General features: G+C 37.9%; 6 protein-coding genes across 13 annotated transcripts; 2 read left to right on the top strand and 4 right to left on the bottom strand.

Moving 5' to 3' along the window:
* The first annotated feature begins 35472 nt into the window (after positions 1-35472).
* LOC104107577 (anoctamin-like protein At1g73020) lies at positions 35473-41580 on the top strand. 2 transcript variants are annotated; one of them, XM_070197788.1, is made up of 16 exons: positions 35473-35912; positions 37070-37139; positions 37291-37406; positions 37727-37853; positions 37928-38028; positions 38155-38246; positions 38338-38442; positions 38554-38832; positions 39770-39902; positions 39969-40094; positions 40173-40243; positions 40350-40480; positions 40626-40708; positions 40799-40906; positions 40984-41142; positions 41231-41580. In XM_070197788.1, exons 1-16 carry the CDS (start codon positions 35760-35762, stop codon positions 41354-41356), a joined length of 1980 nt encoding a protein of 659 aa, XP_070053889.1. In that variant the 5' UTR covers positions 35473-35759; the 3' UTR covers positions 41357-41580. The 2 variants fall into 2 exon arrangements, with proteins under 2 accessions (XP_070053889.1, XP_009614711.1); XM_009616416.4 differs by having other exon boundaries at positions 35478-35912; positions 39981-40094.
* Positions 41581-43659: 2079 nt separating this feature from the next.
* LOC104107578 (large ribosomal subunit protein eL28z-like) lies at positions 43660-45989 on the bottom strand. The gene is made up of 3 exons (XM_009616417.4): positions 45735-45989; positions 45244-45407; positions 43660-44032 (listed from the first exon to the last, which is right to left on the bottom strand). Exons 1-3 carry the CDS (start codon positions 45880-45882, stop codon positions 43913-43915), a joined length of 432 nt encoding a protein of 143 aa, XP_009614712.1. The 5' UTR covers positions 45883-45989; the 3' UTR covers positions 43660-43912.
* A 1553-nt stretch (positions 45990-47542) lies between these two features.
* Positions 47543-55044, bottom strand: LOC104107580 (uncharacterized protein At1g51745-like). Of its 5 annotated transcripts, none has more exons than XM_070197783.1 (6): positions 54890-55044; positions 54093-54393; positions 52383-52425; positions 50906-51836; positions 48900-49124; positions 47543-48797 (listed from the first exon to the last, which is right to left on the bottom strand). In XM_070197783.1, exons 2-6 carry the CDS (start codon positions 54281-54283, stop codon positions 47962-47964), a joined length of 2226 nt encoding a protein of 741 aa, XP_070053884.1. In that variant the 5' UTR covers positions 54284-54393; positions 54890-55044; the 3' UTR covers positions 47543-47961. The 5 variants fall into 5 exon arrangements, with proteins under 5 accessions (XP_070053884.1, XP_070053888.1, XP_070053885.1 ...); XM_070197787.1 differs by having other exon boundaries at positions 54093-54372; positions 54890-55043; XM_070197784.1 differs by lacking the exon at positions 54890-55044 and adding an exon at positions 54694-54878.
* Positions 55045-56002: 958 nt separating this feature from the next.
* LOC104107581 (uncharacterized) lies at positions 56003-61137 on the top strand. Of its 2 annotated transcripts, none has more exons than XM_009616424.4 (11): positions 56003-56203; positions 56665-56730; positions 56822-56889; positions 57125-57155; positions 57267-57336; positions 57802-57859; positions 58137-58265; positions 59217-59308; positions 59719-59803; positions 60700-60775; positions 60868-61137. In XM_009616424.4, exons 1-11 carry the CDS (start codon positions 56197-56199, stop codon positions 60915-60917), a joined length of 732 nt encoding a protein of 243 aa, XP_009614719.1. In that variant the 5' UTR covers positions 56003-56196; the 3' UTR covers positions 60918-61137. The 2 variants fall into 2 exon arrangements, with proteins under 2 accessions (XP_009614719.1, XP_009614720.1); XM_009616425.4 differs by lacking the exon at positions 56003-56203 and adding an exon at positions 56244-56368.
* A 662-nt stretch (positions 61138-61799) lies between these two features.
* LOC104107582 (jacalin-related lectin 19) lies at positions 61800-63287 on the bottom strand. 2 transcript variants are annotated; one of them, XM_018774618.3, is made up of 4 exons: positions 63147-63287; positions 62843-63070; positions 62020-62338; positions 61800-61983 (listed from the first exon to the last, which is right to left on the bottom strand). In XM_018774618.3, the coding sequence occupies exons 1-4, from the start codon at positions 63153-63155 to the stop codon at positions 61910-61912; spliced, it is 630 nt and encodes a 209-aa protein (XP_018630134.1). In that variant the 5' UTR covers positions 63156-63287; the 3' UTR covers positions 61800-61909. The 2 variants fall into 2 exon arrangements, with proteins under 2 accessions (XP_018630134.1, XP_009614721.1); XM_009616426.4 differs by having other exon boundaries at positions 61800-62338.
* Positions 63288-63777: 490 nt separating this feature from the next.
* LOC104107583 (uncharacterized) lies at positions 63778-66468 on the bottom strand. Its single transcript, XM_009616428.4, has 4 exons — positions 66432-66468; positions 64617-66046; positions 64329-64502; positions 63778-64220 (listed from the first exon to the last, which is right to left on the bottom strand). Exons 2-4 carry the CDS (start codon positions 66036-66038, stop codon positions 63969-63971), a joined length of 1848 nt encoding a protein of 615 aa, XP_009614723.1. The 5' UTR covers positions 66039-66046; positions 66432-66468; the 3' UTR covers positions 63778-63968.
* Between the last annotated feature and the right edge of the window lie 4355 nt (positions 66469-70823).

Raw genomic sequence — 70823 nt, 5'->3', positions numbered from 1 at the left:
TGATAATATAATAATTGGAAGTAACTGGGAGTTAAAGATGATCTGGAGATATACTTACTTGCTGATACTGACTCAACTCCTTCAATATATTAAGTAAAATAAATGTCCGGCCCTATAAGGCTCTGTACGTGTAACTGCTCGGCCATAGTAGGCTCGCTTATAGGCGCTCGACCATACTAGGCTCTGTATCTCGGCCATCCTGGGCTCGCTCATAGGTGCTCGTCCATAGTAGGCTCGGTATATATAACTTACCATCTGATCAGAGGTTGCCCAATAGGGGCCTGCCCACCGATTATAGCTCGATGGTGGTAAAAATACTGTAATACTGTATATGTATAGGCCCTCTTCTCTCTTGACTGGAAGAAGACAATACTAAATTGAATATAGAGTCTCGATAATGAATAATACTGTAACTTATGAGACTAGAATAATGTGAATAAATTCATGAATACGAACTTCTCTTTATGTCTCATTATTAACACACGTAGCTACGAGATCATGCCAAAATGAAGGAAGGACTTAGCCTTAACATACCTTATCATAATCTTTCCAATCACCAAGTTGAACTCGCCTATTCTCACCTTAATCTACAACAACGATAATAATATTATCATTAAGTTACGAAACGTATAACTATCCCACAACGAACGACATGCTTATTTTGTATTAAAACGGACAACATTTTCCCTATAATCCTTACTTCCTCCAAATTTAAGATAACACCAAAAACATAAAAAACAACAATAACAACATATATACATTATTTTCCAACCTTATGTATACCACACAATACTACAAAACAGCCCAACACACCCCAATCTTTTCATACACAAAATGACCACCGTAGTAGTGTCAACAACCCGAAAATATTACGACAAACGACCAGACGAACATCCTGTATTTATGTGGTGTTTCTCCACACCCTTCATCCTCCAAAACTCCAAAAAACAATAGTAAATCACGCAGCCCAACAGCAATACCAAACAGTCCACAAAACAGTCCGCTACAAGTAAATAACTCGAACTCACGACTTCCGATCACCGTCCCGTGAGTTCTTACAAATATAGAACAACTTACCATGCATATAAATAATGGATGAAAGAGAGCAGTAAACTTACCTTATTTGTGGGATAACTCAGATCCTATCTTGGTTCTTCAAACTCTAGGCTTTACCTCCAATTAGAACTTGAAAGGGAGAGAAAATCAATTGGGGTTTATGGGGAATTTTTGGGAGGATTTTTGTAGAGATTAAGTCTGGTTATTTTGCCCTATTATCATCCTAATATATGAAGGGGATAGGCCTTTAAAAAGGCCTCTTTGAACGACCCGAACTGGCCCAATTTTGGACGACCCGAACTGGCCCAGTTTTGGATTCTCGTTTAAGCAAGTAGGTGACAGTCTGCGCAGTCTCGCAAAAATGCCCATATCTCTCTACTCCGACATCGTATTGACAAATGGTTTAATGCGTTGGAAAATAGACTCATAGATCTTTAATTTTATGGGTGGAACAACCCATAACTCTAAGCATATTTGGAGAAAATTGCAGTTACATTTGACCCAAAGTTTCAGTAAAACTTATGAACGTAACTTGTGATGACTTTCATCGGCTTTTGTTCCACCACTCGCTTGACTTCAAAATATAACATGCGACTATCATACGAATAACATAACTCATAACATAACCTCCTTATCATGTTAAACACCCTGGTCTCATCCCAAAAGTACATGCTATGACATTCCCAACTTGTCGGCTTTCGACGAAACATTATTTTCTTCAATCCCATTAGCTTCTGAACCTTCCAACCCTCTTTGTACTTGTTGTTCATGATCTTCAATATTTTTAACTTCCAAGATAACATGATTAACTTGTTTTATATATTTTTAAAGATGATCTCATTTTTTTGGGTCCTACATTAGTTTGCTCACGGCGCAGTTTTATGTACGAAAATATAGGGTGCAACATCATTCCCCCCTTGGGAACATTCGTCCTTGAATGTTTACTTTTAGAGACTTTGGAAAAAGTTTGCCAGAGTTTCCTCCGTACACTAGACTATAACCAACCTGCATGCAGCCAGAAAACATACTATGCATGCCACACATGGTCAATGTCTATAAATAACAACACTTTGCCTCAAACAGTCGTAAATCATAAATACTGAAAGTCAAGAAATTAGAGCTTACATGATGACCTACTAGCCTGAATAGAGTTGTGCTGTAGCATCCCATCTCGAGTCATATCTTCAGTTTGAAATAGGTGGGGGTATTTATACTTCATTTCTTCCTCCGCTTCCCATGTCATCTCTTCCACATTATTGCTTCTCCATAAAACCTTCACTAAGGCTACCTCCTTATTTCGTAGCTTGCGAATTTGTCGGTCTAGGATGGCAACTGGAATTTCCTTGTATGACAAGTCCTCCGTAATCTGTACATCATCTATGGACACCATTCTGGTAGGATCGCTAATGCACTTCCATAGCATAGATACGTGAAAAACCGGATGGACTGACTCCAATTCTGAGGGAAATTCTAACTCATAAGCTACTTGGCCCACTCTCCGAATAATCCTGTAAGGCCCAATATACTGTGGGCTAAGCTTGCCTTTCTTGCCAAACCTCATCACGCCCTTCATAGGGGATATATTTAAGAATACCCAGTCATTAACCTCAGACTCTAAGTCTCGTCGCCGCATGTCAGAATATGACTTCTGGCGACTCTGAGCTGTCAACAGTCGCTCCCGAATAAGCTTTACTTTCTCTACCGCCTGCTGAACTAGGTCTGGCCCATGTAACCCAGATTCTCCAACATCAAACCACCCTATAGGAGATATGCACTTACGCCCATACAAAGCCTCGTACGGAGCCATATGGATACTGGAGTGCTAACTGTTATTATATGCAAACTCAACAAGAGGTAGATGTTCATCCCAACTTCTTTTAAAATCCAACACATATGCTTGTAACATATCCTCGAGCGTCTGAATTGTGCGCTCGACTTGTCCATCAATCTGTGGATGAAAAGTTATGTTGAGATTCACTTGAGTCCCTAGACCTCTCTGAAATAACCTCCAAAAATATGCTGTAAACTGGGCCCCACTGTCAGATATAATAGATACTGATACTCCGTGTAGCCGCACTATCTCCTTAAAATATAACTTTGCATAATCTTCTGCTGTATATGTAGATCTGACTGGTAGAAAATGGGCTGATTTAGTAAGCCTATCGACTATCACCCATATAGAATCGAACTTATGATGAGAACGAGGTAAACCCGTGACAAAGTCTATGTTTATCGCCTCCTATTTCCATGTCGGGATCTCTATAGTCTGCATTAGCCCTCCAGGCTTCTGATGCTCTATTTTCACCTGCTGGCAACTAGGACACTGGGCGACAAACTCAGCAATATTCTTCTTCATATCGTTCCACCAGTACACATCCTTAATGTCATGATACATCTTCGTCGACCCAGGATGAATAGAGTACCACGAATAATGTGCCTCTGACATCTGGAACACACAAACGACCCCTGTATCTGAGAACCCCATCTCCCTTGAGCTCTAACAATGGATTCTTTTGCTGCGGAACTCGCTCTCTCAACTCGACCAACTCTGGGTCCTCGTACTGCCTTTCCTTGACTTCAGCTATGAGAGATGATTTTGTAGTGTTTTGGAGTACAACTCCACCATTGTTGGAATCTACTAACCAAACCCCCAAACAAGACAATTGATGAATCTCTCTAGTTAATTGTCTTTTCTCGGCATTTACATGTGCTAAGCTACCCATAGATCGGCGACTTAAGGCGCTTGCTACAACATTAGCTTTCCCTGGATGGTAGAGAATGTTAACATCGTAATCTTTCAATAACTCAAGCCATCACCTCTGTCGCAAATTCAACTCTTTTTTCTTGAATATATATTGCAGACTTTTATGATCGGTAAATACATCAACATGAACACCATATAAATAATGCCGCCATATCTTAAGTGCATGGACAACCACAGCTAACTCGAGATCTTGGGTTGGATAATTCTTCTCGTGCTTCCTTAACTGCCTTGAAGCATACGCAATTACCTTCCCATGTTGCATCGGGACACATCCTAACCAGACACCTGAGGCATCACAATACACGGCATAACCCTCGGGACCCTCTAGAAGTGTTATAACTGGCGCTGAGGTCAACCTGTTCTTAAGCTCTTGGAAACTCCGCTCGCAAGCCTCCGTCAACTGAAACTTAGTTGATTTCTACATCAACTTCATCAATGGTGCCGAAAGGGAAGAAAAACCCTCTACGAACCTCCGGTAGTATCCTGCTAAGCCTAGAAAGCTACGAACCTCTATCGGAGTGGTAGGTCTAGGCCAAGATTTCACGGCCTCAATCTTGTGAGTGTCTACCTTTATACCTTCATCGGATACAATATGCCCCAAGAATGCTACAGACTTCAACCAGAACTCACATTTAGAAAATTTAGCATATAACTTACAATCACGGAGTGTTTGGAGTACCGCTCGCAAGTGGTCCACATGCTCATCCTTTGAACTTGAATAGACCAGAATATCATCAATAAATACTATCACGAACAGATCTAAAAATGGCCGGAATAGGCTATTCATCAAGTCCATAAATACGGCGGGAGCATTCGTCAACCCGAAGGACATGACAAGGAACTCAAAGTGGCCATATCGGGTCCTGAAGACTGTCTTCGGAATATCTTTCTCCCGAACTCTGACATGGTGGTATCCCAATCTCAAATCTATCTTTGAAAAGAATCTACCCCCCTGCAACTGATCAAACAAGTCATCGATCCTTGGAAGTGGATTCTTATTCTTAATAGTTACCTTGTTCAGCTGCTTATAATCGATACACATCCTCAACGAGCTATCTTTTTTCCGCACAAAGAGTACCGGTGCACCCCAAGTTGAGGTACTGGGCCTGATGAAACCTTTCTCTAGCAAATCTTTTAACTGCTCCTTCAACTCCTTTAATTCGGCAGGTGCCATTCTATACGGAGGGATGGATATTGGTTGAGTTCCTGGAAGCAAATCAATGCTAAAATCAATCTCTCGCTTTGGAGGAATACCTGGAAGCTCATCTGGAAACACATCTGCATACTCTTTGACTACGGGAATAGACTGAAGTGTATGTATCTCAGCATCTGCATCTCTAACTCACACAATATGATAAATGCACCCTTTTGCAATCATTTTCCTCGCCTTCAGATAGGAAATAAACCTACCTCTAGGTATTGCTGTATTACCTACCCATTCAAGGACTGCCTCACCCGAAAAATAAAATCTGGCTACCTTTGACCCGAAAGATCCTGTGAAGCTGATCTATGAAATCCTGCGGGTCCTTCCTCAGATCTGACCGCGTGAACTCTGGGGGACTCAAAGCAATAAACTCTCGGACCCTTGAACTCCCAGACCCCTCAGAAGATCCTGCACTAGCTGATGCCCTAGCTTGTTGTTGGGTAGCTACCAATTGTGTCAACAAATACACCGCACTCCTCAAGTCCTGATCTGGTGGAAGTAGAGGGGCAACTGGATGTGCGGTATACCTAGGAATCTCCTTAGGTGGTGGAGGAGCCGGTAATGGCTGAGTAGGGGTCTCGCCTTGGGTCTCAGACTGGGACCCATCTACTGGGGGGTACCCTGCTGGTCCCCTCACCTGTTGTTGTATATCCCCTCTGGCTAGCCGTAGTCTTCCTAGTCACCGTCATCTATGTATCCAAATACAACCACGTAAGTTTAACTCAAATTTCCTATAACTCAGTTCTACAACACGATTTAGATTTGAAAGAAGGGCAACCAACTCCTAAATGCCCTGTAGCTCCCTGCTTATATAATGTGGTGCACAACATATCTATAAACAAGATCCTACTAGACACGACTTGTAGACTCCAAAGGACAGAACTGCTCTGATACCAAGTTTATCACACCCCAAACCTGGGAGCGAGACCAGCACCCGGTGCCTCACCTAACCTGGTGTACCAAATTGCGACTAAGGGACTCTGAACATATAATGTCATAATTTGGACATAGGTCCACCTTGCAAGATAATTTGCGAAGCAAAATATAAAACTGAATGGAAACTAGCGCTAACTAAACATCAATATAAAGCTAGGCCGACAAGGCCGTCATAACTACTACAGCTGATAAACCACCAAAATATACATACCAGGCCTACAAACCCAACATACTGCACTAACAAACAGGATATGTCTACAAGCCTCTACTGATAGATATATTATGATCGGAATAGGTCCCCGACCTACCCATAATATATATACATACATATAGAAGATGTACACAAAAACCTAGACCCGATAACTCCGAAGGATGTATAGCTTACCGATCAGGCTGAACTTTGGAAACACCTACTGAGGAGGTCTATCCGTCTGTCTATCTAAACCCGCATGCATGAAATACAGCGTCCCCAAAAAGGGACGTCAGTACGAAATAATGTATCGAGTATGTAAGGCAATAACATAACTAAAAACTGAAACTGAACTGATAATATAATAATTGGAAGTAAGTGGGAGTCAAAGTTGATTTGGAGATATACTTACCTGCTGATACTGACTCAACTCCTTCAATATATTAAGTAAAATAAATGTCCGGCCCTATAAGGCTCGGTACGTATAACTGCTCGGCCATAGTAGGCTCGCTCATAGGCGCTCGACCATACTAGGCTCTGTATCTCGGCCATCTTGGGCTCGCTCATAGGTGCTCGGCCATAGTAGGCTCGGTATATATAACTTACCATCTGATCAGAGGTTGCCCAATAGGGGCCTGCCTACCGATTATAGCTCGATGGTGGTGAAAATACTATAATACTGTATATGTATAGGCCCTCTGCTCTCTTGACTAGAAGAAGACAATACTAAATTGAATATAGAGTCTTGATAATGAATAATACTGTAACTTATGAGACTAGAATAATGTGAATAAATTCATGAATACGAATTTCTCTTTATGTCTCATTATTAACACACGTAGCTAGGAGATCATGCCAAATGAAGGAAGGACTTAGCCTTAACATACCTTATCACAATCTTTCCAATCACCAAGTTGAACTCGCCTCTTCTCACCTTAATCTACAACAACGATAATAATATTATCATTAAGTTACGAAACGTATAACTATCCCACAACGAACGACATGCTTATTTTGTATTAAAACGGACAGCATTTCCCCTATAATCCTTACTTCCTCCAAATTTAAGATAACACCAACAACACCTAAAACAACAATAACAACATATATACATTATTTTCCAACCTTATGTACACCACACAATACTACAAAATAGCCCAACACACCCCAATCTTTTCATACACAAAACGACCACCGTAGTAGTGTCAACAACCCGAAACTGTTACGACAAACGACCAGACCAACATCCTGTATTTATGTGGTGTTTCTCCACACCCTTCATTCTCCAAAACTCCAAAAAACAATAGTAAATCACGCAGCCCAACAGCAATACCAAACAGTTCGCTACAAGTGAATAACTCGAACTCACGGCTTCCGATCACCGTCCCGTGAGTTCTTACAAATATAGAACAACTTACCATGCATCTACAACTATAAATAATGGATTAAAGAGAGAAGTAAACTTACCTTATTTGTGGGATAACTCATATCCTATCTTGGTTCTTCAAACTCTAGGTTAGAACTTGAAAGGGAGAGAAAATCAATTGGGGTTTGTGGGGAATTTTTGGAAGGATTTTTGCACAGATTAAGTCTGGTTATTTTGCCCTATTATCATCCTAATATATGAAGGGTATAGGCCTTTAAAAAGGACTCTTTGAACGAACCGAACTGGCCCAATTTTGGACGACCCGAACTGGCCCAGTTTTGGATTCTCGTTTAAGCAAGTAGGTGACAGTATGCGCAGTCTCGCAAAAATGCCCATATCTCTCTACTCCAACATAGTATTGACAAACGGTTTAATACGTTGGAAAATAGACTCATAGATCTTTAATTTTATGAGTGGAAAACCCCATAACTCTAAGTATAATGGATAAAATCGCAGTTACATGTGACCCAAAGTTTCAGTAAAACTTATGAACGTAACTTGTGATGACTTTCATCGACTTTTGTTCCACCACTCGCTTGACTTCAAAATATAACACACAACTATCATACGAATAACATAAATCATAACATAACCTCCTTATCATGTTAAACACCCTGGTCTCACCCCAAAAGTACATGTTATAACATTCCCAACTTGTCGGCTTTCGACGAAACATTATTTTCTTCAATTCCTTTAGCTTCTGAACCTTCCAACCCTCTTTGTACTTGTTTTTCATGATATTCAATATTTGTAACTTCCAAGGTAACATGATTAACTTGTTTTATATATTTTCAAAGATGATCTCATTTTTTTTGGTCCTACATTAGTTTGCTCACGACACAGTTTTATGTACGAAAATATAAGGTGTAACATTCGAGCCCATTCCGTTCCAAGCTAGGGGGGTTGAGAGAGAGACTAGGGACGATGGTTCTCGAGCTGTGGAAAGTGCCCCAATTGACGAACGTGGAGCGGTCGACATCAGTAGGTCTCCTCAGATTTCGGATGCCATGATCCGTGAGGCCGGTATGTTGAGTCCTCAGGGGGTGACCGATATCCACGACTTCTTGGATGGGGTTGAGTCTGCTGCTTTAGAAGACGTCACTGGGCTCGATGACCTGCCGGTACCAAGGAAGGAACCGTCGCCGGGTGCCACCTAGTTCTCCTGCCTATTCAATGAAGCCCAACAAGCATTAAATCAGGTAAATTTATGTGTCTTTCCTTTCTCATATATTCTAACTTTTAAAGTTGTAAATAACCACAACATCTTCCCTTATGCTTGCAGGCTTCGGTGCTGCATCACGAGGCTTTCCTACAATATCGGGAGGAATTAACTCATTATGAAGCCGAGGTCCGGAACCTCTCTGAGAAAAGTGACACCTACAAGCTTCTCAGTGAGAAGCTTCAGGCTGATTTAGTAACGGCTCGGGAAGAGCATGCCGAGATGGCCGAGCAGGTATTCCGAGTGCTTCACGATAGTAAAGATGAATTAGAGATAGTAACTAACGATTTGATCGTACAGGTCTGGCAGAGGCTCGAACAGATCGGGGAGATTCAGAAACAAGTAGATAAAATACAAGCCGAGGCTGAAGAATTTAAGAAGAATATGGACATCTTAGCCTCGCAAAAGGAAACCATCCAAGCACAACTGAAGTCAGCCGAGACCCAACTCCAAGCTGCAAAAGAGATGGCCTCGGTGCAAGTCGAGAAAATCAAGGAGCTTCAATTTTAGTTGGACTTTGCTATTTCTGATAAGGCAAACTTGGCTAATGAACTCGAAGTGGACAGATCTGAGGTGGCCATAGCCAACACCAAAGTTGATGCTTAAGTGGCCCAATTTAAAGTCGATGTCGAGGCCATCCAGGCGAAGGCCAAGAGCATGGTGGATCATGCAAAATGGCAAGCTCGAAGGGAAGCCCTCGAAGGAGTTCTTGCTCAAGGCTCTGATATTATGGCCGAAATCGAGAATGCCAAAGTAGAGGAAACCAGGACCCGGAAACTGGCCTTTCCTGAGGAAGACTCCGACAACTTAAGCGAATCCGAAGATGGGGAAGATCCCGGGGATGGAGATGTTACCCCCGATGAAGACAGGCCACTTAGGCCTTTATATTTTTGCTCTCTTTAGCATCTTTTTAAGGCTGTTTTGGCCGTTGTAAATTTTTGTATTAGGCCGATCTGGCCTTTGTAGGAATTATTTTATATATATATATAAGGCTTTTCTTCCCCTTTCGGCTCTCAAATGTTTCCTTTGCTTTATTACTTGTATTCACAAAGGTCGAAATGCCTTAGCGTGAAACAATGAGGTTGTGTTCGAGGGTTTGAACAAATCTTAATTTTATTTCCTTTCTGGGTTAAGGCGTTGTAGGGGTTCGATGTTACCGAAGATTTTACCCCGAAAATATCTTGAGTTTATGACTTTGCCGAGGGCAGCCTTTAGCACTGGTTGTGAAAATTTCTCTTTTTCGAAGGCTTGTTTTTGTTATAGGTCTCGAACGTCTCCGAGCCATGTTAAATTGGCCATAGCCTTTTAGTTCGGGAACTACCTATTGGGCTTATTTTCCCGAGTCATCCGGGCTTGCCCGAGATAACAGTCCTCGAGTGGGGTGGCTGTGGCCTTTAGAAATCGGGGAGTTGCCTAATAGGTCTTTTTCCCCTGAGGCCCGATGACTTGGGTTGTTTGAGTTGGACGACAGTCCCCGAGTGAGGGGGTGGTCGTTCGCATTCTGGTTATGCATTGCCCTTGGGCTTGTTATTTTTCAGAAGTACTAAGCTCTTTAAAGGGATGTAAAGAGGAAAAAATTTAAAACATGAGATGATTTTAAGGAAAGTACTTCTCTTTATTCTCGATCGAAACAATCATACATGCGTACAAGTTGTATGCCAGGGCTCAAGCAATCTACATAGGCACGGTTCGTTTTGACCGTTTGGCCCTTACAATAAATCATTTTTTCGAGACCCTCCCTTTATAAAGTAGTTTCCTCGCTAGAGTTGATACTAGAAGACAATGCATATCCGAGGGTAGGCCCCAGTATTCGAGGTTGATTACAAAGAAACCTCGGATATAGTTGAATTGATCTTCGGTGCCGATTCATAATCGGTCTTGATTCTAAGTTAGCACGATTTATTGTTGCCTCGTTAAAAACCTCGCCAAAAAACCCATTTGGGATAAAACCGGTCTAAGGGAAAAAGAGTGCAAAACGTACTTTCAGACCTAAATACTTCGTGCCGTTCCCCGAAAAAATACATCGTCATTTCTTGTTGACCACCTGCAAGTGTTAGTATGAAATAAAAAAGGAAATGGAAAAGGGTCGTACCTTAGCAGTAATACCGTTTTAGATGAGATATGTTCCAATTGCTCAGTGGTTGTTCTCCATTCATCGTTTCGAGCTTGTAGGACCCTTTTTCGGTAACCTCGAGAATTTGGTACGGTCTTTCCCAATTCGGACCCAATTTCCTTTCATTCGGATTTCAGGGGTTGAGGGTGACTTTCCTTATCACTAAGTCCCCGGCGTTAAAATATTGAAGATTGGCTCTTCGATTATAATATCTCTCGATCTGTTACTTTTGGGCGGCCAATCGGATGAGGGCGGTTTCACGCCTTTCATCCAATAGTTCTAGGCTCGTATTCATGTCCTCATCGTTTGATTCCTTTGTTGCATATCAGAGCCGGATACTCGGCTCTCCGATTTCGACCGGTATTAGAGCTTCGGCGCCATAAACTAATGAGAATGGGGTAGCCCCAGAACTGGACTTCAAGGTTGTGTGGTATGCCCAAAGAACTTCGGGCAGAATTTCCTTCCACTTTTCTTTGGTGTCGGTTAGCCTCTTCTTAAGATTTTGGATGATGGTTTTGTTGGTCGATTCAGCTTGTCCGTTCCCGCTAGGATGATAAGGTGTTGATAGGATTCTTTTGATCTTGTGATCTTCGAGAAATTTGGTTACTTTGTTGCCAATGAACTATTTCCCGTTATCACACACAATTTCGGACGGCATCCCAAATCGACATATGATGTGATCCTAAATGAAGTCGATGACTTCCTTTTCCCTAACTTTCTCGAAGGACTGTGCTTCAACCCACTTATAAAAATTATCAGTCATAAACAAAATAAATTGAGCTTTACCTGGTGCCAATGAAAGAGGGCTAACGATATCCATTCCCCACTTCATGAATGGACATGGTGACAAGACCCAATTGAGTAGTTCCCCGGGTTGGTGAATCATCGGTGCATGTCTTTGGCATTTGTCACATTTTCGAACGAACTCTTTCGCATCTTTTTCCATGTCTATCCAATAATAGCCGGCTCTGATTACCTTTTAAACCAATGATTCGGCACCAGAATGATTTTCATAAGTGCCCTCGTGAACTTCCCTCGGAACATATTCGGTGTCTCCTGGTCCCAGATATATTGCTAGTAGACCATCGAACATTCTTCTGAACAAGGTTCCGTCTTCGAATAAGGTGAATCGTGCTGCCTTCGTGCGCAAGGCCCTCGATTCTTTTGGATCTGAGGGAAGCTTTACGATTTTCAAATACTCTATATATTTATTTCTCCAATCCTAGGTCAAGTTTGTGGAATTTATTTCGGTGTGGCCTTCTTCGACTACTGACCTCGTGAGTTACACGACGACCCCGAATTGAGCTCGTTGTCTTCGACCGATGACCCTAAGTTTGTGAGGTCATCAACCTCACTATTCTGATCTCGAGGCACATGTTGTAAAGTCCACTCCTTAACTCGGTGCAAAGTTACTTGTAACTTATCTAGGTATCTTTGCATTCGTTCTTCCCTAACTTCGAAGGTTCCGTTAACCTGATTCACCACGAGGAAGGAGTCGCATTTGGCTTCGATCACCTCCGCTCCCAAGCCTTTGGCTAATTCAAGACATGCAATCATGGCGTTATATTCGACCCTGTTGTTAGTCAATTTCACAGTTTTAATAGATTGTCTAACCACGTTGCCTGTGGGCGGTTTTAGTACGATACCGAGTCCGGACCCTTTTTGCGTTTGAAGCACCGTCCATAAAGAGGGTTCAGATTCCCGAGGACGTACCCGAGTTTACCAACAGCTCTCTTTCAACCTCGGGTACTAGGGCTGACGTAAAGTCAGCCAAAAAGTCTGTCAAAATTTGAGACTTAATGGTTGTTTGGGGTCGATATTCGATATCATACCTGCTGATTTATACAGCCCATTTGGCCAACCGCCCTGAAAGCTCGGGTTTATGCATAATATTTCGAAGTGGATAAGTTGTTACAAGACATATGGGGTGACATTGGAAGTACGATTTTAGTTTCCTAGAGGCGCTTATCAAATTGAGCGTTAACTTTTCTAGGTGGGAATACCTAGTTTCGGCCTCACCTAAGGTCCGGCTAATATAATAAACTGGAAATCGTGTACCATGTTCTTCCCGGACTAGGACTCCACTTACTGCTATCTCCAATACTGCCAAATATAAGTACAGTTCTTCGTCTGCCCTCGTCGTGTGAAGCAGCGGCGGGCTCGATAAGTAACTTTTAAGCTCTTCCAAAGCCTTCTAGCATTTCGGGGTCCATGTGAAGTTATTTTTCTTCTTCAACATCGAGAAAAATCGATGGCTCTTATCGGAAGACCTCGAGATGAATCGCCCCAGGGCGGCTATGCGCCCGGTTAACCTTTGCATGGCTTTTACATTGTCTACTACTGTGATGTCCTCGATAGCTTTGATATTGTTGGGGTTGATCTCGATTCCTCGGTTGGATACCATGAATTCGAGAAATTTGTCTGACCCGACCCCGAACACGCATTTTTTCAGGTTCAGCTTCATGTTGTATTTCCTCAATATACTGAAGGTTTCCTGCAAATGCTTCAAATGGTCCTCTGCTCACAGGGACTTAACTAACATATCATCTATGTACACTTCCATAGATTTCCCTATTTGTTCTTCGAACATCCGGTTTACTAGGCGTTGGTACGTGGCACCAGCATTTTTTAATGCAAATGGCATTACGTTATAGCAGTAAGTTCCATATTTAGTGATGAACGAGGTCTTCTCCTGATCATCCGAGTTCATTTGTATTTGGTTGTACCCGGAATAGGCAACGAGAAAACTGAGGATCTTGTGGACGGCCGTGGCATCGATTATGCGATCGATATTAGGCAAAGGAAAAGAATATGTGGGGAATGCTTTATTTATATCTTTGTAATCTACACACATTCTAAGTTTGTTTCCCTTTTTAGGGACTACCACTACGTTTGCTAACCATTCAGGATATTTTACTTCCCGGATGGACCCTATTTTAAGAAGCTTGGTTACCTCGTCTTTGATGAAGGCATGCTTGATCTCGGACTGGAGTCTTCTTTTTTGCTTCACCGGATGGAACTTTGGGTCCAAGCTTACTTTATGGGTGGTGATTTTCGGTGGGATCCCAATCATGTCGAGATGGGACCATGCGAAACAATTCATGTTAGCTATAAGAAATTGAATAAGTTTTTTCCTGAGGTCGGGAGTTAACCCCGTGCCCAGGTATACCTTTCGTTCGGGCAGATGTTCGATCAGTATGACTTGCTCCAGTTCTTCGACCGTCGATTTGGTGGCATCAGAATCATTAGGGATTATGAAGGATCGAGGAACCCCATAATCGTTGTCTTCGTCAATCCCTTGCTTGTCCGATTGGGTCAAAGCTGGCATCGATGATTGCTATTTGGCTTTCTGTTTTGCTTTCAAACCTGAGTCTTTTGTTGATGAGAGTGTTGATATCGGAATTACTTCATCGACGGCAAACATCTCCTTTGCAGTGGGCTGCTCCCCATAAACCGTCTTTATCCCTTCTGGTGTCGGAAATTTTAATACCTGGTGAAGGGTCTAGGGCACAACCCTTATGTTGTGGATCCATGGTCTCCCGAACAGGGAATTGTACCTCATGTCTCCTTTGACCGCATAAAACTTGGTCTCCTGGATGGTACCGGCTACATTTACCGGCAACGTTATTTCTCCCTTAGTAGTTTCACAAGCCATATTGAATCCGTTTAGCACTCGGGCCGCAGGCACTATTTGGTCCTGTAGGCCGAGTTGTTCTACGACCCTCGATCGAATGATGTTGGCCGAACTACCTGGATCAATCAACATACGTTTAACTCAAGTTTTATTCATGAGTACAGAAATTACCAGTGCATCAATATGGGGTTGTATGATTCCTTCTGCGTCCTCGTCGTTGAAAGATAAAGTTTCTTCTGGTATATAATCTTTAGTCCATTTTTCCCTTGTGATTGATACTTTGGTGCACTTTATCATCGGACCTTGAGAAATATCGACCCCTCAGATGGTCATATGAATGATGTGTTGGGTCTCGTATTGTTCATTTTGTTTATTGGAATCCCTGTTTCTTAAATGATTCTTAGCTCTATCGCTCAGAAAATCTCGAAGATGCCCGTCATTGAATAACCGAGCTACTTCTTCTCTCAATTGTCGACAATCCTCCGTCATGTGGCCATGTGTGCCATGATATTTGCATATTTGGTTGGGATCCCTTTGTGTTAAATCGGTTTGTATAGGTCGAGGCCATATAGTATCTTTGATGCGTCTGATAGCCGATACGATGGCGGATGCATCGACATTGAAATTATATTCTGACAATCGTGGTGCTTCTTTAGGTACGGTATGCCTGTCGAAAACATTCTTGCTCATGAGCCCTCGATAGCTCTGGCCTCGATCATTTCTCCTTTCACCTCATACAGGGGCGCGCCCAGGTCTGTTGCCCCTACGATCTCCATTATACGGCTGGTATCGATTCTTGTTCGACCTTGGTTCTCGGTCGATATTCCTCTTAATTTTGTCGATGGGTCTGATAGGATAAACAGACCCGGAAGGAGCCCCGAGTTGGTCATATTCGACCCTGATTTTCGATTGATACTGATTATGTACATCGTCCTAAGTGACAACTGAGTATTCTATCAAATTCTGCTTCAACTGCTGCGAAGCCACCGAGCTTCAAACATTGAGTCTTTGGGTGAAAGCTTGAACTGCCCAATCGTCAGAAACTGGTGGTAGGTCCATTCGTTCCATTTGGAATCGAGATACGAATTCTCTGAGCATTTTGTTGTCCTTCTGTCTTACCTTGAAAAGATCCTATTTTCTAGTTTCGACCTTGATGGCTCCGGCGTATGCCTTTATGAAAGAATCTGCAAGCATAGCAAAAGAATCAGTAGAGTTAGGTTGTAAATTGTGGTACCATATCATAGCTCCCTTTGACAGGGTCTCCCCGAATTTCTTTAGTAACACAGATTTGATTTCGTCGTCCTCTAGATCATTCCCTTTAATTGCATATGTGTAAAAGGTGATATGCTCGTTTGGGTCAGTCATTCCGTTGTACTTAGGAATCTCAGGCATGCAAAATTTTTTGGCTATCGGCTTCGAAGCCGCACTCGGAGGAAATATTTTTTGTACGAACTTCCTGGAATACAGGCCCTTCAATATCGGAGGTGCTCCTGGGATTTGGTCTACCCTGGAATTATAAGTTTCCACCTTTTTATCGTTAGCCTCGATCTTCTTCTCCCCTGATTCTATCCATTTCGTCAGCTCCTCAAGCATCTTTATAACTTCGGAGCTAGCCCCTGATTCATGTTCGTTTGACCTTTCTACGACCGATTCATCCCTGCGGGTGACTTTCCGGGAAGGATCGGGCTCAGCCCTGCTTGGTGCCCGGTTTTGGTTCTGTAACTGAGCTATCACCGCCTGTTGAGCCTGAAATATTTTGAAGATCATTCGTAGGTTCATCCTGTCTCCTTCAACATTTTGTGCGTTCCGAGTCACCGACCGAGCTCCACCACGAACGCTATTTTCGGGGTCGGTAGGTAAATTTGCATCGATAGCCACATGCGAATTAGCGTCGATCGGAATTCCAGCGGGATCAGTAGGCGATATCTCGTTACCGGGCACTACGTTGTTATTTTCACCTTGGTGACCGGACTCGTTGTCAATATGTAGAGGCGCTGATTGAGAGTTTGACATTTTTGTTTTTTAGCTTGGAATCAAAGATACTCACAAAAATAAGTGTAAAATAGTGTGTGTTACGAAAGTTAGTACCAGACAATCACTATTATCCTTAGCCCCACGATGAGCGCCAAACTGTTTACCCAAAAAATGGATAACAATTGAATTTATACGCAGTTTTAAGGATACATAATATAACTTGGCATAAATTGAGAAAAAATATATATATTAATATTGAAATTCACTGTGAAAAGAAATGAATGCAAACCAAACGAATCGAATAGCCTTGGCCCTCGAGTTTGATGACCCTCAAACAAAGTGAAGATTCAACTGATATAAGAACAGAGTAACAAGATATTGAAAGCTAAAAGAAGGCAGTATATTACTTTGTATTGCGTAAATATGATGTGTCTTACAAATGATCACACTCCCTTTATATAGTAGGAGAGTCCTACTCTTGATACAATTCTAAATACAGTAAGGAATCTCATGATAGGCTAATTAGTCGGCCTCTTCTTGATATGTGCCGGGATTTTCGCCGCGATTCTCGTCCGATTGCGGATATTTTGGCTTTCCGTTATTTGGCTCGGTAAGCTTTCCTTCGTCTCGCTCGATCTCAATCTTTCTCAGTCTCGATCTTGGCCGATCTCGATCTTGATCGGTCTCTAGGTCACGAGCTCGACAATCTAACTTCGCACCATGGTTCGATATGACACGAGTTTGAACCTTGGTCTATCAAGTTCTAGTCTCGATTAGTCATACGAGGGGCAAGCCCGATTTTGACCGTATACACAAAAATAACTAATATTACCGAAACTAGTTAAGTAGTTTGGCAAAATGATGATGACTAGAAGTAGTATTCTTTTTTTTTCCCCTTCTAATATATAGAAAGGCTTGGAAGCAGCTAGGCGTTGTCTTGCCAGCTTGCCGACCAAGGCCTCTTTCTGTCATTTCATGCGTAACTTTTTTAAGTCATTGATCATTTAAATGTTGTTGTGAGCTTTGATTGGTCCAATAAGTTGATAACTACACTAACTATAGTAGAGTTCGAATGCGAAGACTTTTTAGCATTTTGAGACAACCGTATAAGTTTTTAGTGGGTCCATCTCTCATTAGGATTGCGGCTGACAATTCCATTTCCATAGCTAATTTTATTTTTTTTGTACATAACTTGCCCATTGCCATTAGTATTTATGTTTGTGAGAAAACAAATTTTTTATTTTTAACTCATTCAACCAATTATCTATTAGAGCAAAATTTAAAATGTCCCGATCATTGTTACTCTTGTTATAAAATAAAGATTGTAAAGTAAAGACAAGTATATAGAGAAACTGATATATTATTCAAACTTCAAACTTATGTACATAATGAACTGAATTCTCCTCTATTTATAGAAGAAAAGAAGCTGCTGTGTAAGCTGCTACTGCAAGCTGCTTGTAAGCTGCTGTGTAAGCTACTTGTAAGCTGCTCTGCAAGCTGCTGTGTAAGCTGCTCTGCAAGCTGCTTGTAAGCTGCTGCTCAAAACTGTTGTGCCAGATATAGATAATCTTCTATCATGGGTAATATTTATCCATAACGGAGTACCGAAAGGATAAGCTTCTTCAGGAGGCTTATTTCTAATAGAGTACTAAATAGATAAATATATTTATGGCGGAGTCTCATATGGATAAACTTCTTCAGGAAACTTATTTACAACGGAGTACTAAATGAACATCCATAATATAATATATTCATAACACTCCCCCTTGGATGTTCATTAGAAGATAATGTGCCTCGTTAAAACCTTACTAGGAAAAACCCCGTGGAAAAAAATTCTAGTGAAGGAAAAAGAGTACACATATTTAGTAATACGCATTGCTAGCTGCTTCATTAAAAATCTTATAAGGAAAACCCTGTGGGAAAAAACTTTAATAAGGAAAAAAGAGTACATCGCGTACTTTACTCCCCCTGATGAAAACCTTATTTCAAATATTTAAGTCTCCGCATTCCAATCTTATATGCCATCTTCTCAAAAGTTGAAGTTGGTAAAGATTTGGTGAATAAATCTGCCGGATTGTCACTTGAACGGATTTGTTGCACATCAATGTCACCATTTTTCTGAAGATCATGTGTGTAGAATAATTTTGGTGAAATGTGCTTCGTTCTATCTCCTTTTATAAATCCTCCCTTCAATTGGGCTATGCATGCAACATTATCTTCGTATAAAATTGTGGGTCTTTTCTCATATTCCAAATCACATTTTTCTCGAATAAAATGAATTATTGATCTCAACCATACGCATTCCCTACTTGCTTCATGAATGGCTATTATTTCAGCATGATTTGAAGAAGTAGCAACAATAGATTGTTTTGTGGAGCGCCATGATATGATAGTACCTTCACATGTAAACACGTACCCGGTCTGAGATCTAGCTTTATGGAGATCAGATAAATAACCTGCATCTGCATAACCAACAAGATCTGCACTATCTTTGTTAGCATAAAATAAACCCATATCAACAGTTCCCTTTAAATATCGCAATATATGCTTAATCCCGTTCCAATGTCTCCGTGTAGGAGAAGAGCTATATCTTGCTAGTAAATTAACAGAAAATGCTATGTCAGGCCTTGTAGCATTAGCAAGATACATAAGTGCACCAATTGCACTGAGATAGGGTGTTTCAGGACCCAGGAATTCCTCATCCTCTTCTGGAGGTCGGAACGGGTCCTTATTCACTTCAAGTGATCGAACAACCATTGGTGTACTCAAAGGGTGCGCTTTGTCCATGTAAAAGCATTTTAAGACCATTTCTGTATAGGCAGATTGATGCATAAAGATCCCATTTGCTAAATATTCAATTTGCAGTCCAAGACAAAGTTTTGTCTTTCCAAGATCTTTCATCTCAAATTCTTTCTTAAGATATTCAATTGCCTTTTGGAGCTCTTCTAGAGTTCCAACAAGATTTATCTCATCAACATAAACAGCAAGTATAACAAATTCTAATGCCATTTTCTTTATAAAAATACATGGACAAATAACATCATTTATGTAATCCTCTTTCAACAAATATTCACTGAGGCGATTATACCACATGCGCCCAGATTATTTTAAACCGTACAAAGATCTTTGTAATCTGATTGAGTACATTTTTCGAGATTTTGAATATGCTTCAGGCATTTTAAATCCTTCAGGGGATTTTCATGTAAATCTCATTATCAAGTGACTCGTACAGATAAGCTGTAACCACATCCATCATATGTATTTCAAGCCTTTCACGTAAGGCTAAACTGATGAGATATCGAAATATTATGGCATCCATAACGGGTGAATATGTTTCTTCATAATCAACTCCAGGTCGTTGTGAGAATCCTTGTGCGACAAGGCGAGCCTTGTATCTTTCAACTTCATTTTGCTCATTCCTTTTTCGCACAAAAATCCATTTATGACCAACTGGTTTTATACCAGCAGGTGTTTGGACTACTGGTCCAAAGACCTCTCTTTTAGCAAGTGCGTTCAATTCTGATTGAATTGCCCCTTGCCATTTTGGCCAATCAGATCTTTGTTGACATTCTTCGACAGATCGGGGTTCAAAATTCTCACTATCTTGCATAATGTTAAGTGTAACATTATATGCAAAAATATTATCCACCACTATTTCAGATCGATTTAAATTAATCCCATCACCAGTAGAACTTATTAAAAGTTTTTCGCTCACTTGAGTCTCGGGTTTATTGATTTCTTCATGAATCTCATAATTAATCAAATCTTGGGTCTCTTCAGGAGATCCTTTCATAATATCATTTTGATCATTTGTCGATTTTCTTTTTCTAGGATTTCGATCCTTAGAACCCATAGGCCTACCACGCTTCAGGCGTGCTTTAGGTTCACTAGCTCTCATGCTAATAGATGGTCCTGCTGGGATATCAATTCGGATAGGTACATTCTCTGCAGGGATATGTGACTTAGTTATCCTTTTCAAATCAGTAAATGCGTCTGGCATTTGATTTGCTATATTCTGTAAATGGATGATCTTCTGGACATCCTGGTTACATATAGCGGTACGTGGATCAAAGTGAGATAATGATGAAACTTTTCACACAATTTTTCTTTTGATTTCCTTTTTCTCTCCCCCTAATTGTGGAAAATGTATTTCAACAAATCGACAATCTGCAAATCGAGCAGTAAATAAACTTCCCGTTAATGGTTCAAGATAGCGAATAATAGAGGGTGATTCAAACCCAATATATATTCCTAACCTTCTTTGGGGGCCAATCTTACTGCGTTGTGGTAGTGCTACTGGCACATATACAGCACATCCAAAAATTCGTAGATGGGCAATATTTGGTTCATGACCAAAAACTAATTATGACGGAGAATATTTATTATAATGTGTTGGTTTGAGAAGGATAAGTGATGCTGCGTGCAAGATAGCATGGTCCCAAACAGTAGTGGACAATTTTATTTTCATAAGTAGTGGTCTTGCTATCAATTGCAGTCGTTTAATAAATGACTCTGCAAGGCCATTTTGAGTATGAACATAAGCTACCAGATGTTTAACTTTTATCCCAACTGATTAGACAGTAATCATCAAAGCTTGAGATAAGAATTCTCCAGCATTATCAAGGCGAATAGCCTTTATAGGATAATCTGGGAATTGTGCCCTTAATCGAATTATTTGGGCTAATAACTTTGCAAACGCTAGGTTGCGAGATGATAATAGGCACACATGAGACCATCTTGAAGATGCATCTATTAGAACCATAAAATATCTAAATAACCCACTTGGTGGGTGAATAGGTCCACATATATCCCCATGTATACGTTCTAAGAAGGTAGGGGACTCAATGCCAACCTTCATTGGTGATGGTCTAGTGATCATTTTGCCTTGATAACAAGCATCACACGAAAATTTATCATTTGTAAGAATCTTCAGGTTCTTTAATGGATGCCCACTCGAATTTTCGGTAATTCGTCTCATCATTATTGATCCAGGATGGCCCAAACGGCCATGCCAAAGCACAAAAGTATTTGAATCAGTAAACTTCTGATTTACGATAGAGTGTGCTTCAACTGTACTAATCTTTGAATAATATAAGCCAGAAGATAAAGTTGGTAACTTTTCTAAAATGCATTTCTGGCCAGAAATATTCTTTGTAATACAAAGATATTCCATGTTCATTTCATCTATTGTCTCAATATGATACCCATTTCGACGAATATCTATAAAACTCAACAAGTTTCTTCGGGACTTGGAGGAGAATAATGCATTGTCTATAATAAGTTTTGTTCCTTTAGACAGAAATACAATAGCTCTTCCGGAGCCTTCAATCAAACTTATATTACCAGAAATTGTAGAAACATTTGCTTTTTCCTTATGCAAACAAGAAAAGTATTTCTGATCTTTGAATATGGCATGAGTTGTTCCACTATCAACTACACAAATATCTTCATGATTGGTCTTTGATCCAAACATAATTTGAGCATTATCCATATTCTTCAAAATGACATAAACAAAATAAATATGATAGTAAATATTATAACTTTTATTTATGTACAACAATTACATAACTATACTATCTACTACAAATAACAAAAATTAAAATATTTACATCTCTACAGATTCACTACCGATCACATGACTTGTTTCTCCTTCTGGGAGTGCAAAGTAATCAGCTACATCCAAATGCATGAAGTCTAAATTATCTTCAAAAATAAAATTTGCTTCAGTATTTTTCTCTGTCTTCTTCAAGGAAGCTTGATATAGCTCAACCAGGTGCTTTGGCATACGTCATGTACGTGACCAGTGCCATTTTCCTCCACATCTATAGCATGCATTTTCTGGCTTTGTTGCTTGCACCGCTTCATACTTTTGTTCCTTCCTTTTCCACTGCTGGTGGTAAGGAGGATTCTTTGGTGCATTATTATTACCATGATTAGAGTTTCCTCCCCGACCACGGCCATGACCACGACTGGGGCCACGTCCTCTTCCACGTTTAGCTTGGTGGAAGTTCGTCTCATTCACTTCAGGGAATGGACAAGAACCAGTAGGTCGGCTTTCATGATTTTTCATTAATAGCCCATTATGTTGTTCGGCTACAAGAAGATGTGAGATAAGTTCAGAATACTTTTTGAATCCCATCTCTCGATATTGCTGCTGCAGGAGCATATTCGAGGCATGAAAAGTGGTGAAAGTTTTCTCCAACATATCATGATCAGTAATATTATCACCACATAGTTTCAATTGGGAAATAATTCTGAATATAACAGAATTATACTCACTGATAGATTTAAAATCTTGTAGCCTTAGATGAGTCCAATCATAACGTGCCTGTGGAAGAACGACCATCTTCAGGTAGTCATATCTATCTTTCAAATTACTCCACAGTATGACTGGATCTTTAACAGTAAGATATTCCATTTTCAGACCCTCATCAAGGTGATGGCGTAGGAATATCATTGCTTTGGCACGGTCTTGGTTTGATGCCTGATTTTTATCTTTGATGGTGTCTGCCAGACCCATCGCATCAAGATAAATTTCGGTATCAAGCACCCAAGACATGTAGCTTTTGCCCGATATATCCAGGGTTACAAACTCAAGTTTAGAAAGATTTGACATTATTTAGAAAAAGAAAGTTCGTACCTCTGATACTTTCAAAGTATTTTCTCGAGATGGCAGAGTCTCGTGCTGATAACGTGTTATAAAATAAAGATTATAAAGTAAAGAGAAGTATAAAGAGAAACTGATATATTATTCAAACTTCAAACTTATGTACATAATGAACTGAATTCTCCTCTATTTATAGAAGAAAGGAAGCTGTTGTGTAAGCTGCTACTGCAAGCTGCTTGTAAGCTACTGTGTAAGCTGCTCTAAACTGTTGTGCCAGATATAGATAATCTTCTATCATGAGTAATATTTATCCATAACGGAGTACCGAAAGGATAAACTTTTTCAGGAGGCTTATTTTCAATAGAGTATTAAATAGATAAATATATTTATGGCGGAGTCTTATATGGATAAATTTCTTCAGGATGCTTATTTACCATGGAGTACTAAATGAACATCCATAATATAATATATTCATAACAACCCTTCATTTGTTCTGCTTTATTTTCACAACATGAAACGGTGCATCATACAAATAAAATAGATGATTTTAAACAGCATATATCTATGTCTACTTCTAAAGTTTAGATCTGCCATTATTAAACTATTTAAAAATTATCAAGGACTATATTTTTATATCATAAATTGCAATTATATATTATGACAATTGATTTTTATAAATACTCTCTAAGATTAATGATGTATATCATAAGTTATAATTATTTTATGTGGTAATTCATTTTTTACTTGAAATTGTTTTGCACAAAAGTTATAGTAGATTTAACTTGTGTCAACAAAGACTTTATTTTTTTCAAGAGCTAAATCATTTACACGAAAATATTTGTCAAATCATCTTCTTGTAATACTTTTACTATGATTAACTTGAAAATTTCTATTCTAAAAGCTCTTAATATAGTGGTTGTGTCAAATACTATTTAGTTTAATAAAATACTTGCTAATATTTTATGAAGTTGTTAATTTGGTTTAATCAAGTTGAAGAAGAATAATTTGCAAAAGACATATTTTATTTTCCTGGTCATACTCTTTGTTTAGTTTTCTATTACGAAGTTAAATTTTATTGAAAGTTCTTTTTATTTATTCAAAGTTTTCTCAAAAAGTTTCTAAAGATCCGTGAAAAATAAAAAAAGGAGAAAGTAAATAAAAATAGAAACCAATGTTTGCTTTACAATTACTAGAAATCAACGTGTATATATTAACTAAGCTTACTTTCTAAATAACTCAAACGTAAATGAGATAAATGGAGCACACAAGGGTATTAAGTGTTCACCTCTTGTAACTACGCTCAAGTAAGTAAGATAAAGCTAATGGAGAAAAATAACTTTTTAAAATACTAAAGAAATGAGAATCATCCTTGCATATTTGCAAGGTTTATTTTAAAAAAAAATATCCATCGAGCGTCAAATTGAAATAACAAAACTTATTAAAAATATTATAATTAAATTATAGTTATATAAAACAAAAAAAAGTGGAACCACGAATGAGTGGGGGTGGGGGGATCACAATATTCATTCAAGTATTTTGTTTTACTACTTTTTAGAAATATTTATTAACAAAATTAAAATTGGATGTCCTTCAAAGAGCTTTATGTTTATTTTCTCACTTTTGTGCATCTTATCTTTTCTTTATTTTACCTTAATGTTCTAATAAGTTGACAATATAAAAATACATATTTGCTTAATGATTATTTTTGTACTCTAAGACTAAAAAGAAAAAAAATTGAGCTTTGTTAGTTGAATTTGAAATACACAACTAATTATAATAAATCATGAAATAATGAGTGGGAGTTAAACGAACTTTGACAGAATTCACATTGTTGTTACGCACAGGCAAAGATAATCTAGTTTAAATACAAGGGAGTAATATTATTTGTATCTCTCGGATTTATCTAATTTTCATTTACGAAGAGTAAATGAATTTAGTCTGCTTTACTCTAAGAGATAATATTTGTTCCATTTTATGCAATATTATTACCATTTGACAAATTAAACACTACTACATTTTCTAGCATAATTTTTAGATATTCTAAATTACTACTCCCTGCGGTTCATTTTAATTGATTTTTTTTTTTTGTAATCCAAAATATTTAATTTTTTCAGATATAAAAAAAAAATTAATTTTTTTTTCAAAGTTTTCATTGGAGTAAAGAGCCTAGGAGGATTTATTGTATTTTTAATGAATAAATTAAGGTTGATATAATAAATTTTATTACTATTAATTAAAGTTAAATGATGGATTCCTTAATAGGTGTAAAAATAGTCAAAGAATCAATTAAAGTAGATCAGAGGGAGTAGTCACTATTGTAACACAGATACTTTTAATTTGGTATAATTTTTTACTATATAAATGTAACGACCCGACATGTCGTTTTAAGAATTTTAGCCTCGTCTGGCTACATAAGGCCCTGAGCAGCTTCTTATTATGTGTATTGACTTGCGTGCGTGGTTGAATTCAGTTACCGGATGATTTGAAGTGATTTGGGACACTTGGTCCCCAAAACTAGGGCTGCTTATCGGGCGAATTGGGCGGTTAATTACTCTTAACGGTTTGGCTTAACGGTTATCGGCTTTTAAATGTATTAATCCGCTAGCCACCCGATAAGATATCGGGCGGATTGGTAACGGTTTAGCTCTTATCGGACGGTTATTGGGCGGTTTATCGGCCTAATTCAATCTATATTGCGTTCATTAATTATTTGTTGACCGCCTAGCATACAAATTCAGAATAGGAAATTACACATTGAGTCTAGACATACATGTCTGTTAACGCCTACATAAGAATGATGTAGTGTGTCATGTGTTGTAGAGTGAAAAAAGTTGTGGCACAACACTATTGTTCTTCTATTAAACATAGCCAGCAGGCATTAGTTTTAAAAAAACAAAAACAGAGGTGAACCATAGACAACAACTTAAACAATCTTGTTATAGGGTGGGAGAATAAGCTAAGCTAAGCCAAGCCTGGGATCTTCTGATGCATAGTACGTAAGGGTTCTGATTATTTAGAAATTAGGCGTTAGAACTTAGAGATGGAGTACTGGAAGAAGTGGAAGGGTTTTTGTTATTTAATATATATATATATATGGATAAAAATAAATTTTATATATATATATATATATTTAACGGGTTAACGGATTATCCGTTAAGAAAATTGAATAATCCGCCCCCAAACCGATAAGCCGTTAATAAAAAAATTTTAATCCGTTCCCCGTCCGTTAAACCGTTAACCCGATACCAATAAACCATTAAGCTTCGGTTTCGATTCGGTTTTCGGTTTCGGTTCGGTTTTGAACACCCCTACCCAAAACGGAAGCTTAAGTCTTAGGATTTTTACCGTAGTCGGAACTGTGTGAAGACGACTTCGGAATGGAATTTTGATGATGTCAATAGCTCCGTATGGTGATTATGGACTTAGAAGCGTATCCGGAAAATTATTTGGAGGTCTATAGAAGAATTTGGCTTGAAATGGCGAAAGATGAATTTTTGAAAAGTTTGATCGGTGGTTGACTTTTTGATATCGGGGCTGGAATCCGATTCTGGAAATTGGAATAGCTTCGTTATGTCAATTATGACTTGTGTGCAAAATTTGAAGTCATTCCAGATTGATTTGATGTGTTTCGGCACAAGATAGAGAATTTAAAATTTCAAAGTTCATTAGGCTTGAATTGGGGTATGATTCGTGGCTTTGATATTGTTTGATGTGATTTGAGGCCTTGAGCAGGTTCGTGTTATGTATTGGGACTGGTTGGTACGATTGGACGGGGTCCCGGGGGCCTCGGGTTTGATTCAGGGTAGTTCCAGATCAAGTTTGGGTGTTTTGATGTTGCTGGTTGCAGGTTCTGGTGTTGTTCTTCGCGTTCGCGAAGAAGGATTTTGCTGTTAGGACTTTGTTCTTCGCGTTCGCGAAGAGGTTCTCGCGTTCGCGAAGAAGAAACTTTTGTTGTTCGTCGTCTCACTTTAGAGGCTCATATCTCGCAATTTATAAGAAATTTGGAGATGATCCAAAATTAAAAGTTGTAGCTCTTTGTGTCTAGTTTTTATAAAGGTAAACTATTTTTCATTTAGAGTTGTGTACGAAAAGTTATGGTAGATATACTATAGGCTGTCCGGGAAGAGTTTGGAAACCTTTATTGCGCAGAGCTGACTTTGCAAGCTTATATCTCGTAATCTATAAGGAATTGGGAGATAAGCAACAAATAAAAGTTATAGCTTTTGGAGTCTAGTTTTTAGAAAGTCAAACCATTCTTTATTTGGAGTTTTGTACAAAACGTTATGACTATTATATTAGAGGCTGTCTGAGAAGAATTTGAAAATGACTTTTGGAGAATTTGTTCATCGCGAACGCGAAGAACAAACCCCTGGGCAGTAAAATAAAGTCCAAATTCGTGTCATTCTTCCATTTTTGGACCAAGAAAGCTCGGGTGAGGCGATTTTTTGAGAGTTTTTCAAGGAAAACATGAATTACTAACTTGATTTTGGTTAAATTGCATGAATCTATTGTTATTTTTATCACTAAATTAGTGAATTGGGTTAAAATTTTTAGAAAACCCTCTTGATTTAAATTTAAGATTTGGAGGTCGATTTGTTATTGGAATTCGATAAAATTGGTATGGTTGAACTCGTATCGGAATGGGTGTTCGAATTTTATGAAAATTATATCGAGTTTCGAGAGGCGGGTCCCGCGTTGACTTTTGATACTTACTGGATACCGATCGTGGCGTACTCATACTACAATTCTGTATATTTTTGTGCATAGCCAGGTATTGAAGATAACGGACTTGAGCAGAATTAAAGCGGGATCGTAAGGATTCAAGGTAGAGATGCTTGGTCGTCGCAGTCCCTTGGTGTCTTTTCATTTCATTATACTATTAACTTGTAATCAAATAATATTGTATATTCGGTCCTCGTGATCATTCTATGTATTCAGTTAGAGTTCGTGACTCAGTACTACCAGTCTTGGGAGGTTGTATATTGTAATTATTTCCGTTGTTAGTTTTTTTATTAAACAATTGGCTTCAAAAATATAATGGAAATTGGCTTACCTTGTCTCTAAGACTAGGTGCCATCACGACTCCTGTGGTGGGATTTTGGGTCGTGACAAGTTGGTATCAGAGCCCTAGGTTCATAGGTTCTACGAGTCACGAACGAGTATAGTAGAGTCTTGCGGATCGGTATGGAGACGTCTGTACTTATCTTCGAGAGGCTACAGAACTGTTAGGAAATTTCCACTTCTTTCATTCATGTCGTGAGGATTTGTTAATTGTAGAATTTGAGCCTTTGTATCTCTATTCTCTCACAGATGGTGAGGACACGTGCTTCCGGGTTAGCTGAGCAGGCATCCGCACATACTGCTAGGGGTGCAAGAGGTCAGGGCCGAGGTAAAGGCTGAGAAAGGGCACGTTCTACGATTAGAGCACTTGTCAGAACAACAGTTGAGGAGCCACCAGTAGCTCCAGTTGGGGGACAGGTACCAGAAGCACATGTTGTTACCCCCGGACTTCAGGAGACTTTAGCACAGTTCCTGAGTATGTTCGGTACATTAACTCAGGCGGTATCGATCTCTGTTACACCAAACATTCCGTAGATTGGGGGAGTAGCTCAGACTCCTACCACAACTCCAGAGCAGCAGGTTCACGTTGGATAGGTTTCGGGTATAGTACCGGTACAACCTGTTATTCCGGTTCGGCCTGAGGTCAGTCCCGAGACATTAGAAGAAGAACAAAAGAGACTTGAAAGGTTTAAGAAATATAATCCACCAACTTTTAGTGGCACAGCTACAGAGGATGCCCAAAGATTTCTGGAAAATTGTCACCGTATTCTCTGCACCATGGGTATTGTGAAAGTGAGCGGAGTTTCCTTTACTACATTTCAACTGTCAGGCGTAGCGTATCCGTGGTGGCAAATCTATGAAGAAGGTAGACCAGCTGATGCCACACCACCAACTTGGGCTCAATTTTTGAAAATGTTCTTGAAAGAGTTTGTTCCCCAGACTCTCAGAGATGAGTGGCGCACAGAGTTTGAACGGTTGCATCAGGGCACTATGACAGTGTCAGAATATGCTATCAGATTTAGTGAGTTAGCCCATCATTCACCTATCTTGGTTCCTACAATCAGAGAGCGGGTCCGCAGATTCATTGAGGGGCTCGATTATGATATTAAAATTTGCATGGCTCGAGAATTGCAAACTGATGCTCCATTTCAACAAGTAGTGGAGATTTTAAGGAAGATTGAGGGCGTTTTAGGCGAGGAAAGGGAGTCTAAGGAGGCCAAAAGGTCTCAAAGATCTGGAGGGTTCAGTGGGTTTTACTCTTCAGCTAGAACCCATTATAGCGAAGGCTCGAGCAGTAGGTCAGCTCAGTCCGCACATCAGATTACTCGGAGTGCTCCAGTTTGCAGTGTACCATCGACACGAGATTCTTACAGTGGTTATTTCAGTTACCTGGCACAGACTCAGTACGAGCAGCCGCGACCTCAGAGGGGTTGTTATGAGTGTGGTGATACTAGGCATATCATGAGATATTGTCCCAGACTTGGGAGGGGTGGGTTTCATCTGAACACTCCAGCCACAAGCTTTATTCCAGTTGATACTCCATGTGCACAGTCAGCTAGAGGTGGAGGACAGGCGGGTAGAGGGCACCTAAGAGATGGAGGCCCGACCCGTTGATATGATCGCTATGATTTGGCTGAGGCTGATACAACAGATGGTGTCGTTACAGGTACGATCCTGATTTTTATTATAAAAGGATATTTTCCCTTAATTTGATTCGGTACTGAATATTGAGGTGAATCCTCTTATTATGCTCCACTTATGGGAGAGCTTCGTAAATTTGTGACCCACTTATATGTGTATCCCTGTTGGGAGATTTAAAGATGTGAGCATATGTCTGTCATTTTATTTTTGTGCACCATTGAGGGCTATAAGTCCAAAAGCAAAATTTTATTATTCAATACTGTGGGTTTTGATGTGATTTCGGAATAATTGATTTTAATTTTTATAAATTATATGTCCTACCGGTATAAGGGTTCGTTATGTGTTATGAAAAAGTAAATACGAAATTTATTGAAAAGAAGAAAAAAAGGAAATTGAAATTCAGTTGGCACAATGTGCAAAATACTTGTGATTCGGAGTTGAGGACGAGATCCTCGCATTTTTACACGATGTGAAATATTTAAACCGGGCTACAAGCCGCGTTGGAAGTTATATAAGGACGAGGTCCTTGTGGTGAAATATTTATGAGTTTAAAATTCTCCTTTTATGAAATGTAATTTGTACAATAATATTAATAGGGAGTCATGCCTGTTAGGCTTATCTGATAATTTTTGTATATTTTCTGTGCATATTCAGCCATTTTCGTGCTGTAAACATTGAGTTTTAACATATAAGATGAGTGCCCAGGTGGTATTAAATGTGACTCATTAAATTGGGCAAATAGTTATGAGGTCTCCATGCCTCACATTATGTTGTAGTGTTGTGAAAAAAAATTGAAACGAGGTACTAATTAATATGAGATTAATTGATGATGCTGGAATAAATTATAAACAGCTTTTAAGACCTGAGATGTGGTGATGAGCATACATATGATGTACTTCATGTCCTGATATCATAATGATAATGCAATGCTTGTAATGCTGAGATCAGTGTTATTGATATATACCTTGTGGATGTGTTGTTAGGAGTCGTTTTGATGTTACTCTCGCAAGTGGATAGGCCCATTTACAGGGAAGACTCTGCCGAAATTTTCTGAAAAATTTGGGAGTTAGAAAAAAAATTTGGGAGATTGATATGTGTGAAAGAAAAGATAAATTATATTATCTATTTGAGGACGAATGATCCTAAGCGAGGAAGAATGTAACACCCTATAAAAATTTTGAAGTACTTCAACACTATCAAGAAAGTTGATGTGTGCGTAGGCACGAGTTGCTATAGCCAGTTGAGACTAATACCGTGCGTTGATGAAAAATCGGACTTTCTGAAAATGTTTGGAATGTAAGAAATTGGTCTTAAGGTTCACAAATATGGATAAAAGAAATAATCTCAAATGAGATGGTGTTGCCGGACTTACCTCCAATACAGTAACGTGGGACCAACCGTGAGTATATGTGTAAAAGTAAAAATTATCAATTCGGTAACCTCATAATAATTATTAGCACGTTCGAGGATGAACATTTGTTTAAGAGGTGGAGAATTTAACGACCGACTTGTCGTTTTAAGAATTTAAGCCTCGTCTGGCTACATAAGGCCATGAGCAGCTTCTTATTATGTGTATTGAATTACGTGTGTGGTTGAATTCAGTTACCAGATGATTTGGAGTGATTTGGGACACTTGGTCCCCAAAACGGAAGCTTAAGTCTTAAAATTTTTACCGTAGTTGGAACTATGTGAAGACGACTCCGTAATAGAATTTTGATGATGTCAATAGCTCTGTATGGTGATTATGGACTTAGGAGCGTGTCCGAAAAATTATTTGGAGGTCTATAGAGGAATTTGGCTTCAAATGGCAAAAGATGGAATTTTTGGAAAAGTTTGACCGGGGATTGACTTTTTGATATCGGGGCTGGAATCCGATTCTGGAAATTGGAATAACTTTATTATGTCAATTATGACTTGTGTGCAAAATTTGAAGTCATTCCAAATTGATTTGATGTGTTTCGGCACAAGATATAGAATTTAAAATTTCAAAGTTCATTAGGCTTGAATTGGGATATGATTCGTGGCTTTGATGTTGTTTGATGTGATTTGAGGCCTTGAGCAGGTTCATGTTATGTATTGGGACTGGTTGGTACGATTGGACGGGGTCCCGGGAGCCTCGGTTTGATTCGGGGTGATTCTGGACCAAGTTTGGGTGTTTTGATGCTGCTGGTTGAAGGTTCTGGTGTTGTTCTTCGTGTTCGCGAGGAGCCTCTCGCGTTCGCGAAGAAGGATTTTGCTGTTGGGACTTTGTTCTTCGCATTCACGAAGAGGTTCTCGCGTTCGCGAAGAAGGAACTTTTGTTGTTCGTCATCTCACTTTAGAGGCTCATATCTTGCAATCTATAAGAAATTTGGAGATCATCCAAAATTGAAAGTTGTAGCCCCTTGTGTCTAGTATTTATAAAGGTAAATCATTTGTCATTTGAAGTTGTGTACAAAAAGTTGTGGTGGATATAATATAGGCTGTCCGAAAAAAGTTTGGAAATCTCTGTTGCACAAGACTGATTTTGGAAGCTTATATCTCATAATCTATAAGGAATTGGGAGATGGGCAACAAACGAAAGTTATAGTCCTTGGAGTCTAGTTTTTCGAAAGTCAAACCATTTATTATTTGAGATTTTGTACAAAAAGTTATGACCATTATACTAGAGATTGTCTGAGAAGAGTGTGAAAATGACTTTTGAAGAATTTGTTCATCGCGAATGCGAAGGGAGTCTCGCGAACGCGAAGAACAAACCCCTGGGCAGCAGAATAAAGTCCAAATTCGTGTCATTCTTCCATTTTTGGACCAAGGAAGCTCAGGTGAAGTGATGTTTCGAGAGTTTTTCAAGAAAAATATTGGGGTAAGAATTCCTAACTTGATTTTGGTTAAATTACATAAATCTATTGTTGTTTTTATCATTAAATTAGTGAATTGGGTTGAAAATTGTAGAAAATCCTCTTGGTTTAAATTTAAGATTTGGAGGTCGATTTGTTATTGGAATTCGATAAAATTGGTATGGTTGAACTCGTATCGGAATGAGTGTTCGTATTTTATGAAAATTATGTCGGGTTCCGATAGGCGGGTCCCGCGTTGACTTTTGTTGACTTTTTGAAATAAAATTTTAAGTCGACGTATTATTATCCGAAAATATTTCCGATGAATTTTAATGAAGTTGTACAATTAATTTGGATATATTTGAGCTATTCGAAGGTCAATTCAAGGAAGAAGGCTATTTTGGAATATCGACCTAACTTCAAAAAGGTAAGTGTCTTTCCTAACCTCGAGTGGGAGAATTACCCCTTAGGTATCGTGTCTTATGTGTCATTTGTGAAATGTGAAAAGCCGTGTACGCGAGGTGACGAGTACGTACTCAGGCTTATATGTGCAAATTTTATTGAGTTAGAGTCTTGGGCATATTGTGTAGTTAATTGGATAATTGTTGGCATTTATTTAGTCATTTGTTTGCCATGATTCAATTCACATTTATTGAATTTATTTTTATATGATGATGTGCATGTTACCTGTATATTTATGTGAATTCTGTGAGTTTGATATTCGTGGGATTTAATTTCATTATGAATTTTTTCTCTGCAAATAATTAATTAAATGAACTTAAGAAGATGTGTTAATATAATTATCTAAATTTGGATTAATGAAGGTGTGCCCTATGTTGATTATTTTTCTATCTCTATTGATTGTTTTTGGGTGTTATATACATTGTGTGGAGCCCTGGGTTATTTGTTGTGAAATTAATTGATTTTGTTATATCTTTGAAATTTGGTTGTGGCCATTGGGCAAATTGTGATATGAATTGATTTTATTATATTGTCGTGTTAATTTTTCATGTAAATTATTGTGTTGTGTGAGTTATTATTTTGGGGAGATAAGGGTGGCATTTCACCGTTGATATTATGTGGGTATAAGGGTGGCATTTCACTGTTGTTGTGTTTGTTGGAATATTGTCTAGGCGAAGCGATAAGGATGACTATAGGAGTGATAAAGGTGGCAATAGGAGCGATAAGGGTGGCTATTGATATTGTTTGGGCGGAGCGATAAGGGTGGCAATAGGAGTGATAAGGGTGGCAATAGGAGCGATAAGGGTGACTATTGTCAGGGACGATATGTGATGATGTTGAGTTGTGGTATTGATAATTTTCATGTGATGTTGTGATTTTCTTGTGTTTATTTTTATACCTTGTACAACTTGTCTTGTTGTTGGTAAATTGATAACAATCTGATTTATGTTGAAATTGAGAGCCTGTGGCTATTGCCAAGCGGATTATAAAATGAAAAGTGGGCACGAGGTGCCGTGAGTAAATAATGAGAATATTTGGCACGTGAATTGTCCGTGCAGTTGTGATATGAAATATGGGTACGAGGTGTTATGATGAAATGATAATGATAATTGGAACGTGAATTGTCCGTGTAGTTGTGATATGAAATGAGGGCACAAGGTGCCGAAAAAATATGATAATTTAATTATGGGCACGAGGTGTCGTGAAAATATGAAAATGAGATGAGACCCGTGTTTACGAAAAATATAAAAATGGGCTGAGACCTGTATTTTTATGATTATGAAATGAGGTGTCACATGGTGACTTTTTATTTGAAAGAATTATATTCAAAATATTTATTTTGAAGGATTTTTACTTAGAAAGTATTATAGGAAAGAATTGTATGGGAAAGATATTTATTTGAGGAAATTATATTTGAAAAGATTTATTGAAAGAATTATATTTGAAAAATAATTATTTGAGAAAATTATATTTGAGAGAGAATTATTTAGAAGAATTATATGTGAAAGACATTTATTTGAAGGACTTGATTTAATTGAGTGTAATTGTACTTATTAATTGTTGGGGGATATTAATGGTATTCTTGTTGTCTGCTGTGCATATCACTGGTTGTTTCATGTTGCGCTATTGTTATTTGTTTCCTATTATTTTGTATATTATATTGCACAAGTTATTAGACTAGTGAGTGTCTTGACTGTATCTCGTTTCTACTCCATTGAGGTTAGTCTTGATACTTACTGGGTACCGATCATGGCGTACTCATACTACACTTCTGCATATTTTTGTGCAGAGCCAGGTATTGAAGATAATGGACTTGAGCAGAGTTAAAGCGGGATCGTAAAGATTCAAGGTAGAGCTGCTTGGTCGTCGCAGTCCCTTGGAGTCTTTTCATTTCATTGTACTGTTAACTTGTAATCAAACAATATTGTATATTCGGTCCTCGTGATCATTTTATGTATTCAGTTAGAGTTCGTGACTTAATACTACCAGTCTTAGGAGATTGTATATTGTAATTATTTTCGTTTTTATTTTAAAAAAAAAATAGCTTCAAAAATATAATAAAAATTGACTTACCTAATCTTAAAGACTATGTGTTATCACGACTTCTGTGGTGAAATTTTGGATCGTGACAATAAATCTATCTCAATATATAATACTCGTAGTATATGGTTTGATAATGCTGAGTCATTATAAACGAAACGTGTTAAACAAATTACAACAGACATAGAAAGAACACTCATCTCCGCCCCGAATACAAAAAGACGAATTAAAAGAAAATATATAGAGCACAGCAATCCATACTGCATTGTGGTTTGTGCCTATAAAATTTGACCTGTTTATTGCTGAAAGGGTATCCAAAAACGGTTACACAAAAAACAACAGGCGCCAATTCCACGTGTTCTGCCACTCCTCTTCTTCCCCTCAGCATATGTGTCACCTTTCCCCCCTTGCTTTCACAGCTCTCGTGTATTTCTCCGCCATTTTCTCTCTGCTCCGAAACGCTTATGTTCGTCACATTTTTTTTTGGCTTTAATTCGATAATTTCATTGACGTTATTTGATTTCATGTTCCTTTAGCTTCAGCGAGGATTCACACTTTCCCTCGTTGGAGCTGTCGAACATTTTTGGGGACTTTAGGAAGCGATAAATTTTAGGAAATGAATGGGAATGGTGTAGAGGAAGAAACGGCCTTTGAAATTGGCGTGGTGGTTCCGAAGAGCAGTGACTGCATTGAGGTTCTCGTTGAAGAGTTTCGAAAAGCGGGATTAATTGTTGACAGAGTTGTTGGCCTTCAGAATGAATTCATCAGGGTCCGTTTCCGTTCTAAATTCAGCTGTATTACTATTGTTGACGTTACGATTAGTAAAATATTCAGAGGTTAATTCCTTGAAATAACTTAGTAATATTAAAGTAGATAGTTTCTGTTCTTGTTTGAATTTAGTGCATGAGAAATTCCCGTTGTTTAATTTACGTTTGTTTTATTTTCCTCTAAGCAGTCGCTTTCTTACTTACTATGACGGATTATTTAACATTTCTATTCTGTAATATTGTGTTACAATAAACAATCATATCGATATACCCGAACAGATGGAGATTCTAGGTGAAAACTGAAGTAGGTTGAAGCTGCCCTGCATACTACAATTTAGTAGGAATTTTGCAGTATACTATTCTTGTTAGTCACAGCAGAAATGACTAACAAGCACGTAAGAACAGCATAGTATTAATTAAGCTTGGCACACATTGATAACTGGGTGTGGTAGGCTTTGGTCTTTCTTTGTGGGATATAGAGGACCCCAAAAGTTTAGAGCTGAAATTTGGATCCTTGAGACTGAGAAAATGCACCCATAGTTGTTACTGCATACAAACTAAGAGCTAGTATAGGACGACTTAAGAGTTTGAAAGAAAGTGTTTGAAACTTGTGATCTAAAACATGTCGTAGATATTTCCGTGGCTATAAATCATCTCATTAATGGATTTTTCATTAATTGAGAAGTCTTTTTTAGGACAGACTAAAAAGGCAAGTGTGTCACATAAATTGGGATGGATAGAGGGAGTAGGTCCTTTTGCTTAAAAAAGATAGCAAGATGGGTAAAGCATTGAAGAATCACACATTGAAACGCAAGAACTGCCCGTGGTTATGCATGTATCCACGCATATTCTACAATATGTGGGCCGTCCCTTTTGTTATGATTCTAATTCTCTTTAACTACAAACAACAACAACATACCCAGTGTATTCCCACAAGTGGGGTCTGGGGAGGATAAAGTGTGCGCAGACCTTACCCATGCCTTTTTAGAGATTGTTTCCGAAATTCTCTTTAACTAGAAAATACAAATTATGGGCGTGATATATATAATTGGTTCATATTAACAAAATAGGTCTGGTCACTAGACAGGTATCTCCTTGTTGCTGGTTTGTTCTTGATTCTGCATATAAAATTTAATGATCACAAGCTCTTTTTTTCCAGTTGGAAGCGCCAATTGAAACTCTTGGCAAGGCTGCAGCAGAGTTGCAATTGAAGAAACGGACTCATATCGGTGATAATCATGAAATCTTTCTTCAGTTTCCTATTAAAATTTCTCTCGTTTCTCATTTCTATGTATGATCTGATGCAATTACTGGCTGATTCACCTGTCCGAAAAAATTGCAGGCTTTTGCTTAATTCTGAGCACACAATTTTGGTTTCAGGAGTGGATTTGCAATTTCACTGGGATGAGGTTGAAGCATTTGAAAGGCAGCCAGATGGCTCGTTGTTTAGTTGGTTTGAACGCTACTGTTGCTACCGCCACATAATATATGGGATTGTGAGTTAACTGGCATCCTAGCCCGCTTTAGTATTTGTGCTTTCTTGTCCTAATTGATGCATAAGTTTATTCACGCCTTCATTTGATTGTCTGTATCAAATTAGGCAAGTCTGAAGCGCGTCTTTTCGAGTGCTCTTTAGGTTCCCCATCTTTGCAACTATTAGTTTTTTCCGTTTATCATAAATAAATCTTCTGTGTCTTAGTTTATTCAAAAAAGAGAGTAATCTAGACTGGAATAAAAAAATTCTTTTGTGGTGCAATATAGCTCACTGTATTCCTCCCATACTCTCAGTTCATGTTTGAGAAGTCCAAAATTGCAGGTGAACACAAGCACCTCAACAGTTGTATTAAAGTCTGATGGAATTGAAGTGCACTGGGAGCCAGGAAAGCCTCTTTTGCGAATATTGGAGTCAGTGGGCATTGTTAAAGAAGTGTTCCCTGTGCATGGTATGTTTTCTCTGATATGCTCAAGTTAACAGCGGTCTAGAAACAACCAAAGCAGATTTAAAATATCTTTGCAGATGAAAAAAAGAGGAAGCAGCTTCTAAGAAGTTGGGCATTGAACTGGTGGGACTTCACTGTGCAGCCTATAGATGATATATGTAACTATTATGGCACGAAGGTGAACTTTTTGGAGTTATTTAGCATTCTGTATTCATGCTTAATTCCACTGCTATTTGTGTCGATGTTCTCCACAATGCACAATTCTCAACTTGCTTAACACTGACTAGCATAATGTCAACAATAGATAGCTTCCTATTTTGCGTTTCTTGGGATGTACACAAAATGGATACTTTTTCCAGCTGCGTTTGGACTTGCAGTGCAGTTAGTGGATTTTGGGTAGGTCAATCCCACTTTCTGTGCCCGTTACTGGCAAAGTTTCTTTTAGTTTTGATTCTGATTCTGAACAGGCTCTTATATATTCTTCCAGGTCATTGCAGTTGTTTGTCCTTTCAGCTTTCTTCATAAGCATAGTTTCTTGGGCTGTGTTATTTTTGCAATTCTGGAAGCGTAAAAACTCCGCGCTTCTTGTCAGGTGACACATTCCACATGATTTTTCCATTCGTTTTTGTCAATCTTTTCAATCTTCCATTGAAGTTATTTGGATTGACATATTTTCGTTCGTATTTCACTGCCTGGAGTGCAGGTGGCAGATGAATTATCCGGCTGGTGTAGACAATGGTTCTAGATTGTTGGAAGGTGAATGGTATCAGTTTCAGTCCCCTGTGGAACTCATGAAGAAACAGGGGGCTGACAAAACTGATAAACCAAGGGGGAAAGAAGCATTTCAAAGAGAGGAATGGCTTGGTCATTTCATGAGATTCAGAAATGATGCCATGATTATACTGAGCATTATATGTCTCCAGCTGCCTTTTGAATTGGCTTTCGCTCATGTCTATGAGGTTTTGAGGTCTGACATATCAAAGTAAGCAACTATATATTCTTCTTAATCCATGGCATTAGAGTAGTCCAGAACTACATGTTTTATCTATATGTGCCAACTTATGTCATTTTTTATACAAATAAAATAAGAAAAGAAAAATATACTTGCTTATGTCTGAAATCCCAGTGTCTGAGATATCTTCAAGTTGATTGGTTAAGATTCCACGTCAAGATCCTCTCTTTGGTGTTCATCTTAATGTAAATAAGCCAGGATGTCTTACTTTTAAGTAAACCAGTTCAATAGAGCAGGATGAGTTACCTAATTCTTGATACTATTAAAGAAATACCAATATTGATAAAATTTCTTTTTCATTGTTACTCCTTACTTCATCTATTTAAAAAAAGGTAGCCTGGTGCACCAAGCTCCCGCTATGCAGGGGCCCGGAAAAGGGTCGGACCACAAGGGTCTATTATACGCAGTCTTACCCTGCATTTTCTTGTTGTTTCCGCTGCTCGAACCCGTGATCTCCTGGTCCACATGGCAGCAACTTTACCAGCTACGCCAAGGCTCCTCTTCCACGGCTCATCTATTTGATGTCCTATTTTAGTTCATGTTCTGTTAGGGCCTAGAACTGTACCAGCTTTGGAATGACTAAGAAGTACTTTTTCTTTGATATTGAAATTCTTCTGACCTCCCAGCATGCAGTTTTATTTCATAAAACAACTGCCAATATTTTATTTAACTTTTCTATGTTCACTCTTGGGGGTTACATATCCTGGTATTCAGATTGCAATCACAAAATGTTGGTCTTAACACCACAGAAAGTAGTAAGTAGTTTTCCTCCAAATATCCAATTTTCTTACCTATACCTTGCAAATCTTTGCTGACTTCGCAGTTTTCAAATTAACATAGCTTTATCTGCTCGTAATTCACTTTAGCCTGCCACATACAAAAATAATATACTTTCTGCTTCTTTCAGGTTTTGTCTGACAGCTGTATACCTCTTTACCATTCAGTACTTTAATAAAATTGGTGGAAAGATATCAGTGAAGCTTGTAAAATATGAGAACAACAAAAACATAGAACGGAGAGCTGACAGCTGGGTTTACAAGGTGGTTATCAGAAACTTAGTATTTTTCCTAAATTTCCCGGCTGTTTGTCCTTAATTGGGAATTTAGTGTCTTCTGCAGGTCTTTGGTCTTTACTTCATGCAATCCTACATTGGAATCTTCTATCATGCTTTATTGCACCGCAATATTATGACACTTCGCCAAGTTCTCATTCAACGTCTAATTATATCAGAGGTAGATGGGATCGTTTCTGATTCCTTTCACACATACCATCTGAATCTTTATTAATATATGTTGTTACTGTTTCCCCAGGTGCTGGAGAATATGTTGGAGAACTCTCTACCTTATTTAAAATACAGCTTCAAGAAATATAGAGCTGTGGGGTAAGACTCTTCATTCCAGATGGATATTGTTGGAGAGCTAATTTTCCCTGGCATAATCATTTGCTTGCTACTTTATGGTCCATCTGATATGTCCCTTTATGTGAAGAAACAAGAGAAAACGTGAGAATGGAAGGCCTTCGGAAAAGACCCAATACATGTCTAGAGTAGAAAAGGAGTACCTTAAACCTGATTATTCTGCTAGTATTGGAGAGGAGCTTGAAGACGGACTTTTCGATGGTAATTCATGCCTCCTATTCTTATTAAAGATCGTAAATGAGTTTGAATCTTATTAAACACCTTAATAACATGTCGATGTTTGAATTACTGCAACTGCAACTGTTTTTAAATACCCATAGCTAATTGAAACTCTTAATCATTGCAGATTTTCTGGAATTGGCATTGCAATTTGGAATGATCATGATGTTTGCTTGTGTATTTCCACTTGGTTTTGCCTTTGCTACTTTGGTACATAATGCATATGGCCTACCTTTTTTGATATAGTTCACTTTTTTTTTAACGAGTAAAAAGAAGCCTTATTGAATTTTGCTTTTGCAGAACAACATCACAGAGATACGAACAGATGCACTTAAATTGCTTGCCATGTTAAGAAGGCCCATTCCACGTCCTGATGCGACAATCGGAGCTTGGCTAAACATATTTCAGGTACAACCCGACTATTCAATCTGCACCGTCCTTCCTAACTACTTGTTCTTACAATGGCTTAATGTCTTGGAATTCAGTTTCTGATTGTCATGTCAATATGTACAAACTGCATTCTCCTCGTATGCCTTTATGATCGTGACGGGCAATGGAAAATATCACCTGGACTTGCTGCTATTCTCATTATGGAGCATGTGCTTTTGCTTATAAAATTTGTATTCTCACGCATTGTTCCAGAGGTATGATTTCTAGTAGCTAGACGAATCTCAGAAATTACATGTACCTTTGTGACTAAAGAGCATTGCTCATTTCTTGCATCTTGAATAGGAGCCCGCGTGGATAAGAGCTAATCGGATGAAGAATGCAACTCATGTACATGATATGTGCTCCAGGCAGCTTTTAAGGAGCATTTCTGGTGAAAAAATTAATGCCGAACTAAAAAAAGATGAATAGTGAATATGTTGTTGGACTTACGAGTGTCATGTTCCTATCCACAGCGCGGTATCACCTTCCCCTTCTCTCGAAAGCCAAATTTGAAGGTAGATATGGGAGCATATTTGACGATTTTGAGCTGTGTGTAATTGTGCAACGGTTAAATTTCTTGTTAGTGGACTGTAGGTGCCAGTGTAAAGTGCGGTTATCTTCTTTGGATGTAAAGGAGTTTTGTATTTGGTTGAGCAGCTAGACTAGATACCATCTCATATCATGTATTAAAATTCATCATCATCTCAACGTGAACCCCAGAAATATTAAAGAGAGACAGAGAAAGAGAGGTGAAGGCATATTTCCATCAGGGATTCAGTATTGAATATGAGCAGTTGGCAGAAAATAAATAAGCAGAGTGTATTTCGCTTATAATCGTTGACATAATCTTTGGCCTCAAACTATAAAGGACAAGCAACAGAAGAAACAAAAACGAAAACCGCTTCCGTAATGTGTGCGAGGGGAATATAATGAGTATGACATTTCATCTGATCCAGTTTCGCACGAAAAGCCATTTGACTCCCAAAAAGGAAAAACGCAAATTTGCATGAAGTTATTACAGAATAGAGTCCATGTTTGTACCGAGCAAATTATATACAGAGAAATGGACGATCAAAAGAGAAACGTTATATACACACCACAGCCTCTTGGATCAACTTGTTAATGTCTAACTGTTGTATAAACTACTACGAGCTAGAGCTCCCAAAACGGTCACTGACTTGGCGGGCGTAAGTGACTACGCTTTTAGCCCATTTCTTGATTTCTTCCTTGAACTTCTTTGAATCGAGATGTTTCAACGACTTCATTCCAGGATCAATTGAGATTTCCATGAAAGAGAAGCAGCGGTTAAAGCGTCCGCGCTTTGCTGCAGCTTCATCGCTCTTCGTAATTTGCTTCCCTTTGCTGCATGAAGCAGCTGGTCTTTTGGGAATTGAATTCTTTTCCATCAACTGATCCCTTGAATGAGATCGTTTATAATTGAGAATAATGTTATTGTTAGCCACTTTTATACCAAAGAAAATGCAATAACAGACGTTTCCAAGCGTATGTAGCAAGGAATAAGCAACAATATACTTTTCAAAATATTCTGCAGGTGACTTTTGCTACTAGTCAAATGCCCAGGTTGGTAAAAGCGTGTTAAATTGGTGCTCGTTATTCTCAGACGGAAGGTAGAGGTACTCATGTTTTGATGTGGTCATTCGTTTCCTGTTTTTTATTTGAGAACGCTTCAACAGCAAAAACTTGCTTCTCGTATTTCTTATTGTCTTTAATGAGGAAACTTTGTTACCAACCTTGAAGTGACGGAACTAATATACTAATATTAGGTTCTCTGCACGTTTGGGCTTGTTTGGATTTCTTCCAGTGGCCAACTGTCAAATCAAAAACAAAGCTACTACTCAATGAATTCCATTGTCCTAATCTTAAAGTTTCCTTATCAGAAAGGATATGTTGGAGCCCAAAAGATCAGCAGTTTTCTCTTTGAATTATATACCATCATTTCTTCTTCTTCTTTATTTAAATAACAGTGGTATCCAAACACTTAGGGCGTACCTCGGCTATTTCATCCAAGTTAGATGGATAAAATAAAGTTACTGCCTAGTAGTTTCTCCTTCCGACAGTATTAGTAGGGAGAACCTACAGTGTAAAGCAGTTTCTCCTAGAATACCCTGTGCTAAGGTTGCACTACTTTAGATAAGTAGTCCAAATTATAACTTTGAATTCTAAAGTTTAGATTAGGTGATCTGTCAAACATCGAATAATTCTGATTTTAGAAGTAACCAACTTCTAAATACAAAACTGACAAAAGGGGCTGTTTGAGCAAATCAGCCATAAACATGCCAATCTCTCCATAACATAATCCAAAAGTTACAAACCATAAAAAACCGAATAAGATCTATAGGGAAAAAAATTCAGTCCTCGCCGCAACCTTTTAGATTTACTGCAAAATGACGATATCATTTGCTTAGCCTGCCCCATCCTTTTAATTTAAACAATGTAAACCCTCCTCAGCCTGGGAGATTACTGGCATCAAACATTCACCCTACATTCATTTCATCTCAAGACTTGATTCTGATAGTTTATCAATGGACTCATTTTATCAAAGGGCAACGAAAGTTGGACTCTTTCAACCCAAGCAAGCTCACTGAATAATTCATATTCACAATTAGGGCCTTTATTCACACAATGCTAAAACATATAGGTTTAAAACCTGCAATTTAGTTATTTTTATTTAAGCACATGTAAAAAATTACAAAAGATGCAACAAATAAATATAACTACGCAAAAGGAAGTGACGTGCATTTATAATGCCCCAAGTTCAAGACACCATACATTAACGTAAATGATCTTTTTAAACTGATAAACGATGCCAATATTTGCTCAAGAGTCAAAACTAGAGAAACAATGTTACTTGCGCCAATAGCTACCTCGGAAAGAAATATAAGATAAAATTCAAACACAAAACTTTGGTACTTAAAAGACCATGCGTTGCAAGTCACTCGCCATAGCATTTCCTAGCATGAAGTCTTACGCCTGCCTGTTCTTCTTCTTCACACCTGACTTGGCAACCTTGAGACTCCTGTTCACGGCACTCAGCCTTGCAAGGGCTGCCTTCTTCAGATCTGGCCTGTAGTAGTTGTCTGCAACCTGTATATAGTTAACTATGTTAAATATCTTCATACAAAAATGTGAAAATAGATAAGGCCGATATAACTATTTAACAAAGACAAAATTAGTGTTCAGAAGTATTTCCCAGAAGTAAACTATGGAAAAGCTTAACTAATGCAATACAGTAAGAACAGACTAGTTAGGAAAAAACATAATGTGACAGATATAACAATGAGAAAAACCTTGGCAGATGAAATTCTTACAAGTATCTCCCAAGAAAATTAAAGGCAAATGGGAAAGAATAATAACAACTCAGTCAAAATGATTCATGTGCAGTCTGCATATGGATGCTTGACAAAAGAAAATTAATTCTCGAAGCTAAAAACCAACCATTACTTAAAACAAGGCAACTACCACATTATTTAACAGGACATCAATATTAGTATTCAGAAGTATTCACCACAAGAAATCTCCAGAAAACCTTAACAACTCATGGAATACAGCAAGAACTGAGAACTAGCAACTAACACACGAGAAGGCATAATGTAAAAGAGATGTACCAATGGGAAACCATAAATTCACCTCTTTTAAATATATCTCCAAAGAAAAAATTCAAAGGCAAATGCAAGAGAACAATAGCAACTCATCACAATGTGGTACTCATGTCTTTATTCCACATATAGACCCTGACGACCTATTTGGTTTGGACGACTCAACCGATCACTTCAAATAACCAACTATATAAAAAAAATAACTAATTCTCAAAGCTAACCAGCCATTACTTCAACAAACGTGACTATTATCAACGACTTATATTAATTCAAGGGTGTAGACTCTAAATGATCAGAATAATACACAATCCAAACACATAAAACCCTTGAACCTTAATAAAAAGTGCAGTGACAGATGCTGGAAAGAAAGTTTAACCTCAAAATTATGAAGGTAAGAGATCTTAATACATCTCTGTAACAAAGGGATTGGCTCCTTAAAATGAGCCTGTATTAAGATCATAACATAGGAAGAAGACAACAATAACCCATTATCAACATGTCGTAGTGACATAGTCAAAGCCTCAAAGGAAACCAAACAAATGCTGGTTACAAGAACTGAGCACATACAATTTTGAGGAGGCACACAAATAGAGAAGCTACCGAAATTTGATTTGATGGCAAACATTGCAAAGATACTAAGTCACCATAATGCTGTTTAGCTACAAACAATGACATAGCAAATACTCAAGGGAAACCAACCTGGTTGGTTACAGCCTTGGACATTCTGCGGAATTCCTTCTTCATCACAGATTTGTTCAGCAAAGTTGAAGGCTTGTTTTGCTTCTTGGTCTTCGATGTAGCAAGCAACACAGACTTATCTTTCCCCTCAGCCTGGATAGTCACAGTTTTCTTGTTTGCTAGGCCTAATCAATCATAACACCATAAAACAAAATTCATTTCACCTTAATTTAACCCATGCCAAATATGTAACAACAATCCAAACAAGCTGTATATTAAGCAAACCTTTCCACAATTATAAACACTACCAAACATGAAAGACCTGAACTTTAGTTAAAAAACCAAATGTGTACACTTATAAAATCCTAAATAACATTCGAACGACATATGACAAATTGCACGTAAACTATCAAGCAATAGACAATTTTAACGGATTGCAATCAGAGAAACAAAATCCTGCTCTATAAATGCAATTAGACAATTTTAAGAGGTAAAAATGTAAGGGGACTAACCAGAGTGTTTGTAAGAGTGAAGGTTGTAAAGATTGTTAGGTTCTTTACTGAAGACAACACCGGCGGTACCATTACCAAACTCCTTAACCAAAAAGGAGTTGTTTTTCTTCACGATCTCCCATACAAGTTGCCCTGGAACTGTTGTCATTTCCACTAACTGAGAGCAAATGGGGTTCCTAGGGTTTTGCTTTGACGGCGGGAAGAGGAGGATGCTGAGAGCTTAAGATCGCAAAAGTGTGTAAATTTTGCATTATATATTGGCATCTAAAACCCTAGGCAAGGAAATGTGACGGGCCTGAACAATTGAAATTACTGAAATGGCCCATTTCTCTTTCACGTGTAAACGCTCGAGAGAAATTATTTTAGTCCAAACATAAGGTCATTAATGTGAATCAACACTTTAATTTTTTTATATTAATAAAACGGATAATTTTATAGACCTTGGCCTCGTCACAATTACCTCCCTTGTGATTTACCATATTATGCTCTTCTCCCTTATTTGAATTTTTTTGTAACAATTCTTTTAATTGAGGTAGCAAAATGGGTAAAAAAAAAATAGTTATCCACCCATATTATCCATTAAAAAATGGGTTGTATAATAAACTTTTTAAAAACGGGTTTAATATGGATAAGAACCATATTATCTACTTAGAAAATGGTTAACCAAATGGATAACCAATGTGTTTAACTTTTACATTTGTAAAACCTCAAATTAGGGGTTCCTCAAGTTTTGGAAACTAGGAATTCCCCATAAGTGATCATATTCAAGAAACCATGGATAATATGGATCGGATAACCCATTTTTTATCATTCTCAAATACGGGTCGAATCGGATAATTTATCCGTTTTTTGAATTACCCGTTTTAACCGCCGAATATCCGACCCGGCGCCCATTTGTCACCCCTATTATTTATCATTAAATAAAATATTGTGAGCGGACCAATTTGCCCTTCTAATAATTTTATTCTACTCGTTAAAATTCAATCTAATGTCTTCTTAGAAAAGATTCTTCCAAAATTAAGAACCCTAATTTCTGTGGTGCAAGAAAAAAACCCTATTAGTAACCAATTGAAAAATGAGGCACCCAAATTTGGAGGCCTAAAACACTTGCCTTAGCGGCTTGTGCCGGCACTGATCGGTTGAAAGTGTGAAGCAATGATTTACTTTAATTTGTTTGGTAAGCGAACTAAAAAAGTTGTACCCATCCTTTTCCAATTTTGGATGTCTAGCGGGATGCAAGGTTATCTATATAAACTCTGGGTTTTTGCTAAAAAGTAATTTAAAGCCAAAAAATATTAAAGTAAAAGTGCTTTTTAACATTTACAAGTAATTTTGTCATCCTAAATGTAAATGACCCCATTGCAGTTTCTACTTTCTACTGCCAAAGGAGAAGAAAACTCCAAAGAGATATGGCCTATATCATCGTGAAATTGCAACTACAAAACCTGGTTCTCAAAATCATACGCATTTCTCCTTTGCAATTGCAATGCAGCATACACATTATTAACATTATCATACGCAATTGCAATGCAGCTACACATTACTAACATTATCACACGTAATAGCGATGCAGCTACACATAGCTAACATTATCACACGCAATCTAGCGACACAAGTAAATTCACTGATTCACATAACTTTAAAGAAGTTCCAGTTGATCCAAAACTGAATTCCATGTGTTGCAATCTACATAGAAATAACATAACATGACCATCTCACCACATAGAAGTGACATTGCTTCTTGCAAAGAGAATGTCCCTTCCCCAACACTTGAAATTCCTCGTTCTACATCAGACTAGGATCTCATGTGCCAGAAGCTCCGCGCTTTTTCATTCTCAAAAATGAGGCTCAGTTCATAACGTCTCAAAATACAAAATAAATAGAAGGGGAAGAGATTTTAAATGATGCACTGAAGTAGCCAGCGCAATCCGTACCATAAATACAAAAAGCATAAAGTTATTAACCCTCTAAATCAAAGTCGAAAAATTGAACCCATCCTAATCAGACCACCATTTTTACACCTCAACTAACGTTACATTATATACAGCAGGCAAAGCAGCCAATCAGCAGAGTTCCCCCAGCACCACATTTTCCACAAATCACACCCTGTTATTGTACAGAAATGATTCAACTCGAGAATCCAGACTGGGCTGCTAAAAATCAGAATTCCTACAGAACAAATCCTCATAGTCCACTACTCTGGCCTTTCCGGTCAATGGAACATCATTCAACCAATGCTTGGTATAATAGAACGGTGGGCAGGTCGTACTGAGCTATTTAATGCTTCATTTATCCTACTGAACACTATTTTCAGGGGGACACAAGCTACTGCAGGGCCTCTAAGCTTCTCTACTACAGGTTTCTTCTCTTTATTTTGTTGGTGAGAACCGGTTAAGGAAGACAATTTTCTAATCTTCTTTGAAAGGAGGCCGTTTTTCCTTGTCTTGGGCGACTTAGTTGGTGAATCACGAGGTTGCACCATGCGATGCCTAGTAGACATCCTGGCCGCCAAACTTGGCTTGGATTCATAATCCATATCCGCACCTTGCAAAGCTGAGATGTTCTCACTGTGATCCTCATCCAAGTCATAGCTGCTGCTATAGCACTCAGATCCACTGACTAGCAGATTATCACAAAAGCCATCATCCAAGACTTCAACTGTGAGAGGGTGACCTATGATAGGCTGACCATTCAATTTGCTCATTAGAGATATATATGGAACATGCTGTGGACGATAGCTGGCTTTGACCTCAAGATTAACATCATACAGTGAAGAATCAGCTATGTGGTGCCTAAGAGAAAAATCTGATGACTCATACTTGGGGTTAACTGTATATCGAGACTGGCGATAGGGTAGCAACCTTTGGGGAGCTAGCAGCTCTGCTGTTGGCCCCTTCATACAAGCTTCTCTGAGAGAAACATTCCTGCTCCAACCTCGCAACTCATCCACTATGGATCTAGTTTGGGACTGAGGCATAGTTGTTGCTGGTCTCGACTTTAAACTATATGTCAAACTCTCTGAAGCATGGGAACCACCAGTATTATAGCAACCAGCTTTCCGACCTGGAGAAAGAGGGAATGCATCAAGATCCATAGCAGTCAAATATACATTTGATTCATCTTTTAAGTCAACGTGTTTTACAGAATCTTTCTTTGTAATCTTACTTGTCTGCCTTGAATTCCTCTTTCCTTTCAACTGCCACTTTGAAGTTCCTTTCTCCATCCTCTGGCTGAAACACTGGAAATCGTCACTACCAGAACTAGTAGAGTCTGAGTCATCAAGCTCCTCACTCCCAAACGAAATAGCTTCAACTTGGCTGCCCTGGCTAGACTGTGCCCCAACACCACCTTGAGCCTTCTGAGATGTACAAGACATAATAGGAGACAAGCCTGTGTGGAGAAATAAAGAACATCAGCATACACAAATAACAAGAACAACAATCCAATGGGGAAAAGGCAGACAGAGATAGATCAGACAGCAGAAGAGCAACCATGTTAAATCGGAAAAAGGAAGAATAAACAGCGGAAGAAAAGCTTTTTTAATATAACAGCTTCACAAATCATTGGTGAAAAAGCTACTAGAAACTCATAACGTTGATAAGAGAAGAAATTGAAGACAAATTCACGTACAAAGAAGTGTCATGACAAGTTCACCCACTGAAAAGGTATCCTCAATACAAATCGTCAAATCCACAGAAAAGATTTTTTTTTTTTTTTGAAACAGTTGCATTAGAAAATAAGTTCTTAATCCAAGTTCGACAATGAGTTTAGAAATTTTTCTAGAGTGAGATTTAAGAAGTCCAAGACAGGCGGAGGCTGGTGTATAAGGTTTTGTATATAACACATTACAGTGTCATGAGAAAACATGAGACAGAAATGGGTGCTTCTACTAATTAATCTGACTCAGCCACAAACCCCAACATGAAGTAGAGAAGTGAGAGAGTCCCACTCTATAATGCAAACCAACTGCGAAGTTAAGGGGAATGATTCACCAAAGCTACCACAACCAAAATCTACCAATTCAAATCACTTAAACTAAGTCGTGTCTTATGCCTAAGAACAAAGACCAATGAGGCTTCCATGAGACCTGGAGCACATTAGTTTTGGGTCTTCCATAACCAAAGGGAAGGGAAATCCTGTTGCATATATGCTCTTCTAAACCATATTATGCAGTATGCACAGAGGTTATCCACCGAGGTTATCCACCCTAAGATTCCAAGGTTCTAAACCGCGTTTTTTAACAATTAATGCATCAGTTGCCAAATATATTTACTGTTTAGTATCGTCCACTTAAAGACAGACCCATTGGAGTCGAGGCACATGCCTTATGTGCTCACAGAATGGAATACTAGAGGATTGGCCCTGGAAACATGTCTGGAGGACCAGAATGTCACTCAAAGTAGCATGCCTCACATGGACTGCCCTCAATGAAGCTGCTTTAACACAAGACAATCTTAGCAGAAGGAGCATTACTCTAGTCAACAGATGCTATATGTGCCAACAGAGATTAGAAAGTGTTAACCATCTGTTTCTTGATTGCCCAGTCACTGCTGATATTTGGACTTCTTCCTATCCATATTTGGTATATAACTTGGATCATGCCTCACACCGTCAACGAAGTCTATATTAGCTGGTTTTTTTGGAGAGCTAACAAAGCCATCAAAAGAATATGGAGAATGATCCCAGCAGTCATATTTTGGATTGTTTGGAATGAAAGAAATGCAAGATGTTTTGATGGAATATCAAGTTATCAACTCCAACATATTCCCGAAAAAAGCTAGATGTTTAGTTAGTTTGTTCAGTTGGAACTTCCTTTCCCCTGTTAATAGGGTTGACACTTTATTGGATTTAGTTAGCTCCTTGGTTCTAGCATAGGTACTCTTGTACTGGAGCTTACAATGTATTGTCTTTTGTATGGGAGCTAACACAATTTCTGTCTTTGTAATTTGGCATCTTCCTGATGCCCTTTCAATGATATTATCTTACTTTATAAATAAAGTAAAAAAAACCTTCGCGCCTACACTATAGCACCACCTAAGCATTGCCAAATGGACAACCTAGCTTTAAATGAGTGCTAAGCACACCTCAAATGAGCCTTTAATAACACTGCCACTGCAAAGAAATTTTAAACATTACAATGCAAAGAAATTTCTGTTAATGCACATGAATACCTGCAGAATGCTTCTCTTCTGTAACTAAAGGCACATCAAACAACCTGTCAGAAGAGCCACTCCCAGACAACCCCAAAATGCTGGAAATTTCACTCTCTTTCTGTTTGCATTTAACAAGGGAAGAATCATGAGCGTAACCAAATGCATCCAATGGTTTCCCATTCACACAGGTAACTGAGATATTATCTGTGTCGTTATTGAGTACAGTAGGGGAACTTTTCCCAGACTCTATAGACTGTAACCCATAAACTTTGCTTTCAGACACCCCTACGAGAGTAGAGCCAGTTGGACTAGGAAGTTGTTCACACATTATAGGAACAGACACCATTGCTGTACTCTCCAAAACTTTTGTCAAGGGCCGGCGACGGTTCTTTCTCTTTAAAAAATCATGAACATGTGCCACCTGAGATCTCTTCCTTTTCAGAGATGACACCACACCCATCCCCAGGTCATCAAGTCCTTTCATGCGCTTACTTCCCTCAGTTCCATCATCCTCTGAGTCGTTTGGTGTTCTCCTCCGTCTCCCACACACAGGTTTCTCATTAGAAGCAATTACATGATTTGGCGCCTCAAATGATACACCAGATTGAGATAATTCTTGAGCAGAATTTGAATTATCTTCTGAACTAGTCAGTTCCTCATCTAAATCCTTACCATCTTCAAGAGGATTAGATGAAGTATGTGAGTCTTCCATGGTATGATGCTCTCCATCTTCTTTATCTATTCTTGAGAAAAAATTTGGATGGTCTTTCCCAAGACGAGCACTTTCAATCTCTAGAGCATGAATAATGGCATCCTCTCTTCGAGCATATTTGACAGCCTTTCTTGAAGAGTTAGCAGCAGCAGCCTTGGCTTTCTCAATACATTCATCATACTCCCCACAACGAAAGGCTTTCACCCGCTTAGATTTTTCAAGATTATACCAGTCCCTGAAACAGCAGCAATTATTAGACCTTTTTATCAAGAATCGAGGTAAAAGGAAAAGGAAAATATTCACTTCCACCGTTGGTACACTCCTTAAAAAGGGAGGGCAAAAATGGGACGAGCAAGAAAAAACAAGTCCATTTAAAAGAGAACAAAGATGACAAATACTGCTATTAGAGAAAGTAAAACACGTGACTGAAAAGGAACACCATATATCTGAACTGCGGAAGTATTAGCAGGTTAAATGATAGCAAGGAAATTAATGCCAACTTTTCTTGGCAGCCCAATAATTAACAAGGAAAGTAATGTCTCCGTAACTGGGAGAAACGGGTGCAACTACAAAAAGGACTAAGATGCTTTTAGTATCCAACAAGTCAAGAACTTTGAGCCACTTGAACCAATTTTAATTTGTGAGGAACACGTAGAACTGGATTCTGCAACAGGAACAATCAGAAGCAAAAATGGCTCTGAATGACTTCTGTCCATGATGCCACTGAGGTAGAACCGCAATTAGGAAACATATAGTAATCTTAGCTAGCTTTAAAACTCAACTTTTACCCATAGAAGGAAGATTCCCCATATTGCCAAATAAAATCCTGCACGTCACATACAGATATGAAAAAATGCTTACAACACTTGCAAAAGTCAAGAATCAACATTGTTACTTGACAATTGCCAATAAACACCTGAAAATATCGATCTCACGGCTTACATTAAACTTTTCAAAGCCAAAAACAGGTGTACGTACTACATAAATGGCACAAGCAGTATAGACCAGTTCACAACAAAGAAAGTACCATAAGAAAGCTAGAGGCGGTCCATAGTTGTCCCTGACCGTCTTTAGCTACTACAATTCAGAGATTTCTTGGCTTGTCCGGATATTATCGTCGCTTTATGGAGAGTTTCTCATCCGTTGCAGCGCCTTTGACCAAATTAACCCAGAAGGGTGCTCCATTCAGGTGGTCAGATGAGTGTGAGGAGAGCTTTCAGAAGCTCAAGAGTGCCTTGACCACATCTCCAATTCTAGTGTTGCCTTCATCATCGGGTTCTTATACAGTGTATTATGATGCTTCTTGGATTGTTATTGGGTGTGTCTTGATATAGGAGGGTAGAGTGATTGCTTATGCTTCACGCCAGTTGAAGCCCCATGAGAAGAACTACCATGTTCATGATTTGGAGTTGGCAGCCATCGTTCATATAATGAAGATTTGGAGGTACTATCTCTACGGTGTGTCTTGCGAGGTATTTACGGATCATCGAGTCTCCAGCACTTATTCAAACGAAAGGACCTAAATTTAAGGCAACGAAGTGGTTAGAGCTGCTAAAGGACTATGATATTACCATCCTGTATCATCCTGAGAAGGCCAATATAGTGGATGATTCCTTTAGTATGAAGGCGGTGAGTATGGGCCCTTGTATTTATTTCAGTAGGTGAGAGACCTCTTGCTAAGCAGATCGAGTTGCCTAACATTCCAAAAGTCTGAACGCCTCTCCACAAGAATCAGTAAGACCTAACCGTAAGTTATTCTGTAGGTTTCATAGTTTAACTGTCAGAAGTAGTTCCCACAATTTCTTGTTTCACGACATGGTAATTAGGTTCGTTAGCTTAGTTCTATTATAGGTGGTAAGTAAATTGACACACACTACGTCTAATATTTTTGTTCCAAAACAGACACTACAAGTCTATAACTATGCGACTTCTGTGCACGAGGAACCTTAGCAGCTACAGGAATGAATGAACCACACACTCGCGAACTCCTTCCCTTCAACCAACTCTAGAACACAAATTCTCCATTCATTTTAATTTTACTTCATCGTCAAAAATTTAATCCTTCTGATCCAAATTATCTGTCTTTTAAGGTTTTTGCATATTCCTATCCAGATCCTAAGCACATAAAGCATCAACCTAGCTCCACAGAGGAATCTAATGTCTTTTTTATCCATTTTTGACAAGTTTAGGAGTGGGAACTATAATTAGGATTAATGGGAGAGACTGCTAACAATCTCCACTTCAAACAAATAGCAAGGAGAAAGTCTCATACTTGAAGGAACACCACATAATAAGATAAATAAATAAGGCACCCAAGGGTGTGGCCTGGTGGTTAATGAAGAGGGTTGAGAACCATGAGGTCTGAGGTTCAAATCCCAACACCAAGACAATCCCGTGTGAATAAGTAGAGGTGCGCGCAAGCTGGCCACAACACCATAGTTATAAGGAAAAAGATAAATAAATAAGACAAAGGCAGTGAAAACAAGAACTTACACACTGGCATCTTCTCTGCCAAGGAGCTTAACAGGAGTGCCTGATCTTGGTGAAACAGAACAACTCTGAGGTAACTCATCTGGGCCCAAAATTCGACCAGGCCACCACGACCCATTTCGCCTGCGGACCCACACCAGCCCACCCACCGACGCATCAATGGCTTTGGCACTTGACTCACCCGAACTCCCCATTTCCTCTTCAAAGAAAGCAGGGGATAAAATAGCAAAAAATCCCCAAATTCAGTCAATCCACAGCATTCCTCCTAAGCACCCAAAAACCCCTACAAAAATCACATCTTTTCCTGTCATAAAAAAATCCACATAGCTTTTTAAACCACAGAACAAACAAAAAAACAGTTTAAATTAACGGATTTTTCAGAAAGAATTGAACCCTCACATGCAACAAAAAAGCCCAGGTATACAAAACATTAAACAAAAAAACAAGGAAAGAATAACAAAACAAAACAGATTGAAGGGGTTATTGCAAGAGACAGATAGATCTAGCTGAAAAGAAAAAAAACAATGAAAAAACTTCTTCGGTTATGAATAGGATTTATTTTCCTTATTTTCCCGAAACTATATTTAGAATAAGCAAAACCCACCTCCCTATTTATTTGGATTTTAAAATCCTTCTGTTTTTTCTTGTTTCACTCTGGAGGACATTGAGATTTTAGTTCCAGCGAAAGGGTACAAGAAAAAGGAGAGTGAGGTGTCCGCCGCAGAAGAGAAGTTGATGAACAATGGTAGTAGAAAAGAGTGGCTTCTCTCTACTTACAAAAATAAAAGGATCCAACGTACCCTTTTGAGTATCTTCCTTTATTTCCAAAACAGAGAAGGAGAGAACCGTCTTCGCACGCACACACAAACGAAAGAGAGCGAGAGAGAGAGAGAGAGAGAGAGTTTTGTGTTTTTTTCTTGTGTGGATTAATATTTCGTAATTTATTTTTGGAGTTTGGGGGGCAGAGGTGATATAATAATAAACAGAAAAGGGAAAAAAAAGTGTTGTGATTCAGCATTGACAGGAAGTACGCTAAGATATCTACACCTCTTTACTGTGTGTCTCTTCGTGGACCCCACTTTTAGTTCAAGAAAACGTGCCCTCTATTTTGTCATAATTGCAATAACTTCCCATGTGAAATGAGTAAATTGTTACTTTAACCCTTAACTAAAGCATTGATGACTGTCTTAGTGGTTGAACTCAAATTTGAGGCACTAATCATTCACTTCCTTCTAATTAAAACACTAGATTTTGAGCCAAACACTTTTATACTTTAGAATATTTTAGCATATTTTAGCAAATTTAATACAAGTGACATAAATTGAAGTCAAATTATGCGAATGGAACATGAAAGGTAAAGCATATTTGAGTCTAAAAATATTACGTTATGAGTAAGTAAATTTTTAATTTATTCTTTCACTATTACTATTATTGTTAAAGAGGACTTTCGTACTTATAATATAACTTGTTCCACTAATTATTAGATAAATTTTTTTCCTTGACAAAAAAAGAGGGAGCTAATCTCTTATTCCAATAGTCAATTTAGACTTTTAGAATCTAAATGTTAAGTTTTGATCATGCTTTTGTTTTTATTTTTTTAATTTTCTTGAAATAAAAAGAAATTTACAATATGCTATTGCTTAATATTGCTTTTGAAATGTTTTGAAGTAAAGAATTAATCTATTATGATTTAAATTCGTCGATAGATAAATGGCTCTTCAAAAAGTGCAATAGTACCATCATAAATTGAGAGAGCGAGGATTTTGTCAATAAATTAGGTGAGGTGCTATATAATAGTGCAAACCATATGGACTTAAGTGCCACAGAAAGAAACCACAAGGAGGCTTTGACAATTACAAAGAATTGACTTTAGCAGCCTTTTAGATAAACGGCTCTGATTAATCATGATCACTGCTATAATTAAATGGTCTTTTTAACCCTTGGCTGGATTCATTTGACTTGAAATTCAAATACGACGGCGTAGCCTACTATTTGGTCCTTTTGTGGTAGAGCTCTTTAGGTTTTCTTCTACAGCTTTGTACCCAACTGTGTGCGCTATTTCTGATCGCGAAGCAAGAGCAAACGAGAAATTCATTAAAGAGCAACCATGACAGGTAATTTCCTTAAAAGATTTGATTTTTCCCACAAATTTCAGCTAATCGAACCTTAATCTCTTGATATTTCTATTCAATGAATGAGCTGTTCCTTTATAAATGAAAGATTTTAGTATCTGAGCTATTCTACTACTCTTTTGATTCATTAAAGAGCAACCATGACAGGTAATTTCCCTAAAAGATTTTATTTTTCCTACAATTTTGAGCTTATTGAACATAATTGGGCCTTTCAAATTAAGATTGTGTATGGCCAAATTTTATCTGTTCAGATAAGAAGTAAAAAACAATAAAAATGGATTCTTGATTTAATTTGGCTATGAATTTACTCTTCAGACAGACCCTGAGGATATGCTAGGCATAAGTTATGCGGGTTTTGCATATATTGGTTTATCTACAATTGACTTGAATTCATTGAGTGCGATCACTATAATTATATCTGTCTTATTAGAACTTTGGACTAGACTATGCACAGGAACAAGAGATGGAAATCGAGGCGTTGGAAGCAATTCTTATGGATGAATTCAAAGGTTTATGACTATCCTTGATGATTCAATTTCTAGATTCTTTCATCTTTGTTGTCGAATCTCATCAGATAGCTTTATTGTGGGTTTCTACCAGAAATTCACTCCAGTGAAAGTGGGCTAAACACTTCAAATCGATGCTTCCAAATTACTATTACTCCTCAGGTACATGGCAATCTTTGCAATAGTTTATTACTTGACTTTTAAGATAGATAATGAATAGAATAATGTAGTGCATAGGGCCAGAGTTATTTTATAAGTAATCGATCTTTTGTTTGGCGGCCTTGTCTATTATTGCACTAGCTCAAAGGAACTAGACATCTCGTGTTCCTTCATTAGTGGGGTTCATGCTTTTTTAATTACTAATTTCATACTTCTTACAATGTTGCTTTTTGCATAGGAGGATGATGAAGAATCTACATATTCATCAGGTATTTCTATTTGTCTCACAGTTATTTCCTCTACAGCTCTCTTGTGTACTGCTTTTTATTTAAGTATATGAACTCCTGCTAACAATAATTGCTACCAAATTGTTGCTGCAGTTCGACTAGCTTTAATATTCTCTCACACAGAAAAATATCCCGATGAACCTCCACTTTTGAATGTCTCAAGGTAATTTTACCCTTCCACTAGGATACGCCATCCCAGGACCTGTAGTGTGTTCCTTGTTTTGGGTTATAAATGTTGCATAACAGAGGGAAATATCCTTGTGCAGTTTTGTTGCTTGTAAGTTGAATTAGATTTTTACCCGTAGTTCAACATATCACAAATCGCATGTCTTTTATGTAGTTTCTTGCGAAAATGACAAGCAGTAAAGACTAAATAATCAAAGACGAAGAACTCAAATTTTAATGTGGTTCAGCAAGCTTATATCCATAAGTGAGTGATTTGTGCACTTAAAACTGTTTACAAGCTTCTCTAATATTCTTAATAGCAGATCTGTTAGTAGCACTCATTCTTCTATCAATATAGCATGAGGTGCCCCTAGTAGCTACATTAATTTTGCTTTACTATTGTGATTTGATATAAACAACTTTGTGCAACTGATACATTTAGAGATCTTTCTTGTTTTTTCAGTTTAAAAGGAATTCAATCTGGAGATCTTAAAATCTTGAAAGAGAAGCTTGAACAAGAGGTATGTTTTCAAGCCCAAATCTTATGCAATACGCCCCTGAGGTTGTTTTCTTAAAAATATTGTTTCCTCTGCCAGTTAAAGAATTTGGCCATTTATTGTGGCAGTGACTCTGACCCTACCCCCGACGCCCAAAAAGAAGCCCATATTCTCTGGTCTTTCCTGTCTTTAACACTTAGCTACTGATGTGGAATGATTTATAGAAATTGACGAGCGTTGTTCTTTTATCTAAATCATGCACTTGTTTTTTTACTTCTTCTCTGAATGCTCGCATTCGCAGGCTGTTGAGAATCTTGGCATGGCCATGGTCTACACATTGGTCACATCAGCTAAAGACTGGCTATCTGAAAGATTTGCTGAAGAAACAGGAGCCGAAGATGCTGAAGATGCTGAAGCCAAAAAAGAGGAAGTAAGTTATTTATCCTGATTGAGCTGTTGCATGTGAATCAGCTTTCATTAACTGCAAAATTGGGAAGTCATAGATCTAGGATTCTAGTGATTTTAACTCATGAATCGTGAATTGCCCACGGCTTCTATTGAGCAGACAAAACTAGGTTGCTTTAGTATGATTTTGGTAACTTATCCACTTAATAGGAAAAGGAAGGGGGGAGGGGGGGGAGATAAAGGAAGAAAAGGCATGTTCTCTTCTGATGGTACTTGGGATCAAGCTCCAACATATATTCTTCTAATTTCACTGAATAAGTTAGCTAGAAATATAACGTGTATTTTTTGTTATAGAAGGGCCAGTCAGGCCAAGATATTAGGATGTACCTGAAATCTACCCAAAGTTCTTTTATATGAAGTAAGAAGTTTCATTAAAGGCATCAAGAAGATGCAATCAGTTCCAAAAAGGATTACAAAAAGGTGCAGTTAGCTCCAATACAAATAAGCTAGGCTACGCACAGGGAGCTACAAAATCTAAAAACTGAACTGATGAATTTACATTGGAAAGGTTATACCAACTACATAAAAGCAAAAGACATTTGGTTTCAGGAAATGATTAGGAGTTGATACACCATCAAAACATCTGAGATTCCTATGAAATTCTACCCAAAGTTGTGAACAATTCGAGCATAGCGACTTTTGCTAGTCTGTGCTTGAAAGTGGTAAGACTGTAATAGGACTTGGATCTGCCTGTATCTCAGTCAAGGTAGTCGGAGGTGACCAACACTTCACTTTTGTTAGTTAATAGTTTCAGCAAACCTTGAGGATCTAGCTTGCATCTACAATTTTAAAAGCAATTATGTGGTGCTCTGTTGAACTAACAACTGGAAAATCTTCTGTTAAGATTTTACTTACTGTTTTGACGGATTGGCCTTGAATCGTGATCACTTAATTGTTATTATTCATTTGACTTCAGGTAATTGTACCACATGGAGAACCAGTTACCATCGAAACATTCTTGGCATGGAGGGAAAGATTTGAAGCCGAACTAGCTCTGGAAAGAGCCAAGTAAGTCTCTTGCGTTGGCTTCTCAACCAAAGTTGTGGCACTGGATGTGGGTCTTCTTCATCCAATAAAACTAGAAACATTTTACTTTTTGAAATGCCAGTGAAGCTGCATACAGTTAAAACAGATTATCAGCTCCAGATTTCTGAGCAACTCCAGGGGCAAATGTTTATTCTTATTCTTATTTGTTGAGAGGGAACTTTAAACAGGGTTGTGTGTCAGATATTAGGAATTATTGCATTGTGAAGCTATAGACAGAATGTATTGATTATGGCTATGTGTTACCTTTTAAACTCCTTTGCTTTGAACATTTCTGCTTTAGAAACTTGTGGCTGGCCAACTACTTTTCTGCGTTCCTTTTATCCAAATTTGGCTATTATGTTCCTGATTTGCAACCATATATCAACGTTCAGGTTAATGCCAGATTCGGCACTTAATGCTCCAAAGGAAAAGAAACTGACAGGGAGGCAATGGTTTGAAAGTGGAAGAGCCAGTGGGGTAATTTATTCTTTTGTGTAGTTGCTGTTTCGAAGTTTATAATGAAGTTGTGCTATTTTAATCTCATCGATGCATCAAATTGATTTGAGTCAAAAACGACAGCCAAATATAGTTTCAACTTTCTTGATACTGACCATAGTTCCGTAAGGCTATGCCATTATGGGGAGGCTGTCACTCTCTCTCTCTCTCTCTCTTTTTTTTTTTGTGTTTATTAAATGTGAAGACAATGGAGTTACCTTGTACTTGTACTGGTGGGAGGTAGCATGTACCCGTTGAATTAGTCAAGGTGCACGCAAGATAGCCCGGATACCACGGTTATCAAAAAAGAAAAAAATGTGAAGGCAGTGTTACGGGACAAGATCCAATTCGTCTTTGCTAAATATAGTAGCATTAGCCAACGACATTGCAACAAGGACATTGATGTTTTCCTGAATTCAGCAGGATTGCAAATTGTACGATGCAAGTAACAGAAACCCAGTGTCCTGATTTTTTTGATAGGCTTTAATGTGATCTCACTATTTGCTTTATTATCCTTTACTTTCATGTTGTCAGAACTTTTTGGTGTCGGTGGGAGCAAGTATTATGAGGCTCATAGAGAAGAATTCCTGTATAATAGAAGTGCTGCTCTGGGCTCTGTTTCTTTTCCTTTTGATTATTCCAGCTGCTCGTAATGTTCCCTGACCATACATTAATTCAAACAGCTAAATATTATACTGCATTCCACTGTATTGGTGAATGTTTGTAAGTCAAAAGTGTTTGCTGTATGTAGTGGTGTCTCCTTCGAATCGGGGCGAGGTCCTGTTACTGTATAAGCTGCTTAGGCAAGGTTGTGGGTTCATAATATGGTTAGCTGTGGCTATTGCTAAACAGGGGTTGTTTCTTTTTGTTGTCAACAGAAAGCTGCGGCAGCTATTACTGAAGAATCTGATGAAGATGAGGATGATATTGATTTTGATGATGATGATTTTGAAGGTCAGTTTACTTGTTCTTGGTTTTCTTCTATTTATTTGTTTGTGAATCAAAATGACATGATTATTTTTCGTTAATTTTTTTTGTGTGGACAGATGATGAAGAAGATATGCTTGAGCACTATTTGGCCGAGAAAACAGATTGATCATCTCATTCTTGAAGAAGAGCCAGTTAAAATTTATTGTGTTTTATACTGAATGCGGAAGTATTATTTCGCTCATTCCTCAATTGTTGTAATGAGGTAATTGCAGGTTATACCTGTGCCGGTTTTGGCCCTAGATCAGACAGCATGAGTACTGAACATACGTTTACGAAGAGAGAAATACAGTTTTTGATTTATTTAAAGAGTTGCTTGTGCCGTGCAATTTAAATGTTGCTCATCTGTTTCCTGTTGGTTTAGATATGTTCAAAACTCTCGGTTGAGGAGCAGTGGGGAGAGATTTACTAATATACTGGTAAGCGATCAAGAATGAAAGGAGCAAGAGTAAGCATATCTTGCCATGACAAGTAGAATGCTAGGTGGTTCAGGTGCTTTGTTGTGTATAAATAGCAAAATTGCATTCTTAAGTTTCTTTAGCTATTTTTCAAAGCGGTAATGTTTTTTTTTAGTTTAAGGTCGTCAATCGTGGAAACTTCTCATTTTCGAGCGTGTCTTTTACGCAAAGAAGGTTGTGCAAGTCTCTTTCATGTTTTAACACTTCAAAGTTATGAGCGTTTATGTCAAAATGAGATTAAGCCTTTTAAAGAACTGGTGTAAATGTTGTGTAAAGGGGTTAACAAAAGGTAAATAAAGCTGAAATTGCTACCAAGGGGTGGCCTAGCGGTTGAAAAGTTGAAGCGAGTAACTTGGATTGTTTAAATAGAGGCAACACGAGGTGAATTCTTCCTATCTGTCTAAGCTTAGGCAGTAACATTATCAGTGTTGTGCTGGTAGGAGGTTGCAGATGTCCATGTATCAACTAAGATTCGTGTAAGTTGGTTTAGATACTACCATTATAAGAAAGAAAACAGTATCTATGCGAAAGTATATGAAGACTTCCACTGCAATGTATATATGATTTTACTTAAATCTTTTAGTACAGATAGTTTAGTTACAGTCATACAGACGCGAACGAATGTAAGCAGTTTTCATATGCCTTATTTTTTGGAATACTTGGTTTGATTCTCATCTCCACCTTTGTAGTAATAAAACTTGCTTTGGTCATCTCCACCTTTGTAGTAATAAAACTTGCTTTGGTCATCTCCACCTTTGTAGTTCAAAGACACAGAAGATGCAAGTTTCTTCAGACTTTGTTGAGCCATCTGTAAGACTGTAGTTGTCTTTATTTTAGCAATGTAACAGCAAATAGCATCTAAATACCACCCGCTTCTCCCCTTGAAGCCTACAATCTGGCCACCTTCCATCGGCAGGGAGAATCGCGTTCCTTCTTCAACTCCAAAAGGTCCAAATGTTCTTCTGTTGCTGCTAAAGGTGAGGGATCGTATCACTGGACTGCCACCATAGACCACTGGACAATAGTAGCCGCTAACGCCCGTCAAGTATTCTCCTGGAAATTGCAGCTTAATCTGGAAATGAAATTCACTTAAAGACATTAATTTTCATAGTAATAGCAGCTAACTTTTGTAAGGTTGAGTTAAAACCTTCATTTTCCTTAACATAATATTAGAGTCAAACCCTTTCTTATTGTTGTTTTATCCAACGAAGGACTCCATGTAAACATGCTATATTATCCGCACACCAAATGATCAGTCCTAAGAATGGGGAAGAGATGTGTTAAGTGTCCCACATTGAGGGAGTGAGTACATTGTTATCTTTATATTGTCTTGGACAATCTTTGTACAACAACGAACCAGTAAAATCGCACAAGTGGCGTTTGGCGAGGCTAGTGTGCACACAAACCTTATCCCTACCCCGATGGAGTAGAGAGGTTGTTTCTTGGGCAATCTTTGTCTCGTGAACTAATTTTTGGGGTTGAGTAATGTAACTAATCTGCTATAATAAATGAAACACTATACTGATTCTTTATATTATCAGTGTACGTAGCTAAAATCCATAGAATAAAGTATTACCTGTGCAGTTTTACTACCTCCAACTCCTCCATGCTTCTCTGCTTTATAAGGCTTGCCATTTTGGTCATAGACCACAGTCATGGAGTCTATACAGAGAGAATAGACAAGGGTAATTTCTCTCACTCCAGTGAAACCACCATCGTCCCACGGGCTTCCACCATGACCACCCCACGGTCCAACAACGATCCTCTTCTTTAATTCGCCTGCTTGCTCCTTCCCAACCGGCCTCTACACGCATGGAAAACATTTTTCGATCATATCAAATAAATCAAAAAGAGTAACTTTTAAATTCGAGAGAACTTACCATGTCCATCCACGAAAATGCAAAGATAGACGCCAACAGCTGATTTAGTTGCTTTCAAGAAAGTACCAGTCATATATAGAGGCAGAAGCCATTGTTGTCTTGTCTACTTCTGTAGCAATACGTATCTGATTCCCATTTCTATCATTCTTCAGAACCTTAGCTTTTCATCTTTTCTAGTGATTTGACATTAATTGAGATGGTACAAATCTTATCATGGTTGAAATCTTTGGTGAGAACCAGATTCGTATGGCAAAGGAAACAGAGAGAGAGAGAGATACCGCGCTCCTTTATCCTAGAATACAACTATAGGAGTACTAGTGTTTATTCCAATAAGCACTAATACACCATTTTTCAAATCAATAAAGGAAGATTTAAAACCAGCACTAAGAGTGCCGAAATATGTACAGCAAAAAGTTTGAGATAGTCTCCCACCAACCCTGAAAGGAGCTGATAAAATCTTAGACACAGTACCAATCCATATTTTTTAGGTGTTGGATACATTTACATACCAATTTGTCCAAGTAACATGCAAAACAAACCACCGGGAAAATGGAGTTGACAAATTATTTGGATACTCGCATCAAAAGAACGTTCTTAATTTTGCCCGTAGTCAATTGGGACGAACAAGGGGTGGGAACCAAATTCAACTTGCTTCCGTAAAGTATAAATATCTTGTACCAAAACTCAAATGTTTGTCTGACTGTAACATTATCTAAAGAAGAAAAAGAAAATTTAAGAGGACAATATGGTCATATAACCGACAATATGGTCGTATAATTAAGTGTGCGCCACAAATAAGTAGAGTTAACATCTCGGTCCTATTTACTCATTGATATCAGTTAGCTCTGTATCCCTATGCACCATTGACTCGTCCATTTCTGTTATGTCTGTATCTTCCGGCAGCGGCAAGGGTGACGATCTCCACTTTAGTTCAAAACTCGTATTGGGATTTACATTAGACGGAGAAAACTCAAACATTCTAACGTCTTCTAAATAATGTCGCCAGCATTTCTTTGAGTAATATTTACAACAGCTAGGAGTCTTCTCTTTGTTCATCATGATCTCCTTTTTGATCTGTATTCCACAGAAATAACAGTGAGTACTAACCAGTGTACCAATAGAACGCATTGATAAACTAGAAAGTATAATCTAAGGATCCAGTTCAGACAGAGCTAAGCTTACCGCGAGAAGGTCACTGCTGGGAGATGTCATTAAAATAAGAGTTTTTGGGTGAAAATAACGCAAGTGACTGTTGAGAAGATTTCCCAGTGCTCTTGATGATTTAGTCAATTCTATCTTGAAGTCTCTAGAGGGAAGAAGATGGATTCCTCTCATTTCCTCATAGATAATCACATCCTATAAGTGCCACAAGAATAAATAAACAAATAAATACACAAACAATTCAACATATGAGAAGCAATAGACAATCATCAATGATAATTTAATACAAGAGTTTAAAAAGTTTGAGACCTGTTTAGAGGCAAGAAACAACTTGAAACCTTTGGTTTCGAACCCTTGAATGAATTTCTGAACTTCAAAAGGATGAAACTTCTGTTTTTGGGATTTCAAGTGAAGCTTCACTTCTTGCAACTGTGAAGCATTCATGGAAGAAAAAGGCAGCTCAATACCAGTATATTCAAATGAAAGTAGATTTGGTGCATCAATGTTGGCTTCCTTTAGTTTGCTGCACCTTACTACTGAAAGCTTCTTCAGCTTGTCACTCAATATTGTCATCCTCCGCAACGCATGGCACTCTAACAGGAACAATTTTTCAAGTAATGGGAATTCGGCGATACGTTCCTGAAATGACTTATCTGCCATGTGTGCATGCCTCAACATCAAATTCTTAAGATTTCCGCACCCTGCTAAGTTTAATTTGCACCTTGAAGATTTCTTTCCGTGGAACCAAAATGTCTCAAGATTGGGTGCCTCTAGTTTGACCGACCTGAGGTTGGAGCCCTCATGAACTTCCAACCTTTTTAGTTTAGGCAGAGTTGAGACATGCAAGAATTTCAAAAGATGGCACTTGATCAGTCGCATATCTTCGATCAAAGGGCAGCCTTGGACAAAATTATGGACGACATTCTCATTGATACGCATAGCTTTCATGGATAGCTCCCGCAGGTTTTGGAGCTTTATGACAGCAGAAACATCCATTCCACATCCGTCGAGTTTCAATGAAGTTATTGTCCTGGAAGCAAAGGCGACCTGAGGCAGTACATAACATTGGCTAACCATATTCTCATAGACATCATCAGCCTTCTTCACATGGATATCAAGCTCTTTAACATTCTTGTCAGTAGCAACACTAATCCAGTTATTCATATAGGGAGTCATAAGATCAGCAACAAAAGAGGAGACATGCAGCCTGAACTTTTGTATACTTGGCAATGGTTCAATTCTGGTTGCTAAGGTGTTCTCAACAAACAGAATGAACTTTATTAATCGCAGATCTACATATCCAGCTGCCAGGGATTCCTTAAACACCTGCTTGAAACTTGCGCTCTGTTCCTCCACTGGTGGAGATTGGAGATGATTTGAAGCTCCAACCTTATGATTTTGGAAGCGCCTCTGATCAAAATCAACGGACGTGAAAGATTCCCAAATGACTTTCCACTTCTTGGACAAGATGCTAGTTCTCACAATATCCTTTGGCCAACGGAGAAGACAAAGGATGTGATGTAAAATGTGTTCAGGCAACTCAGAGATCCTGTCCGCATCATCAGCTGCTCTTCCATCTGTGTTGATGATCTCCATTCTCTTTCCCTTTTTAGTATTTACCTTTCTCTGTCTTGCAGCCTTTCTTTTCCTTCTCTTCATTAAAGTCCCCTCTTTGCAAATTCTAGAGACCCTTCGTTTCGCAAACAACAAGCGTACAACTTTAGACATCATACCCTTGCCTAAAATTCTTGTTCAAATTCAAGAAAGAAACCTCCGTTTCGTTAAAAACTGCATCTTTACTTTTTAACATATATCAACGAAACAAATACCCCAAAGAGAAAATAAAACGATCCAACATTAATAGGAAAAAGAAAAAAGAAAAAAATATAAATCAATTTTTAACCTGTATCAGCAAGTAATTCAAACAAAAAACTTAAATGATTTTACTGATATTTGTACCAAAATAACGTATGCATAAACGTAATAGAATTCGAAGTAACCTAAGCATAATCTTTCTAATCAGCCTGAAACACTAAATGCCTATTCGGGGAACAATTTGATCCTATCGTTTCGTAGATATAATCTCAGAGATACAAAAGACAATCAAATAAATACGCGAAATACCTGCAGAGATTGCAGATACTTGGATTCGGGAAGACGAAACAGACCAACTGTGATTTGATCAGCCTTTTGACGGTTAAGCTAGTTATATAGGGTTCGCCGATTGTAACTACTATGTGGAAACGGCCGGGTTAAGTTTGATGGGCCGGGTTCTGTTGAAAAGCCCAGATAAGGCATATTTTGGGCCTAAAACCCCAGTTTTGCCTATTAATCATAGTGAATGTTACGGAAATGTCCAAAATAAGTCTTAACTTATCGACTTCTAGTCAATATTTTACATAATTACTTATCGTTTCATAAAATATTTCATAATCTACAACTATTAATTGAATAACATATTATACAACCTGAGCATAGTAAAAGTATAAAAAGATATACCCTATAAAATATGGTAGTTCCCTATAAAGAAGGAAACCAATTCTGAAACATATCACTTCATCAATCTAACCCTAAATATTCTCAATTACATTAAATATTTATAATTATCCGAATCCAAGACAATCTCCATTCTTTTAACTAACTTTTACGATAAGTCATTTTATAAGGTTTTCTCTTTCTTTGGCCTCCTTTTCATTTTTATTTTTTTACTTTTTACTTTTTTTATGACTAAAAAAATAGTTGGAATTATTTGTGTTTTAATTATTTTAAAATTGCTTGAACTAATATATATATATACCATAGTTAACACAATCTTAAAATTGATTAAATTTTCAAATCTTGCTGTTGAAAACGACAGAATAACTGACATGCAGTTCTGTAAAAAATTAAAAGAAGAAAGTAGATTTCTCAATTAAATCCTCTTTTTCTCTTTTTTTTTTGCTATGTTTTTCCATGTTTCTACTTCTCTTCTGCCTTCTAGTTCGAGGTATTCTTCTTCCTCTTTATTGTCATTCTTGATTTTGCTCTTCTTCTGATTGTTTTTGTGAAAAGATGGCGGCTTGAGAAATTGTGGTGGAAATGATGTAGAGAGATGATCTAGTTAAGCCTTTTTATGCATTTTGACCTACACAGAATATATGGGACGAAGAAAAGGGGATACACGCATGTACTATACATGAATATCTTTTATTGAAGGAATGGGGGAGGGGGAATTGATAGTGATAGATACTTTAGGTGAAAAAAAATCAGAAAGAGATATTTTTAAGTGAGAGAGAATCTCAAGGGAGAGATTTTAGGATATGAAAAGTTGTACATAATTTAATTAAAAATGTAAGATTTTAAAGTAAATTGTACTAAAAGTAATTTTATAAAAGCAGTTGTAGAAAATATAAATAAGTCTTTAAAATATTGTATTCTATGTAAATTCCTCATCATAAATTTACCAAAACTAGTCAAGCACATACAAAAATAAAAATTCAAATAAATGAGGGTTCTTTCTCTCCAAGAATCACACGCAAAGATCTCCTTCTATATTTTTAAGCATGATCATCAACATTAGATGCAAGATGGAAAGAAAATTTTATGGATGAGGTAGAAACAAGGTGATGAAATACAATATATATATATATATATATATATATATATATATATAAAAATTCTAATAATCTAAGCAAAAGGGGACCTTTTTCAATGGGTATGATTAAAAATTATTGAAAATATATAGATGAGTCAGTATACAAATTTGAGAAAGATTGCAGGAGATTTAGACTGATTTGGTATCAAAATTCGAGTTTAATTTTTTTTTTGTGACATGTATCGCGCATGTATGTCATACACAGGTATACATGGATAGATATGTGATACGCATTTGATACAGATATGATACATATGTGATACACAAATGATATACAATGTGATACACATATTATCTTTTTCATGTTCATCTTCTACTTCGAATTTTCCATTCAAACCACCTCAAACTTTACCAAATCATCCCAAATCTGAGATTTAAACTACTTAAAATGTCCAATCTATTCTAACAATACTACTCAAAAGAAAGCGTAAAAATTGACTTTTTTTTTGCTATAAATGGATGATTGAGTAATATTGGTAATATTTTATGAATTGACTAATTTTTATACTAACTTACTGTTACACCCTATATTTTCGTACGTAAAAGTGCGTCATAAGCAAACTAATGTAGGACCAAAAATGAGACCATCTTTGAAAGTATATAAAGTAAGTTAATCATGTTACCTCGGAGGTTACAAATATTGAAGATCATGAACAACAAGTACAAAGAGGGTTGGAAGGTTCATAAGCTAAAGGAATTGAAGAAAATAATATTTCGTCGAAAGTCGTCAAGTTGGGAATGTTATAACATGTACTTTTGGGGTGAGACTAGGGTGCTTAACATGATAAGGAGGTTATGTTATGAGTTATGTTAGTTGTATGATAGTCGTGTATTATGTTTTGAAGTCAAGCGAGTTGTGGAACAAAAGTCGATGAAAGTCATTACAAGTTACGCTCATAAGTTTTACTGAAATTTGAGTCAAATGTAACTGCGATTTTCTCCCAATATACTTAGCATTACGGGGTGTTCCACCTATCAAATTGAATATCTATGAGTTTATTTTCTAACTCATTAAACCGTTTGTCAATACGACATCGGAGTAGAGAGATATATGCGTTTTTACGAGAATGCGCAAGCTGCTAGGTATGTCACCTACTTGCTTAAATAAGAGTCTGAGAATGGGCCAGTTCAGGTTGTCCAAAGAGACCTATTAAAGGCCTATTTCGTTCATATAATACACTGATAAGAGGTCACAATAACCAGACCTAAACCCCTGCAAACATCCTCCCAAAAATTACACACAAACCTTAATTAAATTTCTCTCCTTTTCAAGTTCTAGTTGGAGGTAAAACCTAGAGTTTGAATAATCAAGATAGGAGCGGAGTTATTCAACAAATAAGATAAGTTTACTACTCTCTTTTATCCATTTTTTCTGCTGGAGATGTTCTATAATTGTAAGAACTCACAGGATGGTGATAGGAAGCCGTGAGTTCGAGTTATTCACTTGTAGTAGAATGTTTTGTGGACTGTTTTGTGTTATTGTTGGATTGCGTGTTTTACTATTTTTTTATTGAGTTTTGAAGGAGGAAGTGTATGGATAAATACCACATAAATACAGGGTGATTGGCTGGTCGTTCGTCGTAATATTTTCGGGTTGTTTGACACTAATACAATGGTCATTTTGTGTATGAAGAGATTGGGGTGTGTTGACATGTTTTGTAGTATTTTGTGGTGTATATAAGGTTGGAATATATATATATATATATATATATATATATATATATATATATATATATATTGTGTTCTTGTGTTGTTGGTGTTATCTTGAATTTGGAGGAAGTAAGGATTATAGGGGAGATGCTACCTGTTTTAATACAAAATAAGTTTGTCGTTCGTTGTGCGATAGTTGTACCTTTCGTAACTTAATGATAGTATTATTATAGTTGTTTTAGATTAAGGTGCGAAGAGGCGAGTTCAACTTGGTGATTGGAAAGATTGTGATAAGGTATGTTAAGGCTAAACCTTTCTTCATTTTGGCATGATCCCGTAACTACATGAGTTTGATAACGAGGCATAAAGAGAAGCTCGTATTCCTGAAATTATATATATTATCCTAGTCTCATAAGTTACAGTATTCTCCCTTATCGGGACTTTATATTCGGTTAAGTATTACCTTCTTCCAGTTAAGAGAGTAGAGGTATATATATATATATATATATATATATATATATATATATATATATATATATATATATATATATATATATACAGTATTATACTAGTTTCACCACCATCGAGCTATAATCGATGGGCAGGCCCCTATTGGGCAACCTCTGATCAGATAGTAAGTTATATACCGAGCCTACTATGGCCGAGCGCCTATGAGCGAGCCTACTACGGCCGATCAGTTACACGTACCGAGCCTTATAGGGCCAGACATTTATTTTACTTACTATATTGAGTGAGTTGAGTTAGTATCATCAGGTAAGTATATCTCCAGATCATCTTTGACTCCAGTTACTTTCAGTTATTATATTATCAGTTCAGTTTTAGCTTTCAATTATTTTATTACCTTACATACTCGATACATTATTTCATACTGACGTCCCTTTTCTGAGGACACTGCATTTCATGCGTACAGATTCAGATAGACAGACGGGTAGAGCTCCTCAGTAGGTGTTGCCCGAGTTCAGCTTGATCGGTATGCTCCACGTCTTTCGAAGTTGCCGGGTCTAGGGTTTTGTGTACATATTATGTATATATGTTATGGGTAGGTTGGGGCTATGTTCCGATCAGAGTACATCCATCAGTAGAGGCTTGTAGACATATCTTGTTAGTTAGTGTAGCATGTTGAGCTTGTACGCTTTGTATGTATATTTGGTTGGTTTGTCGGTTGTAGTAGTTATGACGGCCTTGTCGGCCCAGCTTTTTATTGATGTTTA

This window comes from Nicotiana tomentosiformis, chromosome 3, assembly GCF_000390325.3.
Source record: "Nicotiana tomentosiformis chromosome 3, ASM39032v3, whole genome shotgun sequence".
Lineage (NCBI taxonomy): Eukaryota > Viridiplantae > Streptophyta > Magnoliopsida > Solanales > Solanaceae > Nicotiana > Nicotiana tomentosiformis.
The sequence above is the reverse complement of the archived record's forward strand: the minus strand, read 5'-3'. Positions and strand labels throughout refer to the sequence as shown.

Coding starts and splice junctions, on each gene's coding strand:
- LOC104107577 (XM_070197788.1), top strand. CDS start 35,760: ATGAATGGGAATGGTGTAGAGGAAGAAACGGCCTTTGAAATTGGCGTG. Junction 39,903..39,968: donor CTGACAGCTGGGTTTACAAG/GTGGTTATCAGA, acceptor TTGGGAATTTAG/TGTCTTCTGCAGGTCTTTGG. Junction 40,907..40,983: donor CTTGGCTAAACATATTTCAG/GTACAACCCGAC, acceptor CTTGGAATTCAG/TTTCTGATTGTCATGTCAAT.
- LOC104107578 (XM_009616417.4), bottom strand. CDS start 45,882: ATGACAACAGTTCCAGGGCAACTTGTATGGGAGATCGTGAAGAAAAAC. Junction 45,408..45,734: donor TCACTCTTACAAACACTCTG/GTTAGTCCCCTT, acceptor ATGATTGATTAG/GCCTAGCAAACAAGAAAACT. Junction 44,033..45,243: donor CCAAGGCTGTAACCAACCAG/GTTGGTTTCCCT, acceptor AACTATATACAG/GTTGCAGACAACTACTACAG.
- LOC104107580 (XM_070197783.1), bottom strand. CDS start 54,283: ATGGGGAGTTCGGGTGAGTCAAGTGCCAAAGCCATTGATGCGTCGGTG. Junction 51,837..52,382: donor ATCTTCCTTCTATGGGTAAA/AGTTGAGTTTTA, acceptor TGCTGCTGTTTC/AGGGACTGGTATAATCTTGA. Junction 48,798..48,899: donor GAGGAATTCAAGGCAGACAA/GTAAGATTACAA, acceptor CTCTTTCTCCAG/GTCGGAAAGCTGGTTGCTAT.
- LOC104107581 (XM_009616424.4), top strand. Junction 57,156..57,266: donor AGAATCTACATATTCATCAG/GTATTTCTATTT, acceptor TTGTTGCTGCAG/TTCGACTAGCTTTAATATTC. Junction 59,309..59,718: donor CTAGCTCTGGAAAGAGCCAA/GTAAGTCTCTTG, acceptor ATCAACGTTCAG/GTTAATGCCAGATTCGGCAC.
- LOC104107582 (XM_009616426.4), bottom strand. Junction 62,339..62,842: donor GAGGTAGTAAAACTGCACAG/GTAATACTTTAT, acceptor TTTCATTTCCAG/ATTAAGCTGCAATTTCCAGG.
- LOC104107583 (XM_009616428.4), bottom strand. CDS start 66,038: ATGATGTCTAAAGTTGTACGCTTGTTGTTTGCGAAACGAAGGGTCTCT. Junction 64,503..64,616: donor TGTTTCTTGCCTCTAAACAG/GTCTCAAACTTT, acceptor TGGCACTTATAG/GATGTGATTATCTATGAGGA. Junction 64,221..64,328: donor CCAGCAGTGACCTTCTCGCG/GTAAGCTTAGCT, acceptor TGTGGAATACAG/ATCAAAAAGGAGATCATGAT.